Source organism: Carcharodon carcharias, chromosome 1, assembly GCF_017639515.1.
Source record: "Carcharodon carcharias isolate sCarCar2 chromosome 1, sCarCar2.pri, whole genome shotgun sequence".
NCBI lineage: Eukaryota > Metazoa > Chordata > Chondrichthyes > Lamniformes > Lamnidae > Carcharodon > Carcharodon carcharias.
In genome coordinates this window covers 222,616,212-222,672,978 of record NC_054467.1, presented here as the reverse complement: position 1 = coordinate 222,672,978, position 56,767 = coordinate 222,616,212, and the positions used below count along the sequence as shown (strand labels likewise).

Here is a 56,767-nt window from a genome sequence, read left to right as displayed (position 1 = left end):
GAACTAGGAGGGGTAGGGAGGGGATTCAAGACCTTGGGACCTAGGCAACTGAACACAGCCACCAATGGAGTTGCAGTTATGATTGGGAATGCACAAGAGACCAGAATTGGAGTGCAGATATCTTGGATGGATGTGAGTTTGGAGGAGATCAAAGAGATAGAGAGGGACAAGGGCCATGGAGGGATCTGAAAACAGACGAGAATTTTAAAATCAAGACATTGCTTGATGAGGAACCAATGAAAGTCGGCTGGTACAGCAGTGATAGGGGAATGGGTCTTTCACCGAGTTAAGATGTAAGCAGCAGAGTTCTGGATGACCTCAAGTTTACAGGGGTTAGAATGTGAGAAAAGAGCCAGGAATGCATTGGAATAGTCAAGTCCGGAGGTAACTAAGGCATGGATGAGAGTTTCAGCGGTAGGTGAGCTGTGACAGGGGCGAAGTCGGCTGATGTTATGGATTTGGACAAAGGTGGTCTTAGAGATGGCACCAATGGGAGGTCTGATGCTCATTTCATGATCAAATGTGACACCAATGTTGAGAACAGACTGCTTAATTTCATACCGTTGCCTGGGAGAGGCTTTGAGTTTGGAAATGGGGAATGGGGTTTGGATTGGAGGCCAAAAGCAATGACTCCAATATTTAAGATGAAATTTCAGTCCATCCAGTGCTGAAATCAGGATTGAACTTTTGTTGAGTTTTCTCCCATGTATTGAAAAATCAATTTATGTGAGAGCAAAATGCTGCGAAAATGTCTTTCAGAAGATAGCAATGCTGGTAAACAAGGTTGCAATTAATTCATTATCATAATAAGAACACTCCCTAACTGCAGGCTATCCGGCACTAAAGATAAATACACATTGCCTTAATGAAACGCACAGTACCCAAGTGAAATGTTTTCTTAAAGAACATCTAACCCCCAGAGACACAAGAAAGCACTGTCGCCATGAAGAGGCAATGAAGTAAATTAACCTTTTTTTCATTTATTTCAGAATAGTCACAAGCCTGAGGAGTCCTCTCGGCTTCCTATCTGTCTCTGCTTCAATCCAACCAACTTTGGTCGATTTACTGAATGTGAAAGTTAGCAACAAATTAAGAATGGACAATGATCAATGCGCTGTATCTGGAATCAAATTCCTGATGAGAGGAAAATGGAACCAGTAAATTAGTACCGAAACTACCACCTTCTCATACTTAATTTAAACAAGACCTTGGCTGGGATTTTCCGGTCCTGCCACCGGTGAGCATTGTCATGGGCTGGAAGGAAAAAGCCCTTAAAAGTCAATGGCTTTCCACATTTTCCTGGACCGCCCGTGATGATGCCTGCTGGTGTCAGGGCCAGGAAATCCCGCCCCTTGTATTTACATTTCACAATCTTAGGACATCCCAAATTATTTCATATTCAATTACTAACTTTTAATTTAAGGCATTATCTGTCAGACAATGGCAGCTGGTAACTAAAGCCAAGTCTTCGGTTGCTATGGGATCAGCAGAACGGAGCGGTACCGTCTTGACATAAGATCTGATTGTACAACAACAAGCGACATGCATGGTGAAGTAATCCCACTGATTTTGGAACAAACCATTCGCAAGAGGTACAGACATATCTGAAAGAACCAGTAATTGGGTGGAATTGTACTAAGTGCAGTAGCAGGCGGGAAAAAGAACGTTCTTCCGGCCAGTGGCATTGGCAGGTTTTCATGCCATATTGTCCCAATACCAAAACAAAAACAAAAATACCTGGAAAAGCTCAGCAGGTCTGGCAGCATCTGCGGAGAGGAACACAGTTAATGTTTCGAGTCCGAATGACCCTTCGACAGAACTAAGTAAAAATAGAAGAGAGGTGAAATATAAGCTGGATTAAAGGTTGGGGGGTGGGGGGCGGCGGGAACAAGTAGATCTGGATAGAGGGCCAATGATAGGTGGAGATTGCCAAAAGATGTCACAGACAAAAGGACAAAGAGGTGTTGAAATTAGTGATATTATCTAAGGAACGTGCTAATTAAGGGTAGAAAGCAGGACAAGCAAGGTACAGATAGCCCTAGTGGAGTTGGGGTGGGGTGAAGGAATCGAAATAGGTTAAAAGGTAGAGATAAAACAAATACATTTAAAAATAATGGAAATAAGTGGGAAAAGAAAAATCTATATAAATTATTGGAAAAAAAGGGGAGGATCGGAAAGGGGGTGGGGATGGAGAAGAGAGTTCATGATCTAAAATTGTTGAACTCAATATTCAGTCCGGAAGGCTGTAAAGTGCCTAGTTGGAAGATGAGGTGCTGTTCCTCCAGTTTGCGTTGAGCTTCACTGGAACAATGCAACAGGCCAAAGACGGACATGTGGGCATGAGAGCAGGGTGAAGTGTTGAAATGGCAAACGACAGGGAGGTCTGGGTAACGCTTGCGGACAGACCGAAGGTGTTCTGCAAAGCGGTCACCCAGTCTGCGTTTGGTCTTTCCAATGTAGAGGAAACCACATTGGGAGCAACGAATGCAGTAGACTAAATTGAGGGAAGTGCAAGTGAAATGCTGCTTCACTTGAAAGGAGTGTTTGGGCCCTTGGATGGTGAGGAGAGAGGAGTAAAGGGGCAGGTGTTGCACCTTCTGCAGTTGCATGGGAAGGTGCCGTGGGAGGGGGTTGAGGTGTAGGGGATGATAGAGGAGTGGACCAGGGCGTCCCGGAGGGAACAATCCCTGCGGAATGCCGCTGGGGGGGTGAAGGGAAGATGTGTTTGGTGGTGGCATCATGCTGGAGTTGGCAGAAATGGCGGAGGATGATCCTTTGAATGCGGAGGCTAGTGGGGTGATAAGTGAGGACAAGGGGGACCCTGTCATGTTTCTGGGAGGGAGCGGAAGGTGTGAGGGCGGATGCAGCACTGGGATTGTCCCAATACCACCTCATTAATCGTACCTGGAAAACACGCCATTTCAATGGTGGGGGGGGAGGTGGCGGGGCTCTCATTCACCTGCCACATGTCACCTCGCTGCTTCATCACGCCGGGCGCCATATTTAAAGCGCAGCCATGCACACACCTCTGAGTGCTGCAAAGAAGACATGGCCCCAAAAGGCAAGAAGATTGCAGCCCCCGGTTTAATGACATGTCCCTCAAGTGCCTTTTGGATGTAGTGGAGGCTCACTGTGATGTCCTCTACTCCCGCTCTGGCTACAGGAGGGGCAGCAGCATCACTAATCCAGCATGGGAGACGGTAGCAGCAGTGGTCAGCGCCAATGCCCTGCAAAAGAGGACAGCCACCCAATGCCGTAAGAGGATGAATGGTCTCATCCGTTCTGCCAGGGAAAGTCATTTTTCTCATCACTCTCAACTCACACATTCACAAACCCATCACACATCCACAGGGCTCTCACACCTCAAGGGACAAGACCACTAACTCTCACACACCCTCACATCTCCATCAGGCTCATATCCTCTGGAACCCGCATCCTCATCCTGTCCATGTCTCCACTCACCACGCAAAACATTCCATGCAGTGCCATGCGTCCTGCTCACACTCTCTCCATCTGTTTTCATGTCAGAGAAGCTGGCTCACATCAGCAGGGAGAGGTCCCAGACTGGAGGTGGAGCAGCCCACATTCGGCCCCTCACTCACTTTGAGGAGAGTGCCATCACACTGACTGATGTGGACCATGTCTGTGGCGATGGTGAAGTCGGCAGCAAACACCTATGTAAGGATCCTGCACCACATCATCCCTCCCTCAATGCAACTGTTGCTCTCTCCTGTTTTTGACTCTGCTGCCATGCACTAATTATCTCTACTTTGGTTCACAGGGAGCTCTGACAAGCGACTGACACCATCAGCCAGTCAGTCCCTCAGCTCCATCCACATCCTCACCTCCAGCCAAAAGGACACCTCCTACATTGAAGAGCTGGGAATAAGCAGCCTGGAAGACCCATCACAGCGCTTACCCACACCCTCCACCAGCACAGATACACAGATCTTGGTAGGATCCAGATGTAGAGCAGGCTGAGGTGGTCATCGCACAGACACGTCTCTGCAGCAGGAGGAGGCAGGTTCAGCCAAGCTCCCCGGCACTCAGAGGACTGCTGAGAATGAGGTGTCTGTGAGGTCCGAGTCAGATGATGACCTTCTGGATTTGGCCTTCCAACTCATCCTGGAGAGACAGTGGAAGGCAGGGGAACATTACGCAGAGCTGTTGGAAATCCTCAACAGAGAGGTACGCGAGTCAGAGGAATGCGTCCGCCTGCTCTCTAATGAAGTGGTGCTGCCGACACGTGCACAAATGGAAGTCTCCATGGGGAGGATGACGGATGCGATAACAACATAGAAACATAAAAAATAGGAGCAGGAGTAGGCCATTTGGCCCTTTGAGCCTGCTCCACCATTCATTATTATCTTGGCTAATCATTCAACTCAATAGCCTACTCCTGCTTTCTCCCCATATCTTTTGATCCCTTTCACACCAAGAGCTAAATCTAAGTCCTTCTTGAAAACATACAATGTCCTGGCCTCAACTACTTTCTGTGGTAGCGAATTCCACATGCTCACCACTCTCTGGGTGAAGAAATTTCCCCTCATCTCAGTCCTAAATGGTCTACCCCGTATCCTCAGACTGTGGCTCCTGGTTCTGGACTCCCCCACCATCAGGAACATCTACCCTGCCTAGTCCTGTTAGAATTTTATAGGTTTTATAGCCCCTGGTCCAGCAGAATGCGGAGATGCATGCAGACCTGTGCTCAATTGCGGGAGCCATGGGTGAGTTCATGCAGTGGCGATGCGAGAGGGATATGGGGCACCTTAACATCCCTCCAAGTGCTCCTTCTCCTCAAGGACTCTGGCCGGGGCCTTTGGGCACCCAAAAGGAGGAGGAGGCGCAGCAGCTGGATGCCCCTGGGACATCCACTCAGGTGTCACAGAGGCTGTGCTCTCCCTCTGAATCCCCTTTGCCTGTGACCCCCCTCAACCTCATTCTCTGTCACCACAGAGGGAGCAGCAGGTCCACAGGAGGATGGTCAAAGCAAGCTGGGGCCCCCAAGGCCTCCGCTGTCTACAGGACCCACCCCGAAGGCATCAGAGGCAAAAGGGCCAACCATTGCACAGGCTGTCTCCAACCCTGCTGTGGATGTCAGGGCAGCACCTAGAAGTCTAAGGTGTTCAAAAGTTAAGAAATTCTGATCATAGTCAGTTGCATAGGTGAACACATTTTGTCACTTTATAATTTGAAAATACATTCATGTTCATTAAATAATGTGTAATAATGTCTTTCAGCTTTATTGACAGTTTCATGAGTCCTTCTACTGCATTCCCCCCACTAGCAGTGCAACTGCACATAGCTGGCTCACGAGTGATTCTAGAGGGAGAAGTATGTGCATGGCAGGGCTTTTTGGGGCCTCGTGCAAGCACTCTCACATACACGTGTATCCTTCCTGCATCACACTAATCTCAATGACCTAAGCATTTTCAATGCTGCCTGCTGGGGTTCACTTTCAGTTGTCCATCTGAGCTGACCTGCATCTCCGTCCACCCACTGATTACACTCCCATGATCTCACTCACCACGATTCTTGTTTCACTTTTGATTTAGCCAGCATGGTAGTGCTACAGTTTTTCTTTCGATTCCCCGTTCTTTCCCCTTGCCCATTCACCCATTTCCTTTCCCCCATCACTGTTGAACCAACCCCCACCACCCCAACCCCCAGCATCACCTCGCACCCCTCCTCTGTGACCTACCAGCCACAACCCTTTTCTTTCAGGGAAGTCCTGGTGAACATGCAAGTGAAGTCTCTAATTAGTCCATGACTGCCTCCTGGAGAGCGAACTGAGGGTGGGTGTGGTACAAGGGAATGGTGAGAATGACCGGGGGCAGAGCGAGGCGGTTGGGTAGGAGGTGAGGGTCGGCGGAATCGGTAGAAGGAACACGAGGGTGGTTGGTGGGGAACTGGGGGTGGGAAGGAGCAGATCGGGGAGGTGAATGTGGATGGGGGTGGGATTTTCAGGAAGGAAGGGATGTGCACATTCACCAGGATACCCCCCCAGCAGACTCCTTCCCCCCTCCAGACTCCTTCCCCCCTTGGATCTCCTTCCTGCCTTGGAACTCCTTCCACTCCACCCCCGCACCCCCCCCTCCCCCCCGCCCCCCCCAACCCGGACTCCTCTCCCCAGAACTTCATCCCTCCCCACCTCCGGACTCCCCCCCAATTTAGCCCTTCCCCCCTGCACTACCCACCCACACCCCCTGGATTCTTCCCCACCCCCCTCCGCCCCTTAGTTCTTCCCACTTCCTGACTCTTTCAGACATCCTTACTTCTTCCGCCAACCTTACTCCTTCCGTTCGCCGGACTCCTTCCTCCACCCTTAATTCTTCTTTTAAAAAAAACTCAGGTTAGCATTCAGATCATGCCACCTCCTTCCATTTTGTAAAAGAAAACTTCAGTCTAGAGGGATATGATTCTAACACTGGTGGGGGAGTCATAAGTTCACCTTGGAACTGTCACCAAGTAGGCCTTTTCCAAGAAATCACCTGACCTATATGGTACTTGAGAAGTTGTTTGTTTGTGTTGAATTAATTAATGAAAAGCTGGGAGACAAAAAGACAATCACAGAGAGAGGAAAAAAACTTTAGTTGTGAATCTGCTTTTTTTGAAGACAGTCTTGTTGAAGAACAAACTGAGGAAGGAAGGCTACCTTGACTGGCTCTTTCTCTCTACCTTGCCTAAAATTGTGTGTGGCTATTAACCTGTAGCCAGAGAACCCTCACCTGAGTGTAACTAGTCTGCATTTGGAGTATTATTGCTAATTTGGTGTGCCCAGTCTATAGGTAGATTAAAGTCACCCATGATCAGAGTAACACCTTTGTTACCTGCATCTCTAATTTCTTGTTTAATGCCATCCCAACTTATCACTACTGTTTGGAGGTCTCTCACTAATATTTTCTCTGCCTGGTTGTTTCTTAACTCCACCCAGACTGATTTTCTAAGTCAATATCCTCTCTTACTATTTCATCTGATTTCACCTTTAACTATCAATGCCGCCTCCTTTTCCTTTTTGCCTGTCCACCCTAAAAATTGAGTACCCTTGGATATTCAGCTCCCAGCCTTGATCACCCTGCAACCATGTCGCTGTAATCGCAATCATATCACACCCGTTTACATCTATTTGCGCTATTAATACATCTACCTTATTGTGAATGCTCCATGCATTCAGATACAGTGCCTTTAGACTGGTCTTTTTAACATTTTTACACATCTTTTTCTGTACTATGGCCCTATTAACTGCTAGCACTTGTTTCCTCTGCCTTCCACTTTTGTTTTCTACTTTTCTGTCTTTCATTCCTATCTTTGTTTCCTTCTCTTGTGTCTCCTGCTCAGGCTCCCGTCCCCCTGCTGCTCTAGTTTAAACCCTCGCCCACAGTACAAGCAAATACCCCTGTGAGGATATTGGTCCCAGTCCTGCTGGGGCGCAACCCATCCGGTTTGTACAGGTCCCATCTTCCTTGGAATCAGTCCTAATTCCTCAGGAATCTAAATTCCTCCTGCCTGCATCATCTCTCCAGCCACGCATTCATCTGGTCTATTCTCCCATTCCTGATCTTGCTAGCATGTGGCACTGGGAGTAATCCTGAGATTTTGAGGTCCTGCTTTTTAATTTATTTAATTAATTTATCTCCTTGCTCCTTATATTCTGCTTTCATGCCTCTTTTTATCTGTGTCACTGGTACCGATCACGACCTCTGTCTGTCCACCATCCCCCTTCAGAATGTCCTGCAGCCACTCAGTGACATCCTTGACCCTGGCACTAGGGAGGCAATATACCATCCTGGTGTCACATCTGCAGCTGCAGAAACATCTACCTGTTCCTCTTATGATAGAATCCACTATCACTATTGATCTCCCACTCTTCCCCCAACCCCCCCATCCTGTGCAGATGAGCCAATTGTGGTGCCATGGACTTGGCTCTTACTGCATTCCCACCAGAAACAATCAATCCCAGCGGTATTGAAAACAGAAAATCAGTTACAGAGGGAGATGAACCCAGGGGACTCCTGCACTACCTGCCTAGTGCTTTTACTCTGTCTGGTGGTCAGCCATTCCCTTTCTGACTGTGCACTCTTCACCTGTGGTGTGACTACCTCACTACAATTGCTATTCATGAAGATCTCATCATTTTGAATGCTCCGCAGTGACTCTAATCACAGTTCCAGCTCTGAAACATGGATTTTGAGTAGCTACAGCTGGAGACACTTCCTGCACACACGGTTGCCCTGGACACTGGAAGTGTCCTTGACTTCCCATATTGCACAGGAGGAGCATTCCACTTGGCCAAGCTGCCCTATCATGACTTACCCATACCTTTGCTTTTACTTCCTCTAGTTTAGAAAATATTAAGTACAGAAGAAATACTTACCAGGTCCTTCTTACTGAGGAAAGATAGAAAATGAAAGGATCCCTCCTTCCCTCTTCATCGAATTCCCTCTCTCACCAAACTCTGACTGAAGCACTCTAACGCAGCCCAAAGCAGCACTCCAGTGCAGACTTCCCTCTTGCCCATAGCAGGGAAAATCCTGATATGCAATCCCCTGAATTGCCTACTTCCTGTGGCTGAGGAAATCCTCCGGGAGACATAGTGTGGCTTTACACTTCCAAAGAAACCCCTAACATAGCCTGTGTTGCCAGACAAATCCAAGAAAAATGTTGAGAACAACAGCAGAAACTCTTCATTGTATTCATTGGCCCGACCAAAGCATTAACTCAGGAAATCGCGAGGCTCTGTGGATTGTGCTTTAAAGATCTGGATGCCTGAGAAACTTCATCACAATCTTGCAATTGCTTCATAATAATATGTCTCGAGTTGGAGATCTGAAATAGACATCTTCAAAATCCAGACTGAGGTCAAGCAAAGGTGTGTGATAGTTGATCTGCCTGACAGTGGCTATTCACATCAAAGGTCAACTGCTCTCTGGTGTCAAAATTAAATACTGGCTAGATAGAAAACTCTTTAACCTCAGTTGCCTTTGTGCCAAAACTCAGCTGAGCACCATAGATATACCTGATCTACATTTTGTGGATGAAAGCAGTAGCATTTCTCACTCTGCACCAGATTCGCAAGCTACTTTTGATCTCTTCAATTCTGCCTACAAGAAATCTGGCCTGTCCTTGAATGTTACCAAATCAAAACTCATATCAACCCATACCTGGTGAGCCAAATATTCCACCTGCCATTATATTGAAGCCATTTGCTGTGGTGGGAATCGAACCTGGGTCCCCAGAACATTACCCTGGGTCTCTGGATTACTAGTCCAGTGACAATATCACTACGCCACTGCCTGTCAATAAACAATAAATGCTGGCCTAGCCATTGACGCCCACATTCTGTGAAATTATAAAAAAAGGTTGTCCTTTCACAGATCTCAACTGTTTCAGGGAAAACAAAGAAAACACTTAAAACATTCTGAAGCTCTCTTTCAAGCACAGCAGCATTGACGTTAATTACTGGGAAGAGTCTGCTACCAACTGTTCAGAATGGCGACAATTCGTCCATCAAAGTGCATCATGCTTTGAGTCCCAACACCTTAATGGTGAGGCAGAGAGGCAGCAGAGAAAGAAAGAAAAGGAAGCAACCCTGCACTGTGAATCCTAATACCTCATGAGACATGTTGCCCATTTGCCCGAAGATCTGTGAGTTGAGAATTGGCCTGTTCAGATGTATTAACTATTTCAAAACTTTGTGTGTAAGCTCAGTGTAATGTAACAAGTTAAATTTTCAGATGATGCCAAATGGTGAGAACACAAAGCATTGGAGGCAGTTCAGAGAAGTTCACTAGGTTAACTCCTGGGATGAAGGGGTTGTCTTATGAGGAAACGATGAGCAGGTTGGGCCTATACTCATTGGAGTTTAGAAGAATGGGACGTGATTTTATTTGAAAATACCAGATTCTGACAGGCTTGACAGGGTAGATGCTGACTGTTTCCCCTTGTGGAGAATCTAGAACTAGTGGCACAGTTTCAAAATAAGGAATCTCCTAATTAAGGCAGAGATTAGGAAGGATTTCTTCTCTTAGAGAGTCATTAATCTTTGGAATTATATTCTACAGAGAGCAGTGGAGGCTGAATTAGACAGGTTTTTAATTGACAAGGGAGACAAGGGTTTTGGGAGGCAGACAGAAAAGTGGAGTTAAGGCCACAATCAGATCAGCCATGATCTTATAGAATGGCAGAGCAGGCTCGAAGGGCCAAATGGCCTCCTCCTGCTCCCATTTCTTAAGTTATATTCAAAAGAAACTGGATAAGTTCCAGAGAGTTGAGGATTCCAATTATAGTTGGGTGAGGGTAGCTCTAATTATTGATCTCAGTTACTGCAGGCTCCTGGATCACCTGGGAGTTGAAGAAGAATTTCCAACAACTTATCCCTAAATTGACGCAATATGTTTTTTCTGTCTCAGATTGCAGGATTGGGAGTGGACCAATGGGACAGGCTGAGTGGACCGGTAGACTTTTCTCTGTCTCTTTTCACATTCATATTTTGTACAAAACTGGGGCAGAAGAGCTAAAAAGTATGGTTACAAATTGAGGAAGGCACAGTCTCAGTTTAACTGAAGGAAATATGTTCTTCAACTGCATTCATTGAATTGTAGAACAAGCTGTTAATTGGTGGAGTGGATGCTTCACAGTTGAAGGTATTTTTAAAAAATCATTATTTCTTGATTCAAGTGGATGGGTTGAGTGTTGGATAGAGTGGAGGAAAAAGATGGAGTACAATAACTGAATGAGTTGATTAGGTTCTGAGAGGTTACTTGACTTTTTGCACAAGCTGATGTCTTTGCAGCCACAATAAGCTCTTAAACAATTTCCCACAGTCAGTACAAAACTGCAGTCTCCTCCTATCATGAGTGCATTGATGCTTCATCAGAGAAGAGACTTGGTGGAATCTCTTTCCGCTCACACATAAGGGGCACATGTATGGTCTTTCCAGCGTGTGTATACATTCGTGCTGCAACAGGTTGGATGAGGGGCTGAAGGTTTACTCACAGGTTGGGCACTGATATGGCTTCTCTCCTGTCTGTGTGCACTGCTGCATCACCAGGTTGGAAGGATGGCGGAACTCCTTCTTGAAATCAAGGCATTTGAATGGCTTCGCTTCCATACGTATGTTGGCAGAGGTTGGATGAATCACCAAAACTTTTTCCACAGGTTGGGCACTGAAAAGGTTTTGTTGCCATAAGTAGCTTTTTTAGTGTACATGAGCGCTGGTGGACCACCAGAGTGGACAACTGGCTAAACTCCTTCCTGCAGATTGGGCACCAGAAAAGCTTTTCTCCCGAATGTGTGCATTCATGTCTGCGAGATTGGACGCTTGGTTAAAGTCTTTTCCACAGAAAAGGCATTTAAATGACTTCTCTCCCATGTGAGTGCACTGGTGTATCAGTAACTCTTTCGAGTACAAACCCATTTCCATCTGTTTCAGATGAAGTTACATTGTTAGATTTGAACTCTTGATACTCTTTTGAGTAAACCTGTTTCCATCTGTTTCAGATGAAGTTACATTGTTTCATAGTTTGCCATTGTGAGATTTGAACTCTTGATCTTAGGGTTACAAACCCAGTACCTTAACCACTTGGCTATTTAGGCCAAGCCTGGTGTATTAGTAAGGTGGATTGTCAATGTATAAATAATCACACTGCATGGCAATCACCTTGTTAAAGGCAATTGCTAGTTAAACAGGTAATGGGCATTGATTATCCATCTAAACAGAATAAGAAGACACAGATGGAACACTTTGTGTGGAGGATACTTGAAAGTCAGTAACATTGAGGAGCTGTCTTGAAAATAAACCAGCTTGAACCAAAAGACCAGCCTGGATTAATTCTTTCACCACAACCTCTTATTGTGAGTAACATGGTAGCAGAGGATGAACTTTAAGCTTTGCTGATTGATTGCTGTATATGAAGCTTTCTGTCTCGGTCCTCTGAGGGAACAGAAGTGCACTGTTGCTGACAATTTAAGTTACAGAATGGCGGAAGGATGGTGCAAAATCGCAAGCTTTGACCATCCACAAATTTTTTTCTGACTCTGAACCTTATCAGCAATGGAAGGCTGAAGTTGAAATGTGGACCTGGGTTACTTCTATACCCCAGGAGAAGCAAGATTTGGCTTTGGCATTACCATTACCAGCCAGAAGTAAGGTAAGGAATAAAGTATTTTCAGAGTAGAAAGTGGATGATTTGGATCATGAAGAGGGATTGAACCTCCTGTTACAATTTTTGGATAAGTTTTACAAAAGATGAGTTATTGGAAACGTATGAAGCTTGGACGATTTTTGATAAGTTTAGGAAATCAGATGATCAGTACATGGAAGAATATATCATGGATTTTGATAAATGGTGCAGGAGACCATGGGGGTTTGAATTTGAAATTGCGGAATTGGTATTGGCATTTAAATTACTGGGCCGTTTTCGCATTTCCCACGTTGATAGTCTTTTATTACCAACAGGGGTTCATTTCCAGGGGAAAGAATCTCTCCTCGGTCAAACGGCTGACGCCCTAAAAGAATTTCTGGAGAAACAGTCGTTCCCTGCCACTTTCTTAGCAAATGGAAACAACTATGCTGTAAAACAAAGGACAAAGGATTCTATGGTGGCCGGATTTCAAGGTCAACCAAATGTTAGATGAAGATTCCAATACAAAGATGGGGTTAATGACAAGAGGTCTGAAAATGGTCATAACCCTAGCCAATTTGAGAGTCGGGACAAAAAGTGTGTCTGGGACAGTGACTGTAGGCGTTTAAACCCAAAAAATGCATGGGGAATGGTTAGTCGGTATTTTCAGTGTGATTCCCAGTATGCGATGAACTGGCTGCAACGAAGGAATCACATTTCTGAAGTGACCCATGAGACGGATTCATCTGAAAATGATGATGGTGACTGCCATGATGGAATTGTATTGATCACCGAGCTTTTGAATCCAGTGATTCAAAAGATTCCTTCAACTGTACAGGTCTGGACAGTGGTCGCACTTCTACGGTGTGCAGCATGGACTGGCTTGACTGATATCTGGAGTCTCTCGATGAGGCAGACCGGCGGAAGGTAAAGGAGTATGAAAGCTATACTTGTTTCAGGTTCGGAGATGACAATACATTAACATCCTCCAAATGGGTGGCCCTCCCTTGTAAGATAGCAGGGATCAATCTGTTTATCAGTATTAGTGTGGTTCCTAGGAGATACTGCTATTGTTGAGTCAATCTGCGATGAAGAAGGCTCAAGATGATGCTAGATATGAAGAATGATAGAGCAGTCGTGTTTGGGAAAAAATGTGTTTAGAAAAAAACTCACTTACTGCTTGCCACTAAGGAAGCCAGAGATTTCTCATCAAAAAGTTCATGAAGTTTTGTTAACTGCTGAGAGTAAGAATTTGCTGGACAAAAAGAAGATAATTTGGAAATTACATAGACAGTTTGCACATCCGGCGCCACAGAAACCAAAGACTCTACTTTGAGATGCAGCAGTGGTCAATAAAGGATTCAATGACTTTATTGAACGAGTCACTGCTCAGTGTGAAATTTGCCTTAAATATCGCAAGATACCACCACGACCTGTTGTGAGCTTGCCACCAGCCAGGGAGTTTAACGATGCAGCGGGAATGGACTTGAAAGTTTAGGACAAGAATAGGGGTATTTTTTACTACACTTCATGGGTATGGCAACCAAATTTAGCCTATCCACTGTGATACATAGTAAAGACAAAAGGACTATTATCGATAAGGTCATGGAGAAATGGGTAGAAACAGGATTAGGAACACCAACAAAGTTCCTCACAGATAATGTGGGGAATTCGCCAATGAGGAATTTCGAGATATGTGCGAAAATTTAAACACCATAGTTTTGTACACTGCAGCTGAGAGCCCATTTAGTAATGGTCTTTGCGAAAGAGACCATGGGCTAATAGATGACATGTTACACAAAATATTAGTTGATCAACCAGATTGTAAACTGCAAACGGCACTAACATAGGCAGTGCACATAAAGAAATCTCTGCAAATGTTTGGGGGGTACAGTCCGTACATATTAGAAATCCGAAATTGCCTTCGGTGTGGTCAGATGAGCATTAGCTCCACCTTTTCTGCTCATCTGAACGCTTTGCATGTGGGCAGAAAAGCTTTCATTAAAGCTAAGCTTCACAGAAAATTCAGCAAGCCCTACAGCAGCACATGAGATCATCGGGGATACAGTTTAGACAAGGAGACATGGTACATTATAAAAGGGAAGGTTGAAAAGAGTGAAAAGGACCTGGCAAGGTAATAGGGAGTGATGGGAAAGTAGTAATTGTGCAACACGGCAATCAAACTGTTAGTGTACATTCTTTGCGGTTAATTGGTACTGAATATACCTTTACAGGATCTGAACAGGACATAGAACACAAGGAGGCACCATGCACTTCACATACACACAGACACACACTCACAGACCACGACAGATACAGGGTTGACTGACTATGAACAAAGTAACACTGAGGTACAGGATAACGCTATTCATCCAAAAGGGCAACTAGCCAAAGTAGGAAGAAAGATAACATACATGCCTGAAGGGACCAGTGTGTGGAAGGATGCCACTATCATAGAGAGAGTAGGAAAGGCTACTCATAAGTACAAACATTGGCTAAATGTGCATGATGATGGACAGGAGAGAAGAACTATTGATTGGCAAACCAAGGTAAAGATATGGAAACTCAGAAAGCTCTTTCAGTGGACCAGAAAGTGGTCGTGACTGTAGAAAAAATCATGGACTTGAGAACAGGGTTCTGCTCACTGGGAGAAAGATCATCTGGTAGTAGTCCAGAAAAGGAGGAATGAGAGTAGAAGCTGTAGCTTAACAAGAACGAGGATTAGAGAGCAAGCTAGCAATCTCAATAGAAGTAGAAGTCCTTATGATTGAGAGATTCTAGTAGCTGCTAATAAATTAGAAAATAAGCTGATAAAGGAAGCCATATGGAAAGAGTTAGAAAGTTAGAAGGAATTTGGGGTATAATCTGAAATACCTGACGGCTTTACCTCACAGACGGATCTGTATAGAAAAGGTACTCCCAGACGGCACTTCTAAGGCCAAAGTGTAGCCCGAGGCTTTGAAGAGAGACTAGGTGATCAGGATGTCAGAGTGGCCTCGCCTACTGTGGGAAAAGTGAGTTTTAAGATTTTTTTAGCTATTTTGGCATCCTATTCCTGGGAGTGCAAATTGATTGATATAAAGGCTGCATTTTTACAGGGGGAGAAGTTTCAAAGGGCAGGTTTTTTGAAACAGCCCAAAGAAGTCGGTGATGTAGCAGGAAAGCTATGGAAATTGAACAAGTTTATGGACTGGATGATGCATCAAGAATATGGTATTTTTTTCCATGAGGTCTGTCTTGTTGAAAACAGGTTGCCTTCAGTTAAAGGCAGACCATGCATTGTTCTACTGGTACCATAAGGAGAAACTAGCTGAAATCTTTATCATGCATTTTGATGATTTCCTGTGGGGCGGGTCTGTAGAATTTGAACAATGGAAGATGAAGAAAGAATTCCAGGTCGGAAGTCAGGCTTCAGGGGCCTTTTAAATACATAGGTTTAGACATTAAGCAGAGCAAGTTAGGAGTGACACTGAATCAACAATCTTATCTAGAAAATGTTAATCATATCCCAATCTTCAAAAAAAGAGGATCCTGCTACCAAGGGAGAAACAGAACAGTTGAGAAGTTTGTTGGGCAGTTGAACTGGTTGTGCACTCAGACTAGGCCTGAAGCTAGTTATAAAAACAAAAAAACTGCGGATGCTGGAAATCCAAAACAAAAACAGAATTACCTGGAAAAACTCAGCAGGTCTGGCAGCATTGGCGGAGAAGAAAAGAGTTGACGTTTCGAGTCCTCATGACCCTTTGACAGAACTTGAGTTCTGTCGAAGGGTCATGAGGACTCGAAACGTCAACTCTGTTCTTCTCAGCTGATGCTGCCAAACCTGCTGAGTTTTTCCAGGTAATTCTGAAGCTAGTTATGATGTGTTGGAGCTGAATACCATGATGAAAAATGCTACAATTGAGGAAGTTCTGAGCAAATAAAACAATAAAAAAATTAAATTCTAAGAGATCTGTGCTCAAGTTTCCAGCCTTGGGTGATCCAGAAGATATGAGGTTGGTCATTTTTAGCAATGCTTCACATGCCAATCTTCTAGATGGGTTCTCTAGCACAGCAGGGTTTATCATATTCTTGGTGGGAAAGAATGATAAATGTTCCCATTGGCTTGGGAGGCTAAGAAAATAAAAAGGGTAGTGAAAAGCACCTTAGCTGCTGAAACGCTGGCCTTAGTGGAAGCATTAGATATGGGGGTTTACTTATCCAACGTACTGACAGAAATATTATATTAGGGGAAATGTGAGAAAAGTTTGCCCATAGAATGTTATATTGATAACCAGTCTCTTTGGGATAATGTTCATTCCACGAAAAGTGTTGCTGAAAAAAGGCTAAGAATAGACCTAGCCAGCTTAAAATAAATGTTAGAGCGGAGAGAGATCTCTAAGATACAATGGCTTGACACAAGTCACCAACTATCAGACTGTTTTATGAAAATAATTGCCAGTTCTAAGAAATTATTAAATGTTTTGAAAGGGCGGTGTCTTATGTTATAATGATGAAATGAAAAAAAAACTTTTTTATAATTATTTCTATATATATGTATTTGATAAAGGAAATAAGGGAACTATTGATGTGGAAATACATGACATTATTTCCTTCTGTTTGTTTCAAAGTTCTTTAATTTTTTTCAAAGCTTTAATTTAAAAAGAGGGGAATCTGTCAATGTATAAATAATCACACTGCGTGATAAACACCTTGTTAAAGACAATTGCTATTTAAACAAGTGATGAGCATTGATTATCCCATCTAACAGAATAAAAAGATACAGCTGGAACACTTTGTGTGGAAGCTACTTGGAAGTCAGTAGCACTGAGGAGTTGTCTTGAAAATAAACCAGCTTGGACCAAAAGACCAACCTGGATTAATTCTTCCACCATAACCCCTTCGTGAATAACATGGATGACACCTTAGCACAGTCAATGCATTTGAACTGCTTCTCCCCCAGGTGTGTCTGCTCATCGCTGCAGAGACTGGAGAGATATTTGAAGTCTTTGCCGCAAATGGAGCACTTTAAGGACTCTTGCTCTGTGTGGACCAGTAGGTGCAATTTCACATGCGAATATTTGGTAAAGTTCTTGCTGCACTGGGAACACATGATGAAGCACCTCTGCTTGTTATTTGAATGCTGATTATATTCTGATTCCTTTAGGATTTACCAAACTGATTCCATCGTAGATTATCTCTGGACTGATGGTTACAGTCTCATTGAGTTGTGTCCTCCATTGAGGCCATTGGTCTTTCCTAGAACAGAGAAATCACAGTTATTGTCTGTTATGGCTCTCTTATTCTCGCTGACTATTGTCTTCTTCTGTGGGGAGTCATGATGAAGCAAGAATATTGGAAAATAGCTAAATTCAGAGGATAGAAATGAATACAATACTGAGGGGAACAGCATATTTTCCTTGGCTCATTTGCAGTCTGAGAAGTACTTCAAGATTCATTGAACACAATATATTTTTTCTGTCTTTTTGCCTGTCTCAGATTGCAAGATTGGGGGTGGACTAATGGGACAGGCTGAGTGGCCCAGTAGATATTTTCCTGTCTCTTTTCACATTCATATTTTGTACAAAACTGGGGCAGAAGAACTAGAAAATATGGTTACAAACTGAGGAATTGAGTAGAATCTGTTGATTGCTCTCAGTTCTCCATCTGAGAGGAAGTAATTGTTAAAAATATGCTTGATTATGAAAACTTGCATTAATACAGTGCCTTTCACAACCTCAGGACATTCTGTGTGTGAGGGGCCATATGGGCTAATCCTGCTCCTGTTTCTGATGTACTTATCCCAAAATGCTAAGTTCCCAAAAGAACTAATGAAGAGACGTAATTACTTTTGGAAATGTAGGAAATTCAGACAGCTTGCAGACACAAAGGTCCAACAAGCAGCAATGAAATGATAACATAAAAATAGGTGTAGAAACAGGCCTTCACCATTCAATAAGATCACTATTTACCTCGACTGCACTTTCCTACCCTAGTCCATATCCTTTGATTCCCTTAGTAACTAAAGCTCTATCTAAGCCTTGAACACTCAACAATTGAGCATCCACAGCCCACTAAAGTGGAAAATTTCAAAGATTCACAATCTTTCAAGTGAAGGACATTTTACTCATCTCTGTACTAAATGATTGACCCTTTATCCTGAGACCATGACCCTAGTTCTAGAAATGACTAGATCATCTAATTTAGTGATAGTGGTTCATGGTTAAATTTTGGCCAAGATGTATTTAAGTTATGGATTTAAAAATAGGGTTATAAAATTAATAAAAGATGCCCGAGAGAATGTGCTTGCTCCAAGGAGAACGCACCAGTTTCTCCGACCCAGCCTTGTAACTAAAATTCCCAATCCTTGGAACCAAGCTGGTAAATCTTCTCTGCAGCCTCTGAAGGACTTTCACATCTTTCCTAAAGTGTGGTGACCAGAACTAGACACAGTGCTCTAGTTGTGGCCTAACCAGAGCAACATCGTGCTTTGGTGGTCAATACCTCTATTTATGAAGCCCAAGATCCCACTTGCTCTCTCCGCATGTCCTCTCACTTTCAAAGATCAATGCACATGAACCCCAGGTCCCTCTATCTCTACACACCCTTTAGAACTGTGCTATCGAATCTATATTGCCTCTTCCTATATCTACTACCAAAGCAAATCACCTCACAACTCTCTATATTAAGTTCCATCTGCCACTTGTCTGCTCTCCTTTTTATGTTCTGAACTGTCCTGTTGTAGTTTAAGAAAAATCTGGTACTGCAGGGAATATGTAGAGATTCATTGTAACTAAAGCAGGACAACTAGAACTGGAAACGTTAGTTGACTATATGAGAAATAAGGATTTCATAAGGATGCAATCAGCAGAGCATTAAATGCTTTTCCTGAGAATCTGTACCCATGTTCACTGTTCTGGAGTAAAATCTAGAGCTAATCTACTCAAATACTCTAATTCCCCTCACAAGTAATTCCACCCCCTCATGTGACATTTTACACAATGTAGAGTTGACTGTAAGTGCAGCGATCTTAAAGATGCTCAGGGTTTTTAATCACAAGGCAAGTCACAGATACTTTGAAATGACCACTATCAGCACAGAGTGTATGGGATTGGTATAAAATATCCCACAAAAATTTTTGATGACGTAACAGAGAACACTGATGAAGGGAATGCATTGGATGTTATCTGTATGGATTTTTAAAAAGTGTTCAACAAAGTATCACATAAAAAGCAGGTTAACAAAATTGAGGCTCATGGAATAGGAAGGTCAAGGTCCAATTGGATTAAAAAATGGCTTAAGGACAGAAAACAGTGAGTCATGGTAAATAGTTATTTTGCAGATTGCATAATAGACATTGGTGTTCCCCAAAGATCAGTGCTAGAACCACTGCTTTTTTTTTTGCTATATGTAAATAGTTTGGATTTTGGAATACAGATCGGAATTTCAAAATTTACTAATGACATCAAACTTGGAGGAATGTCAAACAGTGAGGATGATATAAATTACTTGCAACATGACAGGCTAGCAGAAGTGGCCGACAAGTAGCAGATGCAATTTAATATAGAGAAGTGTGAAGTGATCTATTTTAGGCTTCACGGTTGGAGGTATTGACCACAAAAGCAGAGAAGTTATGCTAATCCTTTATAAAGCTCTGGTTATGCTACAGTATTATGTCCAGTTCTGATCACCATACTTTTAGGTGGGATGTAAGAGTCCATGAGAGGCTGCAGGGGGGATTTACCAGAATGGTTCCAGGATGAGGGATTTTTAGTTACAAGGTTAGATTGGGGTTGTTCTCCTTGGAGATGGAGGAGAGATTTGATAGAGGTGTACAAAGTTATGACAGGTTTGTATGGGTAGGCTAGGAAAAACTGTTCCCAATCGCTGATGATAAAAGACTAGGGGACACAGATTTAAGGTTTTTGGCAAGAGATGCAGGACAAATGGGAGGAGGAACTCTTTTACATAACGAGTGGTAATGACCTGGAACTTGCTGCTTATGGGGGTAATGGAAGTGGAAAAATCAATGATTTCAAAAGGAAATTGGATGGGCACTTTAAGGAAATGAACCTGCAGGGCTATGGGGATCAAGCAGGGGAGTGGGGCTGACTTGATTGCTCAGCAGAGAGCCAGCATGGACTTGATGGGCTGACTGGCCTCCTTCTGTGCCATAAATGACTTACTCTAAGAGAAATAACTGATGTTCCATTACACTGCTAGATATATCCTATAGGCCACCAACAAGTGTGAAAGATATAGAGAAACAAATATGCAAGGAAATTACAGAAAGGTGGAAAAGCTATAGAGCAGTGTTAGTGGGGAGAACTTTAATCATCCTCATATAGACTGGAATAGTAACAGTATAAAGGTCAGAGAGGGGGAAGAATTTCTTAAGCATGTTCAGGAGAATTTTCTGGATCTGTATATTTCCAGCCTGGTGAAGAAGGAAACATTGCTGTATCTAAGGAATGAGAAGGATCAAGTGGATCAGGTGTCATTAGGAGAACTTTGAGGGAAAAGTGATCTAAGTGTCATAAGGTTTAGATTAGATATGGAGAAGGACAAGGACCAAGTAAAGATACTTAATTGGAGGAGGGTCAATTTCAGTAGAATGGGGAAGCAGTGACATTGTGGTTTTGTCACTGGGCTAGTATTCTAGAAACCCAGGGTAATGATCTGGGACCCTGTGTTTGAATCTCACCACGGCAGATGGTGAAATTTGAATTCAGTAAAAATCTGGAATTAAAAGTCTCATGAATGCCATGAAACCATTGCCAATTGTCATAAAAACCCACCTGGTTCACTAATGTCCTTTAGGGAAGGAATCTACTGCTCTTACCTGCCCCGGTCTACATGTGACTCCAGACCCAATCTTAAGTGCCTGCTGAACAATGGCAATTAGGGATGGGCAATAAATACTCTAGCCTAGCCTGTGGTGCTCACATCCCTTGAATGAATAATAAAAAAAAAAATCCATCTCAGGGACACTGGAATCAAAGATTGGCAGGCAAACTGTAAAGGAACAATGAGCCTTTGAAGAGGAGATGGTTCAGATACAACTGACGTACACTCCCAGGTAGAAAGATAGGACAAACAAGCCAAACTCCCCAAATGACAAAAGAAATAAAGAGTAAAATGGAGTAGAAAAAGGGTGTGTATTTACAGATAATACAAGTGGGAAGCAGACTGAATATAGAAAGTTTAGAGGGGAAGTGAAAAAGGACATAAAAGAGGCAAAGAAAAAGTATGAGATGGGACTAAAAAGAGGATCCAAGGATGGAGGCAGATGACATGGCTGAGATATTAAATGAGTACCTTGCATCTGTCTTTACCAAGAAAGATTATGCTGAAGTCATAATGACAAAGGAAATAATTGAGAAACTGGATGGGTTAGTAATTGAAAAAAGAGATATTAGAAAGGCTGCCTGTACTTATAAGTCACCAGGACCAAATGGAATGCATCTGAGGGAAGTAACAATATAAATTGTGGAGCTACTAGTCATACTGATCTTCCAATCCTTCTTAGATATAGGAGTTGTGTCAGAGGACTGGAGAATTGCAAATGTTATACCCTAGTTCAGAAGAGGATAAACCCAGCAACTACAGACCAGTCAGTTTAACCTTAATGGCGGGAAAGCTATTAGAAACAATAATCTGAGACAAAATTAACAGTCACTGAGGCAAGTGAGAAATAAATAAGGAAAGCCAATATGGATTTGTTAAAGGCAAATCCTATTTAACTAAACTGATAGTTTTTTTTTTGATGAAAGAACAGAGAGGGTCGATGAGGGTACCACTATTGACATGGTGTATGTGGACTTCAAAAAGGCATTTGATAAAGTGCCATATAATATGTTTGCCAGCAAAGTAGAAGCTCATAGAATAAAAAAGCAATAACAGCATGGATATGAAGTTGGTTGAGTGACAGGAAACAGTAGTCAACAGTTATTTTTCAGACTGGAAGATATATAGTGAGGTTCATCAGGGCTTAGTGCTGGAACCATTGTTTTTCTTGATCTATATTAATGATCTAGACTCTGGTGTACAGGGCACAATTTCAAAATTTGCAGATGGCAGAAGTACTGTGAACTGTGAGGAAGATAGTGATAGACTTCAAGAGGCTGGAAAGGCTGGAGGAAGGGGCGGCCAAGTGGCAGATGAAATTTAATGCAGGGAAGCGTGAGGTGATATATTTTGGTAGGAGAAGCCAGGAAAGGCAATATAAAATTAAAGATACAATTCTAAAGGGGATGCAGAAACAGAAACCTGGGAGAATGTGTACAAATCATTGAAGGTGGGAAGGTAGGTTGAGAAAACTGTTAAAAGTCACACTGGCTTTATAAAGTCCTGGGCTTTATAAATAGAGACATTCATTACAAAAGCATTTATAAAACAGGGCTTGGCCTCATCTGGAGTATTATGCCCAATTCTAGTACCACACTTTAGAATGGAAGTGAAATCTTTAAAGGGGGTGCAGAAAGCATTTACAAGAATGGTTCCAGGGATGAGGGATTTCAGTCAAATGGATAAATTAGAGAAGCTGGGATTGTCCATCTTAGAGAAGAGAATGTTGAGCGGAGAGTTAATGGAAAGTTGGGAGGAGTGTTAATTCAAAATCCTGAGGGGTCTGGACACTGTAGGGAGAAACTGTTCCAATTGGTGTAAGGGTCAAGAACCAGAGGACACTGATTTCAGTTGATTGCCAAAAGAAACAACAGTGACATGAGGAAGAATTTGTTACGCAGTGAGTGATTAGGATCTGGAATGCACTACCTGAGAGTAATGGAGGCAGATTCAATCGTGGCTTTCAAAATGGAATTAGATAACCACCTGAAATAATTGGCAGGGCTAAGGGGAAGAGGAGTGTGACTAGCAGGAAGCTAGCATAGACACAATGGGCTGAATGGCCTCTTGCTGTGCAGTAACCATTTTATTTATATTAATTTATTCATTGTTTTATCCCCAGCTTTTACCCTATTTTCGATCTTTTTTCTCACCACTGTCCCCTCCCCCCAGCCCCCACCCCACAAGGGTTCATGTTGTTTTTTTCAGAGTGCTTAGCCTTGTCCTGCTATTTTCACATTCTGCTTTCTTACCTTATCAGCACCACTTTTAACCCTCACCACTGCCATTAACACCTCCTTGTTCTTTCGTTCATAACATCTTTGTCAGTCTCTTCGTTGCTTCCGCCTATCACTGGCCTTCTATCCAGTTCCACCTTCTCCACTCCCCGCCCGCCCCTTAAACAATACACATTTCATCACATTTTTTCTTCTCTTCAGCTCTGAAGGAGTCATACAGATTCGAAACATTAACTATGTTATTCTCTCCACAGATGCTTTTCCACCATTTTGTTTTTGTTTCAGATTTCCAGTATCTGCAGTATTCTACTTTTATCTTAGTGCGCCACATGCTGCCCTGATTCAGCTTCTGCACACGCGCAGCACCATCCGCCAGCTCCCTCTCATAGAAGGCTTTCTGTCACGCCGGAATGCTGGGTAATGTAGGTAGCCATGAAGAGTTGAAGGAAAAAAAGATCCACTACTGATTTGTATTATTTAAAACTATTAATTTTCCAGGCGGATGTTTTACTTACCGGGTTCGGGAAATTAGTTTAATTCTATTATAAGGTTATTGAATTCCTGCAATATTAATTTAAGTGTATTTAATTACAAAGATCTTATGTTGAAGATAACGGACAATTTCCTTATGAAGGGTCGTCGACCTGAAATGTTAATTCTTCCTGTCTTCACAGACGCTGCCTGACCTCTGAGTTTCCCAGCATTTTCTGTTTCTTTATTCCAGATTTCCAGCGTACACAGTATTTTGCATTTGGACAATTGCCTTACACAATGGGAATAGAGGTTATCATCGCCAAAAGGCAGCGCGCTCCCGAAAGTCCACCATCCTCAAAAGCGGGTGTTGCATTCCGATACCCACAATAACCGGGTTCCAAACCTCCTCTTCTCCCTACGGTTTGGGAATAATAATAAATTTAATTTCCAGACAGATCACTCTATTTTTAGTGTAAGGTGCCGTTTCAGTGCCTCGTGATTACAAATCAAAAAGACCAAGCCGAGGGAGGAGCTTACAGAAACTTACTGTTACTGAGCTCGTCCCCCAGGATGGGTGGGGTATGAAAGAAAGGCAAGAACATGGGGAGCTTGATAAAGGCGCAAAAGCGCATGAAATGGGCGGCTGCAACTCGGATGTGTTGTCTGCGTTCAACTTGAGCAAGTGGTTTGGGATGTATTTAATCAGTGGCGAGAAAATGGAGTTTATGCCTCGGTCATCTCAATCTTCATTTAATATGAGGAAGTTTTGACATATCCATGATATTATCATACAGGCAGCATGCAGATCGGCGTAGTCATAGGCTCAGCCAGGCGAAGCCCACATCCCGTGAATGAATAAAAACAAGTGCTAGAGATGGGTGTTCTCGCTATACATGTGATAAGTGACTTCGTGCCAATGAATTATGTTATCAAGGGCAATAGTGGAGCTGAGTAAGAGGAAGGCTAGAGGAAAAATAATACAAGTTAATATCTTTACTTTTATTAGATGCTGTCTACACCCAGTATTTTCTGTTTATGTTTCAACCTTTTAGCGTTTGGAGGTTTCTTTCTCTATCTCACAATATAAAACAGATGTAATTCCTATGACAGATAAAATTATTACAATCACAATTAACTACTGGAATACATGCAGGCCCGGGACACACCACATACCAAGCGCGTTTAGTCAAATAGTATAAGCTTGAAGCAGGATGTTTTTGTCTCACAGACGAAAATAATTTTGCAATGTGAAATAATACATAAAAACGTTACCGTACTGTGGGTGAAAAAAAAAATTCTCCTGCTGACAGAGATGGGCGACCTACTTCCAGATTCCTGCAATGCTGTCAGCACGATGGCGGAAAACCACCAGTTGCACCGGCATTTTGCAGCGTGGGAAAAGGCAGAAGACTGCGTTCGCGTTTTCCACTTCCTAAAAAAAACTTGAAACGGCAGTGAAAGGGGATTTTATGTCCTGGTCAGCTGTGAGTGTGAAAACTTGGTTACATAAATTTCTTTCCATTGCTTCGTTTGTACAAAACAAAATATCGTCCTGGTTTTTGCAGCTGAACAATAAATAAATAAATATCTGGTCGAAACCTGAAAGAAACATTTATTTTTCCGTTTCGCATCACAGCAGAAAATAAGTTAGCATTAAGAATGCACTAACCACAGAAGTCTTTAACTGTACAGTGCTCGTTTGCTTTGCATGTTTTAAGTATTGGCAATTTCCGCTTTATACTGGCGTTCATTGATTTGCATATGACATGATGGCCGATCTGACCCTTTATTTTCTGTGGAACCAAGAGGCATTAAATACACCCAGTTATTTAAAAAATAAATGCGTACTACACTATTGCTGGTAAAGTACAACATTATCAATGCCAGCATAATGCATAAGTTCTTCTGATTTCCAGAAAAGGAAATAATGGAATAAAGAAAGTACTGCCGCTCTGCGGTTTGTATAGAACGGCTAGAAGGCAGTAAAATAGGGAAATATAATGGTCAATATAATCCTGAAGTTCTTCCTATTTCCAAAAGGGGAAGGAAGAAGTCACATGTAGGCCAGACCAGGTAAGGACATTAGTGAACCAGATAGGTTTTTATGACAATCAGCAATAGTTCCGTGGTCATCATCAGACTTTTAACTCCAGGCTATACTGATTGGTCAGAATAAAGCCTGCATAATACCTTTCCCTCTTTTTGAACTGGAGGTTTATTACCTTTCCCTATTTTTGAACTGAAGGTTTATTATTGCTGCCTTCCTAAAATTTGGAATCATTTCATGTTTCCAAACATTTTCAAAAAATCATTGTGCCCTTATTATTTCTTCCTCAACCTCCTTGAACATTTTGGGATGCATGTGATCTGGGCCGAGTGACTTCTCTACTGTTAGTGCAATTAACTTTTTAATAGTGTCCTTTTGAATATTTATTTCCAATGGTAACCACTGCACATCTGCAACAAGTACTTCAAAAGTTCCCTAGTACACATCCTCCAGTGTGCAACATTCTTACAAAATAAGATCGATAGCCCTAGTTCAAGATTGCAGGCAGCATATCGTGCTCATGGGGTACCTGGAAAACCATAATATTTTTCTGTCCAAGTTCAATGCAACATTTCAGGCTCATAATGTCATAACAGCTTTTCCCAGAACCATGGGGTTTTGACAAAGAAAGATTCTCAGCATGAGGCTGAGTCTTCGCTCTCTTTATTGCTACAAATCCATCTCATATCTGGCCTGAAGAGAACTCTTCACAGAATCACAGTGCAAAAGAGGCCCTTCGGTCCATCAAGTCTGCACCGACACGTGAGAAACACCTGACCTACCTAATCCCATTTACCAGCACTTGGCCATTGCCTTGAATGACCTTCCTAATAATTCCAAACCAGGAAGGAGAATCTTTGGATTTACATAGCACAAACTTAACTTGCATTGGAACTCTGTTCTCATTGAAGAGAGGCCAAGGCCAAATCACCCTTTGTTATTTCAAACTCAGTCACAAAAAACTATTTTCAAGCTAAAATTGACACCTACCAGAAATTCCCAGCACCATGAATCAAACATTGGGACAATCTACCTTCCTATCAATTTCATTTATCTCCTCTTTTAGACTGTACAAAGCCACAAAAAAATAATATTGGGATACCTTGAAGAGTCAGAACTTGATGAGGAGACATGGCACCTGGGAAGAGATAGTGAGAGGGAATGAGAATAAAAGGCTTTGTTGCCCAGACTATTTAGAATAAAACTAATAATATGGGTATATAAGGCTTTGATGAGACCAATATGGAGCATTATGCATCATTTTCAGTCTCCTCGCCTGAAGAACAACATTTTGGCTGTTGGTAAGGTTCAGAGAAGAGAAACAAGATTTTCTCTGACCTAAGTGCACTGAGCTATGAAGATAGATTTCATGCCTTGGGTTTGAATTTGCTGGAAAGGGGTAGATTTAGGGGAGATTTTATTCAGGACTTTGAAACTAAGGGCATTGATAACATGCTAGTTGACAAAGGTAAAAACAGAAAATACTGGAAATTTTCAGCAGATCTGACAGCATCTGTGGAGAGGACAAATTAACATTTAAAGTCAATGATCGTTCATCTGAACAATTGGAGGTGATGGTTTGTGAGTTAGCCTGGAGCACAGTTGTGCAGAGCCAGTAGTAAGGGCTGATGTCTTCCAGTCCTTTGAGAAGGCATCAGATGCATTTTGAGATCATAGCAAAAGTCAAAACAGAATTTTTAACAGTGGTTTCTTGAATTGGCCATGGATAATGCAGGGGGTGGGGGTGTGAAGGGAGATCAAACAGGGGCAAATACAGTAATTGCTCCGGAAATAAAACGGGTAAGCATGTGGATCTGTTAGTCTTTTCTCATTTTGAGTGCATAACGTAACATCATTCATTATCCAGGCATTGCGGCAGACAGCACAAGATCCCCAATTAAGTTTGGCAATATCATGTGAGAGAAGTGGCATAATTCTTTCGGAAATGACTGGAGTAGACATTCTGGAAATGTGCTTAAAATTAATGAAGACGTTGCTGCAAGAGTTCCTCAGAGTAGTGTCCTAGGCCAAACCTTCTTCAACTGTTTCATCAATCACCTTCCATAAAGTCAGAAGTGGGGCTATTCACTGATGTTTGCAGTGTTTAGTATCATTCAGAATTTGATATTGAAGCAGTCTGTGCCCACATGCAAGGGAAAATCTAACCATCCCCCTTGACATTCAATGGCATTACCTTTGTTGAATTCCTCACTTATCAACATTCTGAGGGCTCCATTGATCAGAATCTGAACTGCATCAACAGTATATATATCGTGACAAGAAGCTGGGAATTCTGCGATGAGTATCTCATCTCCGGACTTCCTAAAGCCTGTCCAGCATCTACAAGGCTTAAGTCAGGACTGAGATTGAATACTCCCCACTTGGCTGGATGAGGGCAGCTCCAAAAACATTCAAGGAGCTCAACACCATCCAGGAAAATGTAGACCTCTGGATCAGCAGCCCATCCGCCACCTTTAACGTTCACTCCCTCCATCACCGGTGTACAACGGCAATAGTATGCACCATCTACAAGATGCACATCAGCAACTCAGACTCCTTTGACAGCACCTTCCAAACCCGCCACCTCTCCTACCTAAGTCAAGGGCAACAGGCACATGGGGACACCACCACCTCCAAGCTCCCTTCAGGTCACTCAACATCCATACTTTGAACAATATTGCCGTTCCTTTACTGTTGCAGTATCAAAATCCTGAAACCCAATTCCCAACAGCACTGCAGATGTACCTACACCATCAGGGCTCAAGATGGCAACTCACCACCAGTTCTCATGGGCAATAAATGCGGGCTTTGCCATTAATACACAATTTAAAATTAATAAAAATGGGTGCCAATGAATAAACTGGCCTCAGTACGTTACAAATCCAAAATTTGACTGTACATTTCACTCTGATGGCAAAAGGTTATTAAAAAGATGAAAGAAATGTTCATTTGTTTCCCCTAGGATATCCTACAAATATCAATAAGCTTTACATATTCTTGTTCATTTTCATTTACACCATAGGCCTAATGATGTCGACATACATGCTCAATGATCTGGAGAGCCAAGTTATAAACTATCAGTGAGATAAGGAGAGACTGTCAGATGGTGATTAATCAGATAACAGGTTGAAGGTGATTGGCAAAAAGGCTAGAAGAAACTCTCAGAAATTTTTTTATGCATAAGTTATGATCTCGAACACATTACTTGAAAGGGTGGTGGACCATCACCTTCACAAGGGAATTGAGGGGGAAAAGTTACAGGGCGATGGGAAAAGAGCAGAGGAGTTGAATTGCTTCATACCTCTACCGAGGAGCCAGCAGAGGCATGGTGGACAGACTGCCTCTTTTGGGGCTGTATCATACTTGAAATAATGAACTAGAATTTAGCAAGATCCCATCTCAGGACAAATTGGAGTATGGCCCTAAAACCTTCATTAGCTGGACATTTTAAAACTGAGTAATTTGCATGGTTTCTCTTCTGGATATTATAAACTTGGGTTAAATGTCCCTCTTGGACTGTCCTAATGAGAAATAAGCAACGCAAGATGTTTACAAGAGTGGATGCACACACTGTGTTTATTTCCTAAATTTTACATATACACGTCACTGAAAATTTTTTTTATTTTCAATGTATCTTCGGACAGGAAACTCTCCATGCCCATCCTACACACAACCATATAGTAAGTGTACATTTTGTTTACTGCAGATGAATAGACTATTTGATCATCTCTTCACAATACCAACCCATCAAGGTTTTACTGTCCATGTGACCAGACAGACAACACCTTGATTTGAAGTCTCTTCCAAGGATTGGCATATGTTATAATGCGGCATTTGAGTGTCAGCCTAATTAATATGGCCAGGTCCTGGTGCTGGTTAAAACCCATGACTTTTGAATGTTACCAAGTGAGCCACACTGATAAAGTTATCTCCCCTAAAATGTTTCAGATTATGGGGCCACTTTAGTAGAATAAAATCCCTGCAATATTTGAGTGATTTTTCTTCCACAGTCTACATGTTAGAAAACAAGTTTTTTTATAGGAGCCATTAAGCTTTATTGCTTCAAACTATCAAAACATTGAAGAAAAGTTTTGACACACATGCATCTGAGTTATCGGCACATTTATAGGCTCTGATTACATTTAAAATGTTTCCAAAATGGGAGGTGCAGTTTTGCTGAAATTTAGTGCACTCAAAGTGTAAAGGTGTTTGGCTGGGGAAAAAGCTGGATCTATTAAAGAACCAAAGGGAAATCTACATGTAGACACAGGATATGGCTAAAAAATGTTAAATGAGTACTTGCACCTGCCTTCAGCAAGGAAGCTGATGATGTGAAGATTACGTATTACATAGGCTATATGGCACAGAAACAGGTCTTTCGGCCAGTCTATGCTGATATTTATGCTCCACTTGAGCCTCCTCCAATCTTTCTCCATCTAAATCTATGATTGTAACCCTCTATCCCCTTATCCCTCATATGCTTACCTATCCTCTCCTTAAATGCATTTACCTGTATACTATTCGCTTCAAATGTTTACTGTGGTAGAGATTCTCAGCACTCTTTGGGTAATTAAGTTTCTTCTGAATTTCCTATTGGATTTCTCAGTGACGAACTTACATTGATGACCTCCAGTAATGCTCTTCTCCACAAGAGGAAACATTTTCTCTATATTCTGCTCTATCAACATTCCACTTTATCATAATTTTAAAGACTTCTATTAGGTCACCCTTCAGCCTTTCTTCAAGAAGAAAAAAAAGAGGCCAAGAAGTCAATCCTTTCTTGATATGTACCCATGCATTTCTGGCATCGTCTTTGTAGATCTTCTCTACACTCTCCAATGTATTTAGATCCCTTTTATAAAATGGTGACCAGAACTGCATACAGTACACTTAAGTGTGGTCTAACCAAGGCTTAATACAGGTTTAGCATAACTACCCTACTTTTCAATTCTATCCATCTAGAAACAAAGCCCAGTGCTTGATTTGCTTTATGGCCTTGCTAACCTGTGGTGTAACTTTTAGTGATTGATATATTTGTAGTTCAAGTTTTTCTTCTAAGTAGACTCCCACATTCGAACTAAGTGACCTACCTATTCTTTTTATAGTTTACAGCAAAAGAGGGGAGATTTTATGGATTGTAATAGAAGAGAAGACGTACTAAAAAGATTGAAAGTTGGTAAATCACTTGGTCTAGTTGGAATGTATCCTAGATTGCTAAAAGAAGCGAAGATAGAACTTTCAAAGCCATTGGTCACAGTCTTTTAATAGTCACTGGATATAGTAACTGGAAGGTTTCTTACTTAAGGCCACTATTCAAAAGAGGGGAGGGTTAAACCATTAACAATACACCATTCAGCTTAACATTTGAAGTGGGGAAGTTATTGGAAACCATTATCATGCATAAAACAAATTTTTATTGGGTTAATCAGAGGGCCAGCATGGATTTGTTAATGACAAATTCTGTCTGACTACTTTGGTTGGAGTTGAATTCTTTAATAAGGAAACAGAGAAGGTTAAAGGTGGCAGATGGTTAAAAAACACATGGGTTTCTTGGGTTTATGTATAGAGGCATAGAATATAAAAGTAAAGAAATCTGTGCTCGAACTTTATAAATCACTGGTATACCCTCAGCCGGAGCACTGTGGAGAATTGTCGGGAGCCTTAGAAAGGGCACAGAAGGGGTTTACCAGCGATGAAGGACTTCAGTTATGGTCAAAGATTAGAAAAGTTAAGACTGTTTGCCTTGAGACAAAATTGTTTTTCCCACTTAACTGTTGTCAGGATCTGGAACTCTTTACCTGAAGAGGTGGTGGAAGCTGATTCCATTATTAATTTTTAAATGGAGTTGGCCATGTATTTGAGGGTGAGGAACATGCAAAATTACAGACAAAAATCAGAAATAAAGGATTAAACACAACTGCTCTTTTAAAGGGTCAACAGGGGCAAGATATGCTGAATGGTCTCCTATGCGAAAAGATTCTATGATTTATGTTCAGTACCTCAAAGCAGGGATTTCTAATCTGAAACAAAAGCAAAATATATCAGACACAGAAAAACTGAAATAAAAACAAAATGCTGGAACTACAGTAAACTTGGTCCCAATTGTTTCCTTTTCTCTTTCTTGATTTTTGATTTACTCATCTTTGACCTGTTCATCATTCTACCATTCACACCTCCTCTGGACATGTTTTGTTTCTTTGCTTGTCCATCTACATAGTCCCTTTGGCCTTGTACCACCAACTCTTTTGTTATTTAATCTCCACTGTCTTGCATCCTATCACAGACCTTCCCTTTTGCTCTTTTTCCCACCCGGCCCCCCACCCCGTTACATGCTTAAAAAAGTTATTTCTAGCTTTTCCCAGTTCTGTTGAAAGATCATTGATCTGAAATGTTAACTATTTCTCTCTCCACAGATGCTGCCAGGCCCACTGAGTATTTCAGTATTTTCTGTTTTGACTTCTAATCTGAGCTGTTGGGCATGGTGATGCCAAGGGAGGTGCCAAAGACACTGAAAAAACGGCCCCTCTTCTGCCCCAGGCATGCATAAAGCTCCTGCCATCCTTGTGTGTGTTCATCTATAGAAGAAGCTAATCCCACATACGTGGGGCAAATTCAATGAATCATTACAGAAACACCATCTTCCAAATATTCACTATTGAATGTTTTCTTCACTCTGATCACTCAGGCAAATGGGAAGGAAAAAAAATTAAATTGTTCTCAATGTTATTTTTAGGATCTCAGCAATTTGTGACTGAGTGTGTGAAACATTCATACTGAACAGCACAGTTATAGAGAATGGCCTTCTAAACTTGCATCATTCCATGGGAGAGCACTGAGTTTCATAAAACTAGAAGAAGTCATTAGTGGTTCCTGGTCTGGTGTCACATTAGGTTTATCATACCGGAAGCATACTAGGCTGCCTTAATTTTTCCTATTGCATATTGGTAACAGGATGTAAAGTCCATCTGGCAACAGCACTTCTTTATGAAGATTCTGCCAAGACTAATTAACTTGTCCGTCATTTTCCCACGTCCTTTCCTGCAATTCTCAACAGTATTCTTGAAAACAGAATAAACAATTTGAAGAAAATGATACTGGCAGACTTGAGGAGATTTTAGGGATCTATTCATATCTCCGGCTGCTTTTCCAATATAAATCGACTCACGCTGTTATATGGAAACAAAATGTTCAAAACAAAGGTGCTGAAGTTCCTTGGCCCACCCAAGATGGTCCAACAGCCCAACTGTGTCTGGGAGGGAAATATGACAGGACCTGCTAATGCCAGGTTTCTGAAGGTCTAACAGCAAAATTTCTGCCCTTCTCTGAAGTCTTGGCAATGAAAAACGCAGGTCCACTCAGATAACATCATTTGCTGGATTTCTGACAGCTCTCACCTCCTGAGGTCCAAGTATAGTGGACTCCATATCATGGAGCAACAAATTGGGTCCCCTCAGTGTTCCTAACTTGGGCCATGACTTGGAAGACACCAGAAAATTACAGGGTGCCAAATTTCAATTTACCCTCTGATGCAAGGGGTCGATTCAACATTAGACAGAATTTTTGAAGTGGTTCCACAGATTTTGCTCTCAAATGTCACATTGAAAGTGAATTCCAAAAAGGCGCTGATACTGGTGTGGACACCTGCTTAACACACTCAAAATTATTTTAGCCCACAAATTGGGGTGCGTCAGTACCTCCTTCAAGTGGCACAATGCAATACCCATTCCATCTAGCTTATGGTAGAGGAAAGGAGATTCGGGATATTAAGGGACAATGTCTTATCCAAATGCTGATGTTGATCTTGTGTGTAAGAGGAAAGCAGGGGGAGATGGAAGGGAAGATGACAAGATCTCATGTACTGTGGCTGTGCTGGTGATGTAACAGATGGAGGAGTTTTACAGCCTTTCCTGCATCTTGTGCATTTGAATGGAATCTTTCCTGTGTGGTCGTCCTGATGGCTCAATAAGTTGTGCGCATGACTTGTGCGTACGCTTGAAGCCCTTCTCACACCCAGCACGTTTATGCAGCCACTCTTCTGTGTGTACAGTCTGGTGCTGGATGAGATTTGATGAGTTTTTGAAAACTTTTCCACATCCAATGCAATGACAGGGGCTGTCACCCATGTTGACATGATGTGTCACCAGCATGCTGGAGCCCTTGAACCTCTTTTCGCACACAGAACATAAGTATGGCCTCTCTCCTTTGTGTGTTTGCTGATGCTTCAGCAGGGACGAATGCTGGTTGAACTCCTGCCTGCGTGTGGAGCACTGATATGGCTTCTTCACATTGTGTATACGCTTGTGGATCATTAGGTTGTGAGACTGACGGAACATCTTACTGCAGAAGGTACATTTATACGGCAGCTCTCCTGTATCAATCCGCTGATGTTTCACCAAATTGGAGTCCTGCTTGAACTCCTTCCCACGTTCGATTGGTTTCTCTCCAGTGTGCGTGCGGCGGTGAGTCACCAAGTGGCGTGACAGCTGGAACCCCTTCCCACATGTGCCACACTTATAGGGCCTCTTGTCAGCATGTGTTCGCTTGTGCATCACGAGTGTGGATGACTGGCTGAACTCTTTCCCACATGTTGAGCATTGAAACGGTTTTTCTCCTGTGTGAGTACGCTGGTGTGATACTAGATGGTGAGAGTAAGTAAACCCTTTGTCACACATGTTGCACTTAAATGGCTTCTCACCACTGTGAATGCGCTTGTGCCGGGACAGATTAGACGAGTCATTGAAACTCTTTCCACAGTCGGAGCATTTGAATGGCTTCTCTCCTGTGTGTGTGATCTCATGTTTACGAAGGCTGGATGGGTGATTGAATTCTTTCTCACAGACACGGCATTTGAAAGGTTTCTCTCCTGTGTGGACCAATAGGTGCAATTTGAGGTGTGAGTATTTGTTGAAGCTCTTACCGCATTCAGAACAGATAAAGAGCTTCAGTTTATCTCGGGAACGCTGCCGATGATCTGGCCCTTTGGAAAAGTTCAATTTGTTCCCCTTTTGGCAGATCTCAGTTGACTGAAGAACAGAGTCTGATTCCTGCGTGTTCTCCATCAGTATTGTCAGAATCTCCTAAAACAAGATGGATAACAATTACTGTCTTTCAAAAGTTACAGTAATTTCTAATCATTATCATTAAAGTGTAAGGCGATTTAATGCAGGTTAAGAATTCTGCCCAATTAGAGTGATAAGTACTGGGCAACGGTCTCACTCATCAATTGTTTTCTTTTTTCAACCTTTTTCTTTTCTCTCCAACCCCCCAAACCCCATCAAGACACTGACTCCTTCTGGTGTATGTTCTTTGGGCACCAGCCATCCTCCGTTACCTTGACAAACCATGTATCCATTCTTCATGTATGTTTTGAATGAATAGTCTTTGGACACTATCACAGAAGAAATCACAGCTATGCTCAATTAGGAATTAGCACATGACAAAGCCCAGTTGACTCCGTAAAGCCCTCTTTACTAACATCTGGCGACTAGTGCAAAATTGAGAGAGCTACACAACAGGCAACCTGATATAGTGTAACTTAGAACCAATGTTCCAGACTTCTTCATCACCACCCCTGAGACATGTCCAGTCTCACCAGTAGACCAGACTTACCAGAGGTAGGGTCACAGTCATATAGTCAGGCAAGGGTGGCCCTGGGAATCCTCAACATCAACTCCATAAAGTTTCATGACTTCAGATCATATATGGGCATGGAAACTTCTTGATTAGCACCAGTGCCATAACTCAGCTGATATATCAGTACTCCTTCTTCTAGCGAACACCACTAATAGAAAGCACAGAGGATAGCAAGGGCACAGAATGCACTCTAGTTTGGGGCCTTCAACATCCATCACCAAGAATGGCCTGATACTGACTGATCTGAGAGTCCTGAAGGACAAAGCAGCCATTCTGGACTTGCAGCAAGTGGTTGGAATGGAATAACCTACTTGACCACATCTTCACCAATTTACATGCAGGACATATGTCTATCTATGATAGTATTGGTAGGAGTGACCATTGCAGAATCCTTTTCGAGACAGAATCCCATTTTCACATGGAGAACATTTTTCAAAATGTACTGAAAGGCTAAACACCAGCATAAGCTAGCTAGGTCAATTCTCTGCTGTATATTCTATGTGCAGGATTAGCTGTAGCTACAGCACAGGACTTGATACATGCTAAACAGCTGAAGCAGCATGGTAAGCAATCCCAAATCAACTGATCAGGACCAAACAAAAGCAAAATACTGCAAATGCTGGAAATCTGAAATAAAAACAGAAAATGCTGGAAAAGCTCAGGTCTGGCAGCATCTGTGAAGAAACAGAATTAACATTTCAAGTCCCCCTTCTTCAGAGCTAAACAGAAGTAGAAATGTGATGATATTTATACTGTGTAAAGGGGGTGGAGCAGGTGAAGCTGGATAGAAGGTCAGCGATAGGTGGGGGCTAAGAGGAGATTGACAAAGATGTCATGGACACAAGGCAAAGAGAGTGTTAATGGTAGCACTAAGGGCTGAAGGTGATGCTGATAGTGGCATAAAGGTGAGAAAGCAGAATGTGTGAATAGCAGAACAAGGGTCAGCACTGTGTGAAAGAACAATATGGAACAAGTAACAGATGGCCTTACTGGGAGTGGGGTGGAGGGAGGGGGCAGTGGTTGGGGGGAAAAGGATAAAAAAAAGGGATAAAAAAGGAATAAAACAATGAATGAATACATAAATAAATAAGCGGATAAAAAATAAAAATAAATTTTAAAAAAGGGATTTGAAAGGGGCGAAGATAGAAGAGAGAGAGTTTGTGGTCTGAAGTTGTTGAACTCAATGTTAAGCCCAGAAGGCTGTAAAGTGCTTAACTGGAAGATGAGGTGCTGTTCCTCCAGTTTGCATTGGGCTTCACTGGAACACTGCAGCAGGCCAAAGACGGACATGTGGGCATGAGAGCAGGATGGTGAGTTGAAATGGCAAGTGACAAGAAAGTCTGGGTCATGCTAGCGGACAGACCGAAGGTGTTCCGCAAAGCAGTCACCAAGTCTGCGTTTGGTCTCCCCAACATAGAGGAGACTGCATTGGTCTACTGTATCGCTGCTCCCAAACTGAAGGAGGTGCAAGTGAAGCGCTGCTTCACTTGAAAGGAGTGTTTGGGCCCTTGAATGGTGAGGAGGGAGGAGGTAAAGGCAAATGTTGCAACTTCTGCGATTGCATGCGAACGTGCCATGGGAAGGGGGTGAAGTGATGGAGGAGTGGACCAGGGTGTTCCAGAGGGAATGGTCCCTACAAAATGCTAACCGGGGGCAGGGTGAGGGGAAGATGTGCTTGGTGGCGGCATCATGCTGGAGTTGATGGAAATGGCGGAGGATGATCCTTTGAATGCGGAGGATGGTGAGGTAAAAGGTGAGGACAAGGGGGACCCTATCATGGTTCTGGGAAGGAGGGGAAGGTATGAGGGCAGAGGCACAGGAGATGGGATGGACATGGTTGAGGCCCTGTTAATCACAGTGGGTGGAAAACCTCAGTTAAGGGAGAAGAAAGACATGTCAGAAGCACAGTTTTGGAAAGTGGCATCATCAGAACAGATGAGATGGAGGCAAAGAAATTGACAGAATGGGATAGAGTCCTTACAGTAATGTAGTCGAGGTAGCTGTCGGAGTCAGTGAGCTTGTAATGGATATTGGTGGACAGTCTATCAACAGTAATGGAGACAGAGAGGTCAAGGAAGGGAAGGGAAGTGTCAGAGATGGTCCATGTGAAGGTGATAGAGGGGTGGAAATTGGAAGCAAAATTGATACATTTTTCCAGGTCCGGACAAGAGCATGAAGCGGCACCGAAACAATCATCAATGTACTGAAAAAAGAGTTGTGGTAAGGGGCTTGAGTAGGACTGGAACAAGGAACCTTCCACATACCCCATAAGGAGACAGGCATAACTGGGACCCATGTGGGTCCACATCTTTTATTTGGAGGAAGTGAGACAAGCTTAAGGAGAAATTGTTCAGTGAGAGAACAAGTTCAGCCAGACGGAGGAGAGTGGCGGTGGATGGGGATTGTTTGGGCCTCTATTCAAGGAAGAAGTGGAGAGCCCTCAGGCCATCCTGGTGGGGGATGGAGGTGCAGAGGGATTGGACGTCCAAGGTGAAGAGAAGGCAGTTAGGACCAGGGAACCAGAAATTGTTGATATGACGTGGGGCATCAGATGAATCATGGATGTAGGTGCGAAGATACTGGACAAGGGGAGAGGGAATGTAGTCAAGATTGAAAGAAACGAGTTCCGTGGGGCAGGAACAGGCTGACACAATCGGTCTACCGAGACAGTCCTTTTTGTGGATTTTGGGAAGGGCCAAAGCTCTGCACGCTTGCCTCATCCAGTTGTGAATGGTGATGGATAATGGGAGGGGGCGATTCCACAAACATTCCCACCCTCACTCTCTGATCAGTTCATATCTTTCTAAGTGTTCAGTTACTCTGTCCCTAATAACAGATTCTAGTAACTTCTCCACAATAGACTTATTATTTATTCCTCCTTGGGATGTGGGCGTCACTGACAAGGCCAGCATTTGTTCCCCTTCCCTAACTGCCCTTGAACTGATTGGCTTGCTAGGCCATTGCAGAGGGCAGTTAAGATTCAACCACATTTCTGTGGTTTGGAGTCACATGTAGGCCAGACCAGGTAAGGACAGCAGATTTCCTTTCTAAAGGACATTAGTGAACCATTTGGGTTTTTACGACAATCAATAGCAGTTTCATGGTCACCATTACTGAGACTAGCTTTCAATTCCATATTTTTATTAATTGAATTTAAATTCCACCAACTGCCATAGTGGGATTTGAACCCAGGGCATTAGTCCAATGACATTACTTTTACGCCACCATCTCACCCCAGATGTAAAGATTAACAGCTCTATAACTTTCTGGTGTCTCTCTCCCACCCTTCTTAAATAATGGAGTGTTAGTGGTAATTTTCCAATTCAACGGGACAATTCCTAAATCAAGACTGTTTTGGAAGGTCATGTCTATATCAGACTAGGTAGACCAACCATATAACAGGAATCTGGCAGAGGCTGAGTGTTCTGTGTGACCAGTAGCTTACCTCCTGATTCTTCAGTGTCTTCACCATCTATAATGCTCATCAGGAATGTGAATGGGTGCTTACACAACAAAATTTAACAAGTATGATGTCAGCTAGGATGAAGCCTGGTTAATTGACAATGATCTCTATAACTACCACTGTAGCTGCTGTTGGTACAATCTACAGGATGCACTGTAACAGCTTTCCAAACTTACCTCAACAGCACCTTCCAGCCCAATGCCACTACCACCAAGGGCATCAAGAACAGCAGGATGATAGGAACACAATCACCTCCAAGTTACACACTATCCGGACATCAACATATATTGCTGTTCCTTCATAGGAACATAAGAAATGGGAGCAGATAGTAGGTCCCTTGAGCCTGCTCTAGCATTCAATATGATCATGGCTGATCTTCTGCCTCAACTCTACTTTTCCACCTGCTCCCCATACCCCTTGATACCCTGAGACTCAAAAAATGTGCCTATTGCACATTTAAATTTACTCAACAATGGCGCACCCACGACTCTCTGGGGTAGTGTGTGCCAAAATTAGCTGAAGAAATTTCTCACATCAGTCCTAAATTATTGACCATGTTCTAGATTCTCCAGCCAAAAGAAACAACCTCTCAGTGTCAACCCTGTCAAGTCCCTTCAGAATTTTGTATGTTTCAATGAGGACACCTTTCATTCTTCCAAACTCCAGAGAATACAGATCCAATTTTTTCAGCCTCTCACTATGGGGCAACTCTCTCATCCCCAGGAGCTAATTTAGTATACTGCCTCCAAAAGGCAACTTTATATTTCTTTCTATAGAGACCAAAACTGCGCATTGTGCACCAGGTGTGGCCTCATTAAGGCCGCAAACAATTGTCACATTCCTTGTTTTTTACTCCAGTTCCCTTGCAATAAAGGTCAACGTGCCATTTACCTTTCTAATTGTTAGCTGTTACCTGCATGTTGTGTTCTTTGTAAGAGTACCCAAGTCCTTCTGAACATCAACATTTAAAAGTTTCATTCCTTTTATAAAACATTTTATTTTTACTACCAAAGTGAACTTCTCCATATTATCCAATATCTGCACTCTGCTTCCTGTCCATTAACCAAATCTCCATCCATGTTTCCTCATGACTATGTCTGGCTAACTGGCCTGTAGCTCCCAGTTTCCTCTCTTTCTCCCTTCATGAAGAGGTGTTACATTTGCTAACTTCCAATCTGCTGGGGCCGTTCCAGGATCTAGGGAAATTTTGGAAAATCAGCTAACTCAGCACAGAAAAGTGAATTAGACTTTGAGAGTTTTTCTCAAAATTAAAGTTACAGTGGTTGGCAAGTTAAAGCTAAATCTAGTAAAAATATTTAGGTCCACCAAACAATTTAAACATCCTTCCTGTATTAAGTAGCAATGACAGTAGAAACACTCCTTTCTTGAACAGTGGTGTCACATTTGCTCACTTCCAATTCCAATCCACTGGGGCCAGGGGAATTTTGGAAAATTATTACCAGTAAATCAGCTTTCTCTGTAGCTCCCTTTTTTGGAACCCTAGGATGCAGGCCATCAGGTCATGGGATTTGGCAGCTTTCGGATCTAAAACTTTGTCCCATAAGTTTCTCCAATAATTTTTAACTGCTGATACTAATTACTTCAATTTCCTCCCTCTTATTAGCCCGTTACTAGTCCATTTCATGTTACGATGTGCCCTGCTCAGACTCTCCATCTTCTCCTAAGTACATTCAGCAAATTTCTTTGTTCACTCTCCTCTGCACAATATCATTTGTTACGATTTCTGTCCAGCAGGTCATTTCCATTCTCTTCATCCACATTTTAAAGCTATTTAACAAGTTCAATGCCTTTTCAATGAGTTCCATGTCTCACATCTATACAAAACAACACTGAAAATCAAGCTCTCAACAAGTCGCTTGTTGAGTTACTAACTCAGCCTTCTGGTTAGCAAGTCTCCTCTTATGAAATACAGCCTTTCCCATTGTTGTCCTTGCTCTTATTTCTTTGTTGCACCTTCCATCTGCAGATATTAAGCTTCATAAATACTTGAATTCTTGCACCTTTTCTAGTTCTCTTCCTTCTATGAATATTTCTTGGTGATTTGGAGATAGGCATTATGATTAAGATGTTATGGAGGGAAAAGTTCAAGTAAAAAGAGGAAGATGAAGGAAGAGAATATCAAATAGTCATTTGGTAGTACAGAACTTGAGTACTGCTGAAAAAATATGAGAGACATGTCTAAGCTTTTCGTCTTGCACTCATCAGGACACTCACAAGAATATCAATATAAGGGGGAAGGCAACAGTTTATACTGTATGTGAAGAGACCGGCGATGCCATGGAGAATGCACCACTGGCTGACTAACTGTTAACTGCCAAGCATTGTTTGAAATTTAAACCAGTCAGCTGGAGCCTGATTCGTCAAGGCATTGCCCTGAGGAATGAGTCAGCAAATGGCTGTGACTTATTTAGTTTAGCTGAAACAGGCGCAATGTATGTGCATGTTCTTTCTGTCTGCAAGGAACAGGGCCCTGTGTATTAATATTTGTAGCTTCCAGTATATGCAAATACACCACACTGCCAGCCCGACTGACAATTTTAAACTGATTGTCAGCGTAATTCTTATTACACTGAGGATTATTTAGCAAATGTTGTCCAAACGCGGAATCACGTCTAATACTGGACACCATGTTTTGAGTTTTGCAAGCAGGGGGTAATTAGGTACGGTCTGTACCCTGCTCGTTGCAAACAGTGGCTGGGACGTGCTGATATGATCCGCCAGTCTTCGGATTGTAAAGCCTACATACCTAGCATCAAATTGGCACTGAATTTCATATACCACATTTTGGCTTGATGGCAGCATCCTGTTAGTGGCAAATACCACTTATGCTGCTACTCCATAGTAGCAGCATGAAACAGCTAACTTCAGCTGTTGCTCAACTTTTAAGATACCTTGCCCTTCCAGGGTAATCTGAGGTAGACTGGGCACTTCAGGGGCGAAAGTGACGGTCTTAGGCCCGTTCATGAGCTTGCATGATACACAGTGCAAAATGATCTGATCAGGGTAACCATTATCCTGCAGGATGCTGCTGACGTGCCCTGTTTCAGTATCAAGCTTGATAGTGAGCAAATGGCTCAGGCCCTATTTACAAGGTTGCCAAAAAGACCAATCTTATCGTGCATGGTACAGTAAGAATCCCAACACATATATTGACCAGTGAAAGTAGGCTTGCTTTAAACCATGGTAGAGAATCCCCTGGCAGATTTCTCAACTAGTGTGTCAAGGAAGGAGAGTTCATTCCACATACACAGTGAAGGATTCCTTCACATTTGCAAAGACCATACAGGACTTGCATATCGATAGCAATGCTGTGTCCATGTGCTCACTTGACATTGCTAGCCTATTCACCAATATTCCACTTAAGGAAGCCATAGGTATTTGTGCTGCAGCACTGTATCATGGCAATCTAGACCTGCCACCATTGTGTGAATCAGTATTCATTGAACATATGAACTCGGCAACTTGCGCAGTTGAGTTCAGTTTTAATGACACCATGAATGCCCAAATAGATGGTATTGTCATGGGATCCCCTTTAGGCCCAGCTCCCACAAACATCTTTGTTAGGTTCCATGAGAAACGTGTCTTTGATGGAATGACACCAAGCCTCCTACTCTTTGCATACTTCTGATTTGTGGATGATACGTTTGCTATATTTAAATCTGCAGCTGCATGTAACAATTTCCTTACACGTCTTAATGGGCTCCATCCTGCGCTCACCTATGAAATGGAGCAGACAAGTGAACTCCTCTTTCCTGACATATCAAAAATTGGTATCTCAAAAAGTTGAGCAACTGCTGAAGCTGGCTGTTTCACACTGCTACTATGCAGTAGCGACACTGTCACGACTCACTGCGGAAAGTGCACTGTAAAATATCAAGACCCACTGTTCCCCAAGCTGCAACAAATGTGAAAAGTTTGACCAAACCACCAGATTGCCTCAATTCTACCTAACTGTTTAATTTAGGTTAACAGAATACGAGCACCAGGTTTGTAACCTTAATAAGTAAATAACTGTTTATTGATCAAGCTGTCGTTAACCAGCGGCAAAATACAGAAATACAAACTGATAACTTCTACCACTATAACTTAAACTCTACCCCTTCTTAAATCCCTATACACATACACAAAACATGAATTTTAAGAGTGGGATAAAACAGTTCAACAGCATTAATCCGGAGCACAAGATTCGATCGGTTGATTTTGATTGATGTCTTTCAAATTCCTTTCAGCTCTTGTTGATGACAGGAAGTGGTCTTCCAGCACTTTCAGAATTTAGCTCACTGGTTGAGCACTTGCCTTTCAATGTATCTAAATGATTTTTCCTTTTGCTTCTTGACAGGGGTTTTCAGAAAGAGAGCAGGTTATAGAGATATGAGGAAAAGAGATTTTAGATGTTTACTCTTTGCAGGCCAGGAGCTTTCTGCTCACTGCTACCACAGAAAACCTGGTCACCTGATCAGGCACCAATTAAAATGCTGTTGTCAGGCAGCTCCCTTGGTCCTGGACTCCTTTCCGGCACCATCCTGTCTTTCATGGCACTCTGTTCCAAAACTGCAATACATCTGTATATTTTTCATCCTGTTCCAGTGGACATGTCTTTCAAACTGCAGCCATTGTACTTCTAATTCACAGTCCAACAAAAAATAAAAAGATATGTTCTTTACAACACAAATGGTATTTGCCACTAACAGGATGCTGCCATCAAGCCAAAAAGACGTTCTGCCTATCAGACAAATGAGTAATGAGGTATACGAATTTTAGTACCAGTTCGATGCTGGGTGTGTGGGCCTTACATCCCAAAGACTGGCGGATCCTATCAAACAGCATGTCCCTACTGCTGTTCGCAACGGGCAAGATACAGACCTTATCTAAACAGCTCATGCTTGCAAAACTCAAAACAGTGTCTCACATTAGGTGTGAACCCATGATTGAGGATTATTTAGCAAATGTTGTCCAATGTGATAAGAATTACGCTGACAACCAATTCAAAATTATCAGTCGGGCTCGCAGTGTGGTGCATTTGCACGTACTGGAAGCTACATATATTAGTACACAGGGCCCTGTTCCTTGTAGACAGAAATAATATGTATACACATTGTGCCTGTTTCAGCTAAACAAAATAAGTGACAGCCATTCCTGACTCATTCCTCAGGCCTTGATTGCCTGGGACAATCTGCCTGGTTTAAATTTCAAACAGTTAATGCTTAGCAGTTAACCGTCAGTCACCATCAGTGGTGCATTCTTCATGGCAACGCCACTTGCCAACCTATCAGCACTCTCTTCACATACAGTATAATTGTCTTTTCCATATATTGATATTCCTGTGAGTGCCCTGATGAATGCATGATGAAAAGCTTAGTCATGTCTCTTTTATCAGCAATACTGAAGAGAATATCAATGTTGGATGGCATGAAAATTGAAGGTTATTGGAAAATGAAAAGACTGGCATAGGACAGAGAGGCACAGAGAAGACTGAGCCAAGGGCCTGTCATTGGACAAAGCACACATGGATTAAACTCTATTTCTGGTATTTAATTTTTGTCTTGTACTGTGAAGACAGCCATTAAATACTTGTTCAACATCTCTGATATTTCCTCATTCCCCATGGTAATTTCTCCTGTCTCTGCCTCTACAGGATGAATGTTTACTATAGCCACTCTGCACCTAGTTTCTTACCTTAAAATGAAGCAATTCCTACCGCGCCCGACCTTCCGGTTCAGGCTGGGTGAGATCACTGCAGCACAGCGGGCTTCCATAGCCAACTGTCGAGTCCAGGAAAGTCAAAGGCAAGTAAGCCATGTCCTCTTTTTTAATGGCACTAGCTGCCATAAATCAGATTCATATAAAGGTCTAGCCATTTTTGACAACTTATACACTTCCCTTCTCCTTGTTCTAAGTGGGTAGGATTTTGGCAGGGGTGGGTGGTTTGGGAGTGCTGAAGGTCAGGTGAGGCCTGGGGAGGGGGAGTGGGGTTGCTGCGTCAGGTCAGGTAGGGCCAGCAGGTGAAAGTGGGGGTGTTGTCCCATGGGTGGTTTGGGGGTGTCGTCCCATGGGTGGTTTGGGGAGTCCTATGGGGGCATCAGGGAAGTCAGTCCAATAGTTACCCAGAAGCTACAAGTTAATTCTTCTAACTTTTTCTGTATGGCAGTCAGAACAATCTGAAGTTTGCAATTTAAATCGTATTTTTGGATAGTTCCCAGTGCTGGGCGATTGCCCAAAGAAAGTTTGAATTTCCCATGCATTTGCCATGCAATCCTTACCTGGGAACTTCCAGGGAGTGGGGAATCCCCAGCACATCTTTGGGTTAACCCCTGGATACTCTGCCCCGGAGCTTGGCAGTTACGGGCCTAAAAGTCTCATCCTTTAATCTCATACTAACTCTCTAGTAAGCCATAGGTGGATCTTTCCCCAATGGAATGTATTTTTGTTGAAAATTTTTAATAATTTCTTTAAATGTTTCCTACTGTTTATGTACTGCCATTTCTTGTGGTCTATTTATCCAATTAACCTTAGCCAGCTTTCCCCTCATACCTACATAATTGGCTATTTTGAAGTTTGAAATTTTTAGTTTTGTCGCTCTCAAATTTAATGCGGAATTTAATTGTATTATGATCACATTTTCCCCACAGGACATTTTACTGTGAAATTACTAATAAAGCCACCCCTCATTACACAATACTAGATCTAAAACTATTTCTTTCCTACTTGGTTCCACAATGTATTCTTCTAGGAAGCTATTGTGAAAGCATTCCACAAATTCATTTCCCAATTTACTTTTGTCAATTTGATTTGTCCAATCTATAAGATTAAAACCCCACAATTATTACATTGTCTTTGATACAAGCTCCAATTATTTCTTACTTGATGTCTATCCTATTCTGAGACACGATCCTTTCTTACTACTGCCCTTATGTCATCGTTTATCAGGGCAATCTTGGCCTTTTCCATGATACCTGGCTTTTTGAAATGTGCACCCTGAAATATTTGTTTGCTGACCCTTGGTCACCTCACAACCATATCTCTGCGATGGCGATCAAATCAAACCCATTTATCTCCATTTGTGCCGCTATCTTGTTACAAATGCTTTGAGCGTTCAAATAGTCTTTTTTTTAAACTTTATTCTTTGGTTGGACCTTATTTGCAGGTGCACTGTTACCATTAAACTCTGACCCTTCTTTTTCCACTATGCCTGTCTTTACCCAAATTACTGCACTGCTCCTCAATTTTTCTTTTTGATTTCCAAATTTCCCTTCACCTGACTCCTCAAACCCTGCTTTTAGATTAGTTACATGATTCATCAGCACACTGCTCCCAGCCTGGTTTAAGTGAAGCCCATCCCACTGGAATTGCTCCCTCTTTCCACAGTACTGGTGCCATTGCTCCACAAATCAAAATCCCTACTCACGCCACTTTTTGAATCATGTGCTTAAGTCTCTATTCTGCTTGACCCTGTAGCAATTGCAATGTGGCTCAGACAACAATCTAGAGATTATAATCTTTGAAGTTGAGTTTTTATTTGGACCTACTCTTCAAACTCTCTCAGCAGGACATTATTCCTGCTTCTACCTACGTAGCTGATTCCTACATGGGCCAAGACAATTTGATCGTCCATTCCCCCAAGCTCATCTGCAGCTCTTAGATCTCTTTAAACCAGGCAGCAGACAGGCAACACAACCAGTGCAACACCCATTCTTGACTGCAAAGAACTCTAAAGCTTTACTTAACCCACGGGGTGAGACTGCCTCCTGGGATGTGTCCAGGTAACCATTCCCCCTACCTGATGCTCCACAGCGTCTGCAGCTTGGACTCCAGCTCAACGATTCTGAGCCGAAGTTTCTGGAGTTGCAGAATATAATTGCAGATGTGTTTGCCCAGGATCACAACGCTTTCCACAAACTCACATGCGCTTCTATTATAGCGCATCACCTGCCCTGCCATGGTAACTCTTTCGAGTACAAACACGTTCCTTCATCTGTTCCTATTCAGATGAAGTTACATTGTTTCATAGTTTGCCATTGTGAGAGTTGAACTCTTGATCTTGGGGTTACAAACCCAGTACTATAACCACTTGGCTATTTAGGCCAAGCCTGCCCTGCCATCTACCCTTATTCATCTGATTAGTTAAATAGCCACTGTTTTGATAAAGTTGCTGGACCAATATCCTGGAATTTCCTACGCTGCAGCATCACCAGAAGGACTCCATTAGCTCAAGAAAGCTCACAATCAGCTTCTCAGGGCAAACGAAGTTCAGCCTTGTCAACACCAGTCACATCCCAAGAGTAAATTAATAGAAAAAAAAGACTAATATCCCTTCTGTACAACATCCCAGGAACAGTAATGTGATGAACGTACAGCCACACTTTTTTTTTGGGGGGGGGGGGAAGAATATTTGTTGGCACGGATATATTCAGCTACATTAGCAGAACTCCCTAAGCATTGCTCTGAGAGCTGTAAAGCTGCCCCTGGGAAATCATAAAGGGCCTATTCTGAAGGTCTCAGTGCGGGGGAAGGTGAGGATCGCTGATGGGGCCGCAATCCCGCTTTGTGTTGCACTGAGGCCTCAGCCACGAGTTTGAGTCCGGCAAAGTTACATTGACGAGACCAGACTGAATTATTTATGAACCCCTCCCCTCCGGCCGATGCGATTTAATTTCCCGGCCAAAGTCACCGGAAAGCGGTTAAAATGGCGGAACCAGCAAACTGCCAGATGGTGGAGTGGGAAGGAGAGATCCTGCGTCCCCGTCCGAAATTAAAACTATCTTATAACGCCCGTCCCCTAACTTAAACTGTTCCGCCTCCTTCCACAGCTTGTACAGAGGCCTCACTTACCCGGGGACGCGTTCTTACCGATTTAACATCGACCTCCAATCTCTTTCTCGCCGCCTCGCCTCAAAGCGCAGGAGCTCGGAGAGCTCGTTCAGGCTGCGCGCGCACGCGGCCGCCTGAGCTCCGGAGATAGGAGACTTTCAGGAGCGCGGGGTACTCTGGGTGTTGTGAATTGCCATTTCTTCACTGCCCGGCGCCAGGATTAGTCTCCATCAATATTTTTTTAAAGATATGTTAATTTCCTCCCCCCGCTCAAGTTAAGTGTAAATAAATTGGTTTTTAGTGCGTAATCACAAGCTTTAGATATTAAAACAGAAGCAAAATGGATGCAGCTGGATGGTGAGTAAGGAGTCTTAATTTTTAAAAATCTTTTTCTAAAATCTAATTTTTTTTAGTTAGTATTTAACTGAAATATAGTGTTTAAATTCTAAAATTTCCAGCCTTTAACAGGGTTTTAACAAAGTCTACACTGGATGAGCAGTTAGTTAATTAAAGAAGCAGCTGAAACGGGTTCCTTTGTGACTGGTTCACCGAGTCTTTGTTTTAGCAGCATATAAAGTTAGTGCAACTTAGAATAGAGTGCTGGCATTTGGGTGATCAAGGGAGTTATGGGAGGAATGGAAAGAGGTGCTCCTATGTTTCTGCTTTTGGCATTTGATAATGAGAGAGCGGCAGCAGCCTTAGAGTCAGGGGAACCAGGCCTGAAACCAGTGTGGGACTGAGAGCCAGTGTGACAGGTGATAGTGTGCCAGTGTGATAAGTAGGACTTGATGAGTATTTCTACTGTCCAGTCTTTAAAGTAAAAATTGGTCTTTAGTTTAGATTAAGTAGTGTTCAAAGTATAAGAAGTAAGGTCCATAGTATATATTTAATATTCCTTAAACTAGAAGAAGTAAAGGGTGTAATTTAAGCGTAAGTCATGGTAAGGCAGCTCAGCCACATGGAATGCTCTTCCTGTGCGATGCAGGAAGTCAGGGACACTTCCAGTGTCCAGAGTGACCATGTGCGCAGTAAGTGTCTCCAGCTGTAGCTACTCGAGATCCACGTTTCAGAGCTAGAGCTGCAGCTGGAGTCACTGTGGAGTGTCTGTAAGGCTGAGATATTCTTGGAGAGTGAGGTGGTCACATTGCAGATAAAGAGTGCACAGACAGAAAGGTGATAGGTGACTGTCAAACAGAGTAAAAGCACTAGACAATTGTGCAGGGGTCCACTGGGTCCATCGCCCTCGCTAACAGATTTTCCAATTTGGATAATACTGGGGGAGATGGCTCTTGCTGCTTTCCCCTTAGAAACCAAGTCTGTGGCACCATGAGTGGCCCAGCTGCGGGCGGGGGGTTGGGGTTGTGGGTGGGGGTAGGGCAGAGGTGATAGGGGATTCTATTGTAAGGGGAACAGATGGACGTTTCTGTGGCTGCAGATGTGACACCAGGATGGTATGTTGCCTCCCTGGTTATAGAGTCATAGATTTATACAACACAGAAACAGGCCCTTCAACCCATCGTGTCCTTGCCAGCCATCAAGCACCTATCTATTCTAATCCTATTTTCCACCACTTGGCCCATAGTATGCTATATCTATGCTATAGCATTTCAAGTGCTCATCTAAATACTTCATAAATGTTGTGAGGTGCCAGGGTCAAGGATGTCACTGAGCGGCTGCAGGACATTCTGAAGGGGGAGGATGAACAGTCAGAGGTTGAGGTCCATATCGGTACCAAAGACATAGGTAAAATGAGGGATGAGGTCCCGAGAGCAGAATATAGGAAGCTAGGAAATGAATTTAAAAGCAGGATCTCTAAGGTAGTAATCTCAGATTACTCCCAGTGCCATGTGCAAGTGAGATCAGGAAGAGGAGAATAGACCGGATGAATGCATGGCTGGAGAGAAGGTGTAGGAGGAAGGAATTTAGCTTACTGCGGCATTGGGACTGATTCGGGGGAAGGTGGGACCTGTACAGGCAGGACGGGTTGAACCCCAGCAAGAGGGGGGCCACTGTCTTTGCCGGGGTATTTGCTAGTACTGTAGGGCAGGGTTTAAACTAGATTTGTAGGGGGATGGGAACCTGAGTGGGGAGAGACACAAAAAGGGAAACCAAGGTAGTAATGAAAGACAGAAAAGTAGGAAGCAAAAGCAGAAGGCAGAGGAAACAAGGGCTGGAAGCAAATAGGGCCATAATACAAAACAAATGTGCAAAAATGTTAAAAAGACACATCTAAAGGCACTGCATCTGAATGCTTGCAGCATTCACAATAAAGTAGATGAATTAACAGTGTAAATAGATGTAAATGGTACAATATGATTGCGATTACGGAAACATGACTGCAGGGTGACCAAGGCTGGGAACTGAATATCCAAGGGTATTCGATGTTTAGGAAGGACAGGCATAAAGGAAAAGGAAGTGGCGTGGTGTTGTTAGTTAAAGCTGAAGTTCATGCAATAGTGAGAGAGGATATTGGTTCAGAAAATCTAGATGTAGAATCAGTCTGAGTGGAGCTAAGAAGCAACAAGGGGCAGAAAACATTAGTGGGAGTTATCTATAGGGCTTCAAACAGTAGTGATAAGGTAGGGGATGGCAATAAACAGGAAATTAGAGATGCATGTAATAAGGGTGCTACAGTAATCATGGGTGACTTTAATCTGCATATGGCAAACCAAATTAGCAATAATACTGCGGTGCCTAAATTCCTAGAGTGGACAAGATTTTTTAGACCAGTATCTGTTTTTTTTAAACCAGTACCTCAAGGAACCAACTAGGGAACAAGCTATCCTAGAGTAGGTATTGTGCAAAGGGAAGGGGTTAATTAATAATCTTGTTGTGAGAGGTCCTTTAGGGAACAGTAACCATAACATGATAGAATTCTTCAAAAGGATGGAAGTGAAATATTCCAATCTAAAACTAAGGTCCTAAATCTAAACAAACAAAACTATGAAGGCATAAGTGGTGAGCTGGCTATGATAGATTGGGGAACTTAATTAAAAGTTCCATGATAGTGGATAGGCAATGGCTCATATTTAAGGAACCAAGGCATGCATTGCAATAGTTATACATTCCTTTCTGGTGCAAAAAACACAACAGGAAAAGCGGTCCAATCATGGCTAACAAAAGAAATTAAGGATAGTATTAGATCCAAAGAGGAGTCATGTAAAGTTACTAGAAAAAGTAGGAAGCCTGAGAATTGGAAGCAGTTTAGAATTCAGCAAAAGAGGACCAAGAGATTGATTAAGAGCAGAAAAATAGAGTATGAGAGCAAACTTTCAAGGAACATAAAGGCGGACTGTAAAAGCTTCTATAAGTATGCAAAAAGAAAAAGATCAGTGAGGATAAATGTAGGTCCCTTACAGTCTGAAATGGGAGAATTTATAATAGAGGACAAGGAAATGGCAGGGCAATTAAAGAACTACTTTAGTTCTGTCTCCATGGAGAAAGACACAAATAACTTCTCAGAAATTCTAGGGAACCAAGGGTCTAGTGAGAAGGAGGAATTTAAGAAAATTGGTATTACTAAAAAAATAGTGCTGGAAAAATTAATGGGACTGAAAGCAAATAAATCCCCAGGGCCTAATAATCTACATTCCAGGGTACAAAAGGAGGTGGTCATGGGAATAGTTGGTGCATTGGTGGTCATCTTCCAAATTCTACAGATTTTGGAACACTGGCTAGCATTTATTGCCCATCCCTAATTGCCCTTGTTCAGAGGGCATTTTTAAGAGTCCGGAGTCAATGTGGGTCTGGGTCTGGAGTGATATGTAGGCCAGACCAGGTGACAAGGATGGTAGATTTCCTTCCCTAAAGAGCATTAGTGAACCAGATGGGTTTTTACAACAATCAATTCATGGTCATCATTAGATTTTTAATTCCAGATAGTTATTGAATTTAAATTTTGTCACTGTTGGATTTGAACCCAGGTCCCCAAAGCATTAACCTGAGTTCTAGATTACTGGTCCAGCAACGATACCACTACACCACCGCTCTATACTTGCCATACAGTGAGAGCAGTGAAGGTTTACCAGACTGATTCCTGAGATGGCAGATTTGTCAAATGAGGAGTGATTGGGTCGACTAGGCCTGTATTCATTACAGTTTAGAAGAATGAGAGGGGATCTCATTGGACATAAATTCTGACAGGTCGGGACGGACTGGATGCAGGGACAGGGTCTGGCTGTGGTGGGTTCTAGAACAAGGGGCCACAATCTCAGGATATGGCTTAGGCCATTTAGGACTGAGATGAAGAGAAATGTCTTCACTCAGAGCATGGTGAACCTGTGGAATTCTCTACCACAGAAGGCTGTGGAGGCGAAGTCACTGAATATATTTAAGAAAGAAATAGATTTTTAGACTCTAAAGGCATCAAGGGGTGTGGCAAGAGGAGTATAGCATTGTGATGGAGGATCAGCCACGATCATATTGAATGGCACAGCAGGCTCAGAGGGCTGAATGACCTACTCCTGCTCCTATTTTCTATGTTCCTATGCTCTATGACCGCTGGGAATATGAACATATGAAGTCGGAACAGGAGTAGGCCACTTGGCCCCTTGAGCCTGCTCCGCAATTCAATAAAATCATGGCTGGTCTGATTGTTACCTCAACTCCGCATTCCTGCCTACCCCAGATATCTTTCATCCCCTTGTTTATCAAGAATCCATCTAGCTCTGCCTTAAAAATGTTCAAAGACTCTGCTTCCACTGCTTTTTGAGGAAGAGAGTACCAAAGACTCACGACCCATGAGAGAAAATATTTCTTCTCATTTCTGTCTTAAATAGGCGACCCCTTATTTTTAAACCATGACCCCTTGTTCTTGATTGTCCCACAAGAGGAACATCCTCTGCATATTCAGCCTGTCAAGACCCCTCAGGATCTTAAAGATTTCAATCAAGTTGCCTCTTATTCTTCTAAACTCCTGTCTAACCTGTCCAGCATTTCCTCATAAGACAATCCCATCCCTGGTATTAGTCTAGTAAACCTTCTCTGAACTGCTTCCAACACATTTACATCCTTCCTTAAATAAGGAGACAAATAATGTACACAATACTCCAGATGTGATCTCGCCCTGTATAACTGAAGTATAACCTCCCTACTTTTGTAATCAATTCCCCTCACAGTAAATGATAATATTCTATTAGCTTTCCTAATTACTTGCTGAACCTGCACACTAGCCTTTTGTGATTCATACACTCCGACACCAGATCCTTCTGAATCTCAGAGCTCTGCAATCTCTCACCATTTAGATAATATGCTTCATTTTTTATTCGTCCTGCCAAAATGGACAATTTCACATTTGCCCACATTATACACCAATTGTCGGATCTTTGCCTACTCACTTAACCAGTCTATGTCCCTTTGTAGCCTCCTTACGCCTTCTTCACAACTTACTTCCTTACCTATCTTAGTGTCATCAGCAAATTTAGCAACCACACCCTCGGTCCCTTCATCCAAATTATTTATATAAATTGTAAAAAGTTGAGGCCCCAGCGATGACCCCTGAGGTGCACATCTGAAATATGGAGACAAGAAGCCGGAAATGTTAAGCAGATCAGGCAGCATATGAGGAAAGAGAAACATGAGCTCTGCCTCTCTCTCCACAGATGCTTCCATCTCTGTTCAGTATTACCAACATTTTCTGTCATTATATATAAATGTTTATCAATATGTAAAATATAAATAAAAACAAAAGGTGCTGGAAAACTCAGCAGGTCTGGCACATCTGTGGAGGAAGAAACAGAGTTAACACTTTGAGTTTAATGTGACTCTTCGTCGCAACTGTTGGGAGGTAGAAATGTGATGGGTTTTGTACCACTGCAAGGGGGAGGAGAAGGTAGAACAAAGGGGAGACAGAAAAATCAGTGAGACTACAGAGAATGAGGAGTCAGAAAAAGCGATGAGATTTCAGGGAGTGAGGAGCCAGAAAAAGTAGCGAGACTTTGGGGAGTTAGGAGCAGCCTCTCCAGTCTGTGGATTAAGAACCCTAGTTTGGAAACAATAATCGGGGTGTAACATTGGCATTTTTTGATTTTATTTCAGATTTCCAGCATCCACAGTATTTTGCTTTCATCACGTGTCATTAGGACGGTGGTGAGTGATGACTTTGGTTCGAAAGAGCAAGATGCAGAATCAGTTTGGGTAGAGATGAGAAATAGTAAAGGTAAAAGGTCACTTGAGGAAGTAGTTTATGGGCCCCCTAACAGTAGTTACATGGTGGCATCGAGTATACAGGATTAAATAAGTGGGGTGTTAGAAATGTACCACACTAATCATGAGTAACTGTAATTGATACGTGGATTGGACGAATCAGATTGACAAAGGTAGCCTGGAATGTGGGTTCATGGAGGGTAGGAGAGCAGTATGTTCTCGAGTCAACCAGAGGTCAGGCTATCCTAGACTGGATAATGAGTAATGAGACAGGTTTAATCAATCACCTCATGGGAAAGGAGCCTCTAGGTGACAGCATGATAGAGCTTCATGTTCAGTTTGAAGGGAGGTGTTTTTTTCATTCATTCACAGGATGTGGGCTTTGCTGGCTGGCCCAGCATTTATTGCCCATCCCTAGCTGCCCTTGAGAAGGTGGTGGTGAGCTGCCTTCTTGAACTGCTGCAATCCATGTAGTATAGGTACACCCACAATGCTATTAGGAAGGGAGTTCCAGGATTTTGACCCAGCGACAGTGAAGGAACAGCGATATATTTCCAAGTCAGGATGGTGAGTGACTTGGAGGGGAACTTCCAGTTGGTGGTGGTCTCATCTATCTGCTGCCCTTGTCCTTTCTAGATGGTAGTGGTTGTGGGTTTGGAAGATGCTGTCTAAGGAGCCTTGGTGAGTTCCTGCAGTACATCTTATAGATGGAACACACTGCTGCTACTGTGTGTCAGTGGTGGAGAGAGTGAATGTTTGTGGATGTGGTGCCAACCAATTCGGCTGCTTTACCCTGGATGGTGTCAAGCTTCCTGAGCGTTGTGGGAGCTGCACTCATCCAGGCAAGTGGGGAGTATTCCATCACATTCCTGATTTGTGCCGTGTAGATGGTGGACAGGGAGTCAGGATGTGAGTTACTTGTCGCAGGATTCCTAGCCTCTGACCTGCTCTTGTAGCCACAATATTTATATGGCTAGTCCAGTTCAGTTTCTGGTAAATGGTAACCCCAGGACATTGACAGTGGGGGGATTCAGTGATGGTAATGTGATTGGACGTCAAAGGGCGATGGCTAGATTCTCTCGTTAGACATTGTCATTGCCTGACACTTGTGTGACGCGAATGTTACTTGCCTCTTGTCAGCCCAAGCCTGGATTTTGTCCATTTCATGCTGCATTTGGACATGGATTGCTTCAGTATCTGAGGAGTCGCGAATGGTGCTGAACATTGTACAATCATCAGTGAACAGCCCATTTCTGACCTTATGATAGAAGGAAGGTCATTGCTGAAGCAGCTGAAAATGGTTGGGCCGAGGACACTACCCTGAGGAACTCCTACAGTGATGTTCTGGAGCTGAGATGACTGACCTCCAACGACCATCTTCCTTTGTGCTAGGTATGACTCCAACCAGCAGAGATCTTTGCCCCTCATTCCCACTGACTCCAATTTTGCTAGGGCTCTTTGATGCCACACTCTGTCAAATGCGGCCTTGATATCAAGGGCAGTCACTCTCATCTCATCTCAGGAATTCAGCTCTTTTGTGCATGTTTGAACCAAGACTGAGCGGCGGAGACACGAGATAAAAGAGCGCAAGGAGAGCGGCGGAGACACGGGATAAAAGAGCGCGAGGAGACCGGCGGAGACACAGGATAAAAGAGCGCGAGGAGAGCGGCGGAGACACAAGATAAAAGAGCGCGAGGAAAGCGGAGACACAGGATAAAAGAGCGCGAGGAGAGCAGTGGAGACACAGGATAAAAGAGCGCGAGGAGAGCGGTGGAGACACAGGATAAAAGAGCGCGAGGAGAACGGCGGAGACACAGGATAAAAGAGCGCGAGGAAAGCGGAGACACAGGATAAAAGAGCGCGAGGAGAGCAGTGGAGACACAGGATAAAAGAGCGCGTGGAGAGCAGTGGAGACACAGGATAAAAGAGCGCGAGGAGAGCAGTGGAGACACAGGATAAAAGAGCGCGAGGAGAGCAGTGGAGACACAGGATAAAAGAGCGCGAGGAGAGTTCCAGGGAACAGAGTCGGAGGGTGGAGTTCCAGAGAGGTGAGTATAAAAACCTTACCTCGGGGATTCGCGGACCTCGGGTCTTAAAAAATATTATAAGTGACGTCACAGTAAACCTGATTGGCTGGTAGAGAATCTACACTGAATTTGAAACTAAAACATTGTTAACCTAATTAAACCAAATAAATTAATCACTTAATTAATAAGTAGAGAGTGTCTAGACCAGAATCAGGGGATTACTGTTCTTAGAATTTAGCTAGATTTCTAATCTAGCCCTAGGGAATGTATAGTTAATAAGGAGTCAATAAGCAGTTATTAGATTTAAATTAATTTATTAAGTAGTTCTAGAAATGGCAGTTGTTGGGGTGAAGTGCTTCACCTGTGGGATGTGGGAAATCTGTGATGCTTCAAGTGTCCCGGACAACTACATCTGCAGGAAGTGTACCCAATTGCAGCTCCTCAGACCGCATGGATCGGTTGGTGCAGCAGTTGGATACACTTAGGAGTATTCAGGTCACGGAAAGCGTCATTGACAGGAGTTTTGAAGACGTGGTCACACCCAAGGCACAGACAGATAAATGGGTGACCGCTAGAAGGGGCAGACAGTCAGTGCAGAAATCCCCTGTGGCTGTCCCCCTCTCTAACAGGTATACCATTTTGGATACAGTTGGGGGGGATGGCCTATCAGGGGAAAACAACAGCAGTAGCCAGAGCAGTGGCACCATGACTGTCTCTGTTGTTCAGCAGGGGGGTGGTCAGAGCACAGAAGAGCAATTGTTATAGGGGTCTCTGTAGTCAGGGGCTCAGATAGGCGCTTCTGTGGTCGTGAAAGTGACACCAGGATGGTATGTTGCCTCCCTGGTGCCAGGGTCCAGGATGTCTCTGATCGGGTACGGGACATTCTGAAGGGGGAGGGAGAACAGCCAGAGGTTGTGGTACACATTGGTACTAACGACATAGGCAGGAAGAGTGATGAGGTCCTG

General features: G+C 42.9%; 1 protein-coding gene across 3 annotated transcripts; it reads right to left on the bottom strand.

Annotated features, from left to right (window-relative positions):
* Positions 1-29,254: 29,254 nt before the first annotated feature.
* LOC121269552 (zinc finger protein 239-like) lies at positions 29,255-47,768 on the bottom strand. Of its 3 annotated transcripts, none has more exons than XM_041174354.1 (2): positions 47,653-47,768; positions 29,255-34,783 (listed from the first exon to the last, which is right to left on the bottom strand). In XM_041174354.1, the coding sequence occupies exon 2, from the start codon at positions 34,763-34,765 to the stop codon at positions 33,602-33,604; it is 1,164 nt and encodes a 387-aa protein (XP_041030288.1). In that variant the 5' UTR covers positions 34,766-34,783; positions 47,653-47,768; the 3' UTR covers positions 29,255-33,601. The 3 variants fall into 3 exon arrangements, 2 of the variants coding, with proteins under 2 accessions (XP_041030288.1, XP_041030206.1); XM_041174272.1 differs by having other exon boundaries at positions 47,671-47,767; XR_005941382.1 differs by lacking the exon at positions 29,255-34,783 and adding an exon at positions 42,817-43,444 and having other exon boundaries at positions 47,671-47,754.
* Positions 47,769-56,767: the final 8,999 nt, after the last annotated feature.

Bases quoted from the DNA above. Each gene is read 5' to 3' on its own strand.
- LOC121269552 (XM_041174354.1), bottom strand. From the start codon at position 34,765: ATGGAGAACACGCAGGAATCAGACTCTGTTCTTCAGTCAACTGAGATC.